The sequence below is a fragment of the Coregonus clupeaformis genome, chromosome 7 (assembly GCF_020615455.1).
Source record: "Coregonus clupeaformis isolate EN_2021a chromosome 7, ASM2061545v1, whole genome shotgun sequence".
Lineage (NCBI taxonomy): Eukaryota > Metazoa > Chordata > Actinopteri > Salmoniformes > Salmonidae > Coregonus > Coregonus clupeaformis.
In genome coordinates, this window is record NC_059198.1 from 12,256,620 (window position 1) to 12,328,708 (window position 72,089).

The window sequence follows — 72,089 nt, forward strand, 5'->3', positions numbered from 1 at the left end:
GTCTCCCGGTCGCGGCCGGCTACGACAGAGCCTGGATTCGAACCAGGATCTCTAGTGGCACAGCTAGCACTGCAATGCAGTGCCTTAGACCACTGCGCGATGTATCCCATTGAGAACTTGTGGTCAATCCTCAAGAGGCGGGTGGACAAACAAAAACCCACAAATTCTGACAAACTCCAAGCATTGATTATGCAAGAATGGGCTGCCATCAGTCAGGATGTGGCCCAGAAGTTAATTGAAAACATGCCAGGGCGGATTGCAGAGGTCTTGAAAAAGAAGGGTCAACACTGCAAATATTGACTCTTTGCATAAACGTAATGTAATTGTAAATAAAAGCCTTTGACACTTATGGAATGCTTGTAATTATACTTCAGTATACCATAGTAACATCTGACAAACATATCTAAAAACACTGAAGAGCAAACATTGTGAAGACCAATACTTGTGTCATTCTCAAAACTTTTGACCACGACTGTACAAATGAATTGGTTATAAGTAAACAACAAAATTCTCACAACATAGGTTGTAATATGACTTCTTACTCGCTTGATTGTACCTATGCACCGCTACTGGTTACAAATGTACTGATATAAGGGGACGCACGTAGCATTCTGGCGACTTTGACAAACTTTTTCATATCGGAGTTGTGCCTGTTGTTCACGCGCAAATCTACCCACTCATTTGCTAGAATGTTCCCACCTGATCTCGCCTCCTCCCGCCTGCCTTTTGCGGACATGTATTTCTATTGTTAGAGCGGTCTGTCGACTATCTTGTCAATATAATAGATAATCTTTGGTATAGCCTCTCCATTTCGGTCGTCACTAGTTAACACAGCCACAAAGTAATAAACCCCGCCCATTTCTACATTTTATCTTCTTAAAATCAGATTTGAAACCTAACCCTATCTTTAACCACACTACTAACCTTATAACAAACATTAAATTAAGACCAAAAAGCTCCTGTTTGTTTTCAGAAATGTTTATGATATAGTCAGACTTTGTGGCTGTGTTATCCAGTGGGAACCCCTCACTTTCACGTCAACGTTAGTCAGTCGCATTTTAATGACGTATGAAGAACTTCCGAAGCTAGATCTGCTGCGTGCATTTCCTACACACGTGTGGCATTTCACAAGTTGTTGGAACACTGAAAAGGTATTTATTTATCAGTATTTAACGTTACGAGTTGATGTTGTAACATGGTTTGGTTTCAAGGTTGAGGTGTCGGCTGCTGTTAGGAGGATGTGATTGTTGAAGGAACCGAAACAAATGATCAGAACCGGCATAGTTAGCCACAATAGCATGTCTGGGAAACAAGCTAGCCAGGTATCTAGCGAGCCTGTTAGCCCGGCTACAGTTTGAACCAAATATATAAGCTATAATTTGTTGACCAAGCCTATTATTATTATTGACTTAGTTTGTTGGCATAACGTTAGATGGGAAGCCATCTCTCCCTGTTGCCTCACATACTTTAGTGAGTTACTAGCATCTAGTCTAATTAATCAGGCTCTTAACACACAATTAATTGGTATAACTACACAGCCTGAAACGAATGACTGCAAAATCGTGTAAATGTACCTTACAAGCCAGAATGTTGAATACGTTTACGTTTGAACTTACTCTACCGGTTGTCCGTGGTGTAGGTCCTTAACGTGTTTGGAATTTGAGACAAAATATCCACAGGAAAGTATTGTTTAACCCACTTTTTAGAGCGCGGTACTTAAGTAGAAATATCTTACCTGGTGCATGCGCAAAACCATGTAGACGCCTGCTGACCATGTACTTCGGTCTTGTGCATGTGCCTTCGGTCATGAGCAAATGTGTTCACATGTTGCATGCATACTAAATGAAGTCAGCAGTTATTTTAAATGGTTTTGCAGGTGCCATGTAAGACATTTGTACTTCAGTACCGCGCTCTAAAAAGTTGGTTAAACAATACTTTCCTGTGGCTATTTTGTCTCAAATTTCAAGCTGCTGAAGGACAACCCGCACAGACAACCGTTAGAGTAAGTTCAAATGTCATTTTATTCAACATTCTGGCCTGTAAGGAACATTTACGAGTTTGCAGTAATTCGTTTCAGGCTGTATGTACCAATTACATGTGTATTACAGCTTGACTGTGAGCTAGCTAGCTGAGGAACGCTCCAATCTGTTATTTTATATCGAGGCAGAGTTGAGTTTTGATAACTGGTAATGCGATTTGCTAGCAACAACATTGATTCACCATCAGTCAATACTTTCTGAAAACACTTACCTGTACCTACAGTACCAGTCAAAAGATTCGACACACCTACTCATTCCAGGGTTTTTCTTTATTTTTACTATTTTCTACATGGTAGAATAATAATATAATAATAATAGTGAAGACATCAAAACTATGAAATAACACATGGAATCATGTAACCAAAAAAGTGTTAAACAAATCAAAATATATTTTATATTTGAGATTCTTCAATGTAGCCACCCTTTGCCTTGACAGCTTTGCACACTCTTGGCATTCTCTCAATCAGCTTCATCCGGAATGCTTTTCCAACAGTCTTGAAGGAGTTCCCACATATGCTGAGCACTTGTTGGCTGCTTTTCCTTCACTCTGCCATCTGACTCATCCCAAACCATCTCAATTGGGTTGAGGTCAGGGGATTGTGGAGGCCAGGTCATCTGATGCAGCACTCCATCACTCTCCTTCTTGGTCAAATAGCCCTTACGAGGCCTGGAGGTGTGTTGGGTCATTGTCCTGTTGAAAAACATGATAGTCCCACTAAGCCCAAACCAGATGGGATGGCGTATCGCTGCAGAATGCTGTGGTAGCCATGCTGGTTAAGTGTGCCTTGAATTCTAAATAAATCACTGACAGTGTCACCAGCAAAGCACCCCCACACCATAACACCACCTCCTCCATGCTTTAAGGACACATTTCCACCGTTCTAATGTCCATTGTTTGTGTTTCTTGGCCAAAGCAGGTCTCTTCTTATTGGTGTGCTTTAGTAGTGGTTTCTTTGCAGCAATTTGACCATGAAGGCCTGATTAACACAGTCCCCTCTGAACAGTTGATGTTGAGATGTGTCTGTGACTTGAACTCTGAAGCATTTATTTGGGCTGCAATTTCTGAGGCTGGTAACTCTAATGAACGTATCCTCTGCAGCAGAGGTAACTCTGGGTCTTCCTTTCCTGTGGCTGTCCTTATGAGAGCCAGTTTCATCATAGCGCTTGATGGTTTTTGCGACAGCACTTGAAGAAACTTTCAATGTCTTAAAGTAATGATGGACTGTCGTTACTCTTTGCTTATTTGAGCTGTTCTTGCCATAAATAGCCCTATTTGGTAAAATACAGAGTCCGTCTTCTGTATACCACCCCTACCTTGTCACACCACAACTGATTGGCTCAAACGCATTAAGAAGGAAAGAAATTCCACAAATTAACTTTTAACAAGGCACACCTGTTAATTGAAATGCATTCCAGGTGACTACCTCATGAAGCTGGTTGAGAGAATGCTAAGAGTGTGCAAAGCTGTCATCAAGGCAAAGGGTGACTATTTGAAAAATATAAAATATATTTTGATTCGTTTAACACTTTTTTTGGTTACTACATGATTCCATATGTGTTATTTCATAGTTTTGATGTCTTCACTATTATTCTACAATAATAAAAAATTAAACTTGAATGAGTAGGTGTGTCCAAACTTTTGACGGGTAGTGTATGTTTGTCCTGTACAATCGTGGTCCTTGGAAACAAACATGTCATCCAGAGTCACATTTGATTTAATTTCCAAGCTATTCGTGTTTTCACGATACCAGAATTTTCACTTCGATACAAGGTTTAGTATCACAATACTTGATACCATCACGATACTCAATACCAAAATGATACCACAGCAAAACAAAGAAGGTAGCCTATATTAGCCAAAGTTACAGAATGGCACTTGGACCAGACAAACTCATTCACTTCTCTTTTCAATCGTTGGGCTTATTTTGAGTTCAATATCATTACATATGCCTTTTTTTACATCAACATTTTTTCAGAGACAACCATGTATGCATTTAATTAATCAATTATGCAATCATACAATCAATTTGGCTTTGTTTTTACCACTCTAACAACATAATGATAATCATTTATTTCAATGTTAAATCTCAGTTGATAAACTGGGTAGATGAAGATGTAGCCTAGGCCTATTCACAATACAGGTGAACGCATATTCAATTGGAGTTTGCATGCATTGAGTTATTGAGCTTGTTTTGGCTAATTTCATGGGGCTACAGATAACAATCTGTTTCCCTTCCATTCGGGACTTGTTTTATTGTACTGATCAAAAACATTTGCATAGAAGTAGCTTATTTTATAAAAGTCAGCACTGTCTCTTTAACCAGTAATGACATCATTCACGGTGCTGTTGGAACCTAGGTGGAAAAAATACAGGTTAAGACAGCGTAAGGATCCCATGTTGGAAAATAAACATTTGTGAGACCAGCGCCGTTGCTATCTACTAGCGCTGTTGCTAACTAGCAACGCTTGTCCCATGTTTGCAAAGAGTTATGGGATATTAGTATCCCGTTGTCTTAACCTTTGTGATCTTCAACCTAGGTTGGAGCCCTAAGCACAGTCAGTTCGCTGAGGCAATCGATCATCTTTGGCTGATGGAGAGATGTGACGGAAAGATCGATTTAAGTGACTGAATTAAGTTTTGGGGTGGTAATCGGCATTGAAATCAGCATATTTTGCCTATCACAAAGTACTAGGATAGGGTTGTGAGTTCATGTTAGCTTGCCTTCAGCTGTAAGCTAGCAAGGGTAGTTAGCCTACAAAGCTGTAAGCTACCGGTATCTTCTTGCATTGTAAGGTGTTCTAGCCTGTATGGACATTGTTTTGCGAACAGTAATTAATAGGGGTGTGAACGTTTAAACTAAGTTGGGATCCTTAACGCTAAGAAAAATCCCTAACCACATAATTAAAATCACAGTGCAGTTATCACAAAACATAATTTTCTGTTTTATAGCCTAACTAGGCTATATGGCTCACAGGAGGTTGGTGGCACCTTAATTGGGGAGGACTGGCTCATGGTAATGGCTGGAGCGGAATAGGTGGAATGGTATCAAACGCATGGTTTCCATGTGTTTGATGCCATTCCATTTGCTCCGTTCTAGACATTATTATGAGCTGTCCTCCCCTCAGCAGCCTCCACTGATATGGCTATAAAGGCCTGGGGAAAGTTGTCATTTAAATAAAACCATAGAGGTAGAGGCAAACTTTAGGCTACTTTGGTGAATTTGTTAGGCATGCAAGACAATTAAGGCATTGCAAGAAGCAGATTACCAAGACATATGCGCACGGTTCTGCCTGCCCCTCCTCTCTCCCTCGCACTGGCTCTTTCTCTTCTAATGACTGGATGTGTTCAGTCTTCGGTCTGTTGTGTGAAGAATATCTTAGTTTAGGCCGTTCATGGGACCGATGTCGCCGGAATACAGTATCTTCGGGCAAGTCTTGTGAGTACGGGGTTGGCTATTCTTTGTTGCTGAGTGGGTGGGGGTGTTTTTGTCTCATAATATGAAATTACAGTAGTCTACCGGTATAGCCTGTATCGATTACCCGTTTCAGATATAATGTTATGTTGCCCCATAAAAGCGCCTCGGTTATGGCCTGTTTGTTTGTCTGTTATGGTAGGCTACACTAAACGCCGACATGAACCTGAATGGCATTTTACTTGTCTGTAAATTAATGCCACTTCTGAAGCGGGACAAACTTCCATCACGCAGACCACTCTTTCCTAAAAAAGCACTTTAAAGTTTGTTAAATATCGTGACTTGACAAGACATTTAGTAGAAAGAAAGCACATCTAGCTACCTTACCATACACAACACAGCAGCACATCAATCAGCAACGTTTATTGTTGTCAGGGAAACAATAGAACATTAAATGCCAGAGCAGAATTCTACTGTCTGAAAGGGTACAGACGCTTCTGATGGGGCACTTTTTTTTTATGTCTGAAAAGTTATAAATTATTGACATGTTACTGTACTGCGTTCTATGGCAATAAAGGGTTTGTGGTAGATATAACTTAATTGCCCGGGACTAGCGGTCATGCATACGTAATAGGACCATTATTCTGCATTGTAAATTGATGTGGAATTGTATGATTTTTTGTTATTGGGGTTTAACAAAAACAAAAGGCAGTTTAAACATTAAGAAAAAAATTAAATTTGTCACATCCCTAGTAATTAAGTTTTCAACATTTCTACATGCAGTGTATAAATTATTCACGTGTTAGCTCCCCACTCATGCTGCACAGAAGTTATGATGCAGCCCAGACTCCCAGTGCAGGGCAGGCTAGCAATGAGTAAGGGGAGCAGGGCATGGTGCGCGTCTCACGCTAAAAGGGGGACGGACATCGGCTGCGCTGATAGACATGATTGTGCGAGTTGATCCGTGAGACACATTTGACAGAAGTACTGAAAGTAACATTTTAGTACCGGACTGTTTTTCATGTTTATGGGGAAAAGTACAGAAGTTTTGCTATACCGTGCAACACTACAAGCTATAGCACACTATTTGACATACAGCGTTTTTTTTAAAGACCAAAGTTTGATCTGCTTCATTTGTTCATTTTTGCCATCGAAAAAATGGTGATACTTGTATCGTCACAGCCCTAGCTCCAACCCCTCATCCATCCCTGAGCAGAAAGGATGTCCAGTGATGTGGAACGGCTGTTGATCCAGTTTCAGGATGAAGCGGGGGAGCCGCTGGGTTCTCCCTTTGATGTCCCGCTGGACATCACACCTGACAAACTACAGCTGGTCTGCAATGTACTGCTACAGAAGGTACACACACACACCACCCTACAACACTCACACACTGCAGTGTACTGCCGTAAATCCCCACGTACAGCCCCATGATTCACACTTAACTTCCATCTCTCTAACCCTCCCTCTTACTCTCTTTCCCTCTATCTTGTCCTGTTGACCCCAGGAAGAGTAGCTGTTGTGATAGTAACATCTAATGGGGATCCAAATAAACGAATGCCTCTTCTCCTCCCCCTCCCTATCGCTCCAGGAGGAGCCGGTGCCGTTGGCGTTCTTTGTGCGTGGCGAGGCGGAGGTGGTAGAGAGTCTGAGGGTGTGTGTGAAGGCCCTGGGGGCAGAGACTGAGACAGTTCTGCCCGTAGTGTACCAACCCCAGGCAGTGTTCAGGGTCAGGGCTGTGGCTCGCTGTACCTCCTCACTACAAGGACACACAGAGGCTGTCATCTCTGCCGCATTCAGCCCTACTGGGAAGTAAGTATACACACACAGACAGAGATACAGTGAGGGGGGAAAAGTATTTGATCCCCTGCTGATTTTGTACGTTTGCCCACTGACAAAGACATGATCAGTCTATAATTTTAATGGTAGGTTTATTTGAACAGTGAGAGACAGAATAACAAAACAAAAATCCAGAAAAACACATATAAAAATTGTTATAAATTGATTTGCATTTTAATGAGGGAAATAAGTATTTGACCCCCTCTCAATCAGAAAGATTTCTGGCTCCAAGGTGTCTTTTTATACAGGTAACGAGCTGAGATTAGGAGCACACTCTTAAAGGGAGTGCTCCTAATCTCAGTTTGTTACCTGTATGAAAGACACCTGTCCACAGAAGCAATCAATCAGATTCCAAACTCTCCACCATGGCCAAGACCAAAGAGCTCTCCAAGGATGTCAGGGACAAGATTGTAGACCTACACAAGGCTGGAATGGGCTACAAGACCATCGCCAAGCAGCTTGGTGAGAAGGTGACAACAGTTGGTACGATTATTTGCAAATGGAAGAAACAAAAGAACTGTCAATCTCCCTCGGCCTGGGGCTCCATGCAAGATCTCACCTCGTGGAGTTACAATGATCATGAGAACGGTGAGGAATCAGCCCAGAACTACACGGGAGGATCTTGTCAATGATCTCAAGGCAGCTGGGACCATAGTCACCAAGAAAACAATTGGTAACACACTATGCCGTGAAGGACTAAAATCCTGCAGCGCCCGCAAGGTCCCCCTGCTCAAGAAAGCACATATACAGGGCCGTCTGAAGTTTGCCAATGAACATCTGAATGATTCAGAGGAGAACTGGGTGAAAGTGTTGTGGTCAGATGAGACAAAAATCGAGCTCTTTGGCATCAACTCAACTCACCGTGTTTGGAGGAGGAGGAGGAATGCTGCCTATGACCCCAAGAACACCATCCCCACCGTCAAACATGGAGGTGGAAACATTATGCTTTGGGGGTGTTTTTCTGCTAAGGGGACAGGACAACTTCACCGCATCAAAGGGACGATGAACGGGGCCATGTACCGTCAAATCTTGGGTGAGAACCTCCTTCCCTCAGCCAGGGCATTGAAAATGGGTCGTGGATGGGTATTCCAGAATGACAATTACCCAAAACACACGGCCAAGGCAACAAAGGAGTGGCTCAAGAAGAAGCACATTAAGGTCCTGGAGTGGCCTAGCCAGTCTCCAGACCTTAATCCCATAGAAAATCTGTGGAGGGAGCTGAAGGTTCGAGTTGCCAAACGTCAGCCTCGAAACCTTAATGACTTGGAGAAGATCTGCAAAGAGGAGTGGGACAAAATCCCTCCTGAGATGTGCAAACCTGGTGGCCAACTACAAGAAACGTCTGACCTCTGTGATTGCCAACAGGTTTTGCCACCAAGTACTAAGTCATGTTTTGCAGAGGGGTCAAATACTTATTTCCCTCATTAAAATGCAAATCCATTTATAATATTTTTGACATGCGTTTTTCTTGATTTTTTTGTTGCTATTCTGTCTCTCACTTCAAATAAACCTACCATTAAAATTATAGACTGATCTTTTCTTTGTCAGTGGGCAAACGTACAAAATCAGCAGGGGATCAAATACTTTTTTCCCTCACTGTATACACACACAGACAGAGATATACACACACAGACAGAGATATACACACACGCTGGGCTAGCTGTAATGTGTGTTTTCCTCAGGTACCTGGCCAGTGGTTCTGGAGACACTACAGTGAGGTTCTGGGACTTGACCACCGAGACACCACAACATACCTCCAGAGGTACACTCACTAGTGTTGTCACGATACCAGAATTTTGACTTCGATACCAGGTTTAGTATCACGATACCAAAATGATACCACAGCAAAAAAAAATATATTAGCCAAAGTCACAGAATGGCACTTAATCCAGACAGATAAACACAGCTACTGCTCTGTTCAATTGTTGGGCATCTTTTGAATTAAATTATTGCATGTGTAATTGTTATAAATTAATTATGCAATCATACAATCAATTTGTTTTTAACAATCTAACTTCATAACAACATAATGGTAATAATGTATTTGAAGGGTACATTTCTATTGATAAACTGGGTAAATCAAGATGTAGATCGAAATTGGGGTGTACGAACAGTAGACGGGGGTCCGGGGTAAAAAATGTGACTTATGTTTTTGAATAATAAAGATGTTCTTTATGAGTTGTGCAGGACCCCAGGACAACACACATTATAATTGATTTCAATTATTGTTTTATACTGTTCAATCGAACTTCAACCTAAAGTTTGAGGTCATTTCCACACTGCCACGTAGGACTGCACGATATTGGCAAAAAAGCTAGGCCTTATTTTTAAAGTCTAGGTAGCAAATAAAGGACCTTATCTGATATGTATGTGGTTGGTGCTGTATATTTAAACAATAAGGCCCGAGGGGGTGTGGTATATGGCTAATATACCACGGCTAAGGGCTGTTCTTTCAATGCAACGCAGAGTGCCTGGATACAGCCCTTAGCCATGGTATATTGGCCATATATCACACACCCCGAGTTGCCTTATTGCTATTATTAACTGGTTAACAACGTAATTAGAGCAGTAAAAATAAATGTTTTGTCATACCTTTGGTATATGGTCTGATATACCACGACTGTCGGCCAATCAGCATTCAGGGATCAAACCACCCAGTTTATAATAACTAATGTACATGGGTTCTAACTTGAACAATTCTTTGTTAGTTTACAATTTATGCTCCCTTCATATAAAAACCATGAAGACTGCCGGAAAGCCCCGAACACAAGATCATAATTTCTATGACTCACACGGTGGAGGAACATATTGCCTATAGCTTACTGTACAGTCGTGGTCAAAAGTTTTGAGAATGACACTAGTATTGGTCTTCACAAAGTTTGCTGCTTCAGTGTTTTTAGATATTTTTGTCAGATGTTACTATGGTATTCTGAAGTATAATTACAAGCATTCCATAAGTGTCAAAGGCTTTTATTGACAATTACATTACGTTTATGCAAAGAGTCAATATTTGCAGTGTTGACCCTTCTTTTTCAAGACCTCTGCCATCCGCCCTGGCATGCTGTCAATTAACTTCTGGGCCACATCCTGACTGATGGCAGCCCATTCTTGCATAATCAATTTGTCAGAATTTGTGGGTTTTTGTTTGTCCACCCGCCTCTTGAGGATTGACCACAAGTTTTCAATGGGATTAATGTCTGGGGAGTTTCCTGGCCATGGACCCAACATTCCGATGTTTTGTTCCCCGAGCCACTTAGTTATCACTTTTGCCTTATGGCAAGGTGCTCCATCATACTAGAAAAGGCATTGTTGGTCACCAAACTGTTCTTGGATGGTTGGGAGAAGTTGCTCTTTGAGGATGTGTTGGTACCATTCTTTATTCATGGCTGTGTTCTTAGGCAAAATTGTGAGTGAGCCCACTCCCTTGGCTGAGAAGCAACCCCCCACATGAATGGTCTCAGGATGCTTTACTGTTGGCATGACACAGGACTGATGGTAGCTCTCACCTTGTCTTCTCCGGACAAGCTTTTACCCCAGTCCAATCCCTGTACCTTTAGCAGAATATCAGTCTGTCACTGATGTTTTTCCTGGAGAGAAGTGGCTTCCTCGCTGCCCTTCTTGACACCAGGCCATCCTCCAAAAGTCTTCGCCTCACTGTGCGTGCAGATGCACTCACACCTGCCTGCTGCCATTCAGGAGCAAGCTCTGCACTGGTGGTGCCCCGATCCCGCAGCTGAATCAACTTTAGGAGACGGTCCTGGTGCTTGCTGGACTTTCTTGGGCGCCCTGACGCCGCCTTCACAACAATTGAACCTCTCTCCTTGAAGTTCTTGATGATCCGATAAATGGTTGATTTAGGTGCAATCTTACTAGCAGCAATGTCCTTGCCTGTGAAGCCCTTTTTGTGCAAAGCAATGATGACGGCACGTGTTTCCTTGCAGGTAACCATGGTTAACAGAGGAAGAAGAATGTTTTCAAGCACCACCCTCCTTTTAAAGCTTCCAGTCTGTTATTCTAACTCAATCAGCATGACCGAGTGATCTCCAGCCTTGTCCTCGTCAACACTCTCAGCTGTGTTAACGAGAGAATCACTGACATGATGTCAGCTGGTCCTTTTGTGGCAGGGCTGAAATGTTTTTTGGGGATTAAGTTCATTTTCATGGCAAAGAGGGACTTTGCAATTAATTGCAAATCATCTGATCACTCTTCATAACATTCTGGAGTATATGCAAATCATAACTGAGGCAGCAGACTTTGTGAGAATTAATATTTGTGTAATTCTCAACTTTTGACCACGACTGTACATGGTAAACTGGTGCTCACCAAGTGACACTTCACTTTTTATTAAAGATAAAGGCTGTGAAGGGTTTTCTATAATATTCACAACATATTGACACAATTAGTCTAAATAGAATAAAAATCTAATTTAATCAATTACAGTACATTCAGAAAGTATTCAGACCCCTTGACTTTTTCCACATTTTGTTACGTTACAGCCTTATTCTAAAATGGATTAAATAGTTTTTTCCCCTCATCAATCTACACACAATACCCCATAATGACAAAGCAAAAACAGGTTTTTAGACATTTTTGCAGATGTAAATAAACAATAATCTGAAATTACATTTACGCAAGTATTCAGACCCTTTACACAGTACTTTGTTGAAGCACCTTTGGCAGCGATTTACAACCTTGATTCTTCTTAGGTATGATGTTACAGGTTTGGCACACCTGTATTTGGGGAGTTTCTCCCATTCTTCTCTGCAGATCCTCTCAAGCTCTGTCAGGTTGGATGGGGAGCGTCGCTGCACAGCTACAGTGAGGGGAAAAAAGTATTTGATCCCCTGCTGATTTTGTACGTTTGCCCACTGACAAAGACATGATCAGTCTATCATTTTAATGGTAGGTTTATTTGAACAGTGAGAGACAGAATAACAACAAAAAAATCCAGAAAATGCATGTCAAAAATGTTATGAATTGATTTGCATTTTAATGAGGGAAATAAGTATTTGACCCCTCTGCAAAACATGACTTAGTATTTGGTGGAAAAACCCTTGTTGGCAATCACAGAGGTCAGACGTTTCTTGTAGTTGGCCACCAGGTTTGCACACATCTCAGGAGGGATTTTATTCCACTCCGCTTTGCAGATCTTCTCCAAGTCATTACGGTTTCGAGGCTGACGTTTGGCAACTCAAACCTTCAGCTCCCTCCACAGATGTTCTATGGGATTAAGGTCTGGAGACTGGCTATGCCACTCCAGGACCTTAATGTGCTTCTTCTTGAGCCACTCCTTTGTTGCCTTGGCCGTGTGTTTTGGGTCATTGTCATGCTGGAATACCCATCCACGACCCATTTTCAATGACCTGGCTGAGGGAGGGAGATTCTCACCCAAGATTTGACGGAACATGGCCCCGTCCATCATCCCTTTGATGTGGTGAAGTTGTCCTGTCCCCTTAGCAGAAAAACACCCCCAAAGCAAAATGTTTCCACCTCCATGTTTGACGGTGGGGATGGTGTTCTTGGGGTCATAGGCAGCATTCCTCCTCCTCCAAACACGGCGAGTTGAGTTGATGCCAAAGAGCTCGATTTTGGTCTCATCTGACCACAACACTTTCACCCAGTTCTCCTCTGAATCATTCAGATGTTCATTGGCATTCTTCAGACGGCCCTGTATATGTGCTTTCTTGAGCAGGGGGACCTTGCGGGCGCTGCAGGATTTCAGTCCTTCACAGCGTAGTGTGTTACCAATTGTTTTCTTGGTGACTATGGTCCCAGCTGCCTTGAGATCATTGACAAGATCCTCCCGTGTAGTTCTTGGCTGATTCCTCACCGTTCTCATGATCATTGCAGCTCCACAAGGTGAGATCTTGCATGGAGCCCCATGCCGAGGGAGATTGACAGTTATTTTGTATTACTTCCATTTGCGAATAATCGCACCAACTGTTGTCACCTTCTCACCAAGCTGCTTGGCGATGGTCTTGTAGCCCATTCCAGCCTTGTGTAGGTCTACAATCTTGTCCCTGACATCCTTGGAGAGCTCTTTGGTCTTGGCCATGGTGGAGAGTTTGGAATCTGATTGATTCTGTGGACAGATATCTTTTATACAGGTAACAATCTGAGATTAGGAGCACTCCCTTTAAGAGTGTGCTCCTAATCTCAGCTCGTTACCTGTATAAAAGACACCTGGGAGCCAGACATCTTTCTGATTGAGAGGGGGTCAAATACTTATTTCCCTCATTAAAATGCAAATCAATTTATAACATTTTTGACATGCATTTTTCTGGATGTTTTTGTTATTCTGTCTCTCACTGTTCAAATAAACCTACCATTAAAATTATAGACTGATCATTTCTTTGTCAGTGGGCAAACGTACAAAATCAGCAGGGGATCAAATACTTTTTTCCCTCACTGTATTTTCAGGTCTCTCCAGAGCTGTTAGATCGGGTTCAAGGCCGGGCTGTGGCTGGGCCACTCAAGGACATTCAGAGACTTGTCCCGAAGCCACTCCTGCATTGTCTTGGCTTTGTGCTTAGGGTCGTTGTCCTGTTGGAAGGTGAACCTTCGCCCCAGTCTGAGGTCCTGAGCGCACTGGAGCAGGTTTTTGTCAAGGATCTCTATACTTTACTCAGTTCATCTTGCCCTCAATCCTGACTAGTCTCCCAGTCCCTGCCGCTGAAAAACATCCCCACAGCATGATGCTGCCACCCCCAGGCTTCACCGTAGGGATGGTGCCAGGTTTCCTCCAGACGTGACGCGTGGCATTCAGGCCGAAGAGTTCAATCTTGGTTTCATCAGACCAGAGAATCTTGTTTCTCATGGTCTGAGAGTCTTTAGGTGCCTTTTGGCAAACTCCAAGCGGGCTGTCATGTGCCTTTTACTGAGGAGTGGCTTCCGTCTGGCCACTTTACCATAAAGGCCTGATTGGTGGAGTGCTGCAGAGATGGTTGTCCTTCTGGAAGGTTCTCCCATCTCGACAGAGGAACTCTGGAGCTCTGTCAGAGTGACCATAGGGTTCTTGGTCACCTCCCTGACCAAGGCCCTTCACCCCTGATTGCTCAGTTTGGCCGGGCGGCCAGCTCTAGGAAGAGTCTTGGTGGTTCCAAACTTCTTACATTTAAGAATGATGGAGGCCACTGTGTTCATGGGGACCTTCAATGATGCAGACATTTTTTGGTACACTTCCCCAGATTTGTGCCTCGACACAATCCTGTCTTGGAGCTCTACGGACAATTCCTTCGACCTCATGGCTTGGTTTTTGCTCTGACATGCACTGTTAACTGTGGGACCTTGTTATATAGACAGGTGTGTGTGCCTTTCCAAATCATTTTCAATCAATTGAATTTACCACAGGTGGACTCCAATAAAGTTGTAGAAACATCTCAAGGATGATCAATGGAAACAGGATGCACATGAGCTAAACATTTTTAGTATCATAGCAAAGGGTCTGAATACTTATGTAAATTATTTCTGTTTTGTATACATTTGCAAAGATTTCTAAAAACCTGTTTTCGCTTTATCATGATGGGGTATTGTGTGTGTAGATTGAGGAATTGTTTTTATTTAATCAATTTTAGAATAAGGCTGTAACGTAACAAAATGTGGAAAAAGTAAAGGGGTCTGAATAATTTCCGAATGTGCTGTACTTGTGGAAAACGTTTGAGTGAACATTAGCAAGCCAGAAGCTGATGAAACAAAGTGAATTCTCTCTCCCCTCGGTTTTAGCTTGTGGCTATCACTGTCTAACTGGCTAGGTTTAGGATATTTACTAGCCCATACCAGTGAAAACATCTATGTTATCGACATATGGCAGTACACAAACAAGATCTAGCTCACTTCTTTTGCCAGCTAGAAAGAAATACCCACATTCATTTAGAAATGGAGGAAGAGAAGGCTTGTATTATCTATGACAGCATCAGCAGTTGGCTACCAACAGCTAGCAGACATGTTTACATTTGGTTAACTTTATTAGTGTTATTTAGATGGAAGACGTGAGCTGAATGTGGTAGCTCTATAGCTAGCTAACATTAGCATAGAGGTAGGAAGCTAGCTAGCTCTTTCACTTACCCAGTTCACTTCCATGCCAGTGATTATGCTCGCGGTCTCTGCTGGTGCTGCTGGCATCCACTTTGTGAAGCGAAATTATTGCAGAAGCCCTCGTTCCATTGTTGATAGCTGTGGAAATTCCCAGGGATGAAATGTGCCCGCAGATTGACGAGTAGATGCCCAACTTCACCCGCCTCATTTACAAAAATGTATCCCACCTTTTTTAGACGTTTTTCATTAATTGTGATGCTGACCGCAGGGTGTTGTGGGATTGTTTCCGAAGTAAAGCTGATTTGGAGAACACCTCAAAAAAAAAAAAACATATATATATATATATATATACATACACATACAGTGGGGAATTTTTTTATTTAGTCAGCCACCAATTGTGCATGTTCTCCCACTTAAAAAGATGAGAGAGGCCTGTAATTTTCATCATAGGTACACGTCAACTATGACAGACAAATTGAGAGAAAAAAATCCAGAATATCACATTGTAGGATTTTTTAATGAATTTATTTGCAAATTATGGTGGAAAATGAGTATTTGGTCACCTACAAACAAGCAAGATTTCTGGCTCTCACAGACCTGTAACTTCTTCTTTAAGAGGCTCCTCTGTCCTCCACTCGTTACCTGTATTAATGGCACCTGTTTGAACTTGTTATCAGTATAAAAAGACACCTGTCCACAACCTCAGTCACACTCCAAACTCCACTATGGCCAAGACCAAAGAGCTGTCAAAGGACACCAGAAACAAAATTGTAGACCTGCACCAGGCTGGGAAGACTGAATCTGCAATAGGTAAGCAGCTTGGTTTAAAGAAATCAACTGTGGGAGCAATTATTAGGAAATGGAAGACATACAAGACCACTGATAATCTCCCTCGATCTGGGGCTCCACGCAAGATCTCACCCCGTGGGTCAAAATGATCACAAGAACGGTGAGCAAAAATCCCAGAACCACACGGGGGACCTAGTGAATGACCTGCAGAGAGCTGGGACCAAAGTAACAAAGCCTACCATCAGTAACACACTACGCCGCCAGGGACTCAAATCCTGCAGTGCCAGACGTGTCCCCCTGCTTAAGCCAGTACATGTCCAGGCCCGTCTGAAGTTTGCTAGAGTGCATTTGGATGATCCAGAAGAGGATTGGGAGAATGTCATATGGTCAGATGAAACCAAAATATAACTTTTTGGTAAAAACTCAACTCGTCGTGTTTGGAGGACAAAGAATGCTGAGTTGCATCCAAAGAACACCATACCTACTGTGAAGCATGGGGGTGGAAACATCATGCTTTGGGGCTGTTTTTCTGCAAAGGGACCAGGACGACTGATCCGTGTAAAGGAAATAATGAATGGGGCCATGTATCGTGAGATTTTGAGTGAAAACCTCCTTCCATCAGCAAGGGCATTGAAGATGAAACGTGGCTGGGTCTTTCAGCATGACAATGATCCCAAACACACCGCCCGGGCAACGAAGGAGTGGCTTCGTAAGAAGCATTTCAAGGTCCTGGAGTGGCCTAGCCAGTCTCCAGATCTCAACCCCATAGAAAATCTTTGGAGGGAGTTGAAAGTCTGTGTTGCCCAGCGACAGCCCCAAAACATCACTGCTCTAGAGGAGATCTGCATGGAGGAATGGGCCAAAATACCAGCAACAGTGTGTGAACCTTGTGAAGACTTACAGAAAACATTTGACCTGTGTCATTGCCAACAAAGGGTATATAACAAAGTATTGAGAAACTTTTGTTATTGACCAAATACTTATTTTCCACCATAATTTGCAAATAAATTCATTTAAAATCCTACAATGTGATTTTCTGATTATTTTTTTCCTCATTTTGTCTGTCATAGTTGACGTGTACCTATGATGAAAATTACAGGCCTCTCTCAGCTTTTTAAGTGGCAGAACTTGCACAATTGGTGGCTGACTAAATACTTTTTTCCCCACTGTATACCTACAGTCAATGTGAAGATTTCATTTAGGATACTATTCCATTCAACCCATCTGAACAGTACAGTTCCCTTGAAGTCTCCGTCTTGTGACTGTCGAATTTGTATACCGCCTCACAATCATCACACATAACATAGCCGCATAGCTGGCACTGCTATCATCCTCTTTTACCACTTCACCAAATCTTTCCCAAACATTAGACTACTGTTCTGGCCCTCCCTTCTATTTATTTTCAACTCTCCATTTCGCATTTTCTGTTATGGAGTTATACTGCGACACTGTCCTTTTTGCCTCAGTGGATTGACATAAACCTTTTCTGGCCAAAGTTCCCAAAACCATTTGGCGTGTATTTGGCACACTACAGTTAGGCCCTAAAGATTAGGCTTAGGCTACGCACTAACGCCAGATACAAATAATGAAAGGAAAACCTCAATGTAGCCTATAGATATGAATTGCACAAAAATTATACATTTATGGACTTTTAATGGATAGTTTTCAATTTTTTCTAAACGCCCGCCACCCACCCACCCACCCACCCTTCATCCACACAATATTTCATGACCCTAAACCTGCCAGCCCCGCGGATATAACCGCAGGGACTGTGGGTTATGAGTCAACCCATGCATCACTAGTGAATATGTATTGGTCTAAAGGTCTTTCAATTACTGTTTCTGTTATGGACCACATGGGCATATGTTGCACAATCCAAGTGTGGAAAGCTCTTAGACTTACCCAGAAAGATCACATATGTAATCGCTTCCAAAGCTGCTTCTACAAAGTACTGACTCAGGGTTGTGAATACTTATGTAAATGAGATGCATTATATAATTTCTATGTTTTATTTTTAAATGAATACTCTCGCAGGTAATCGAATGCTAACGTCCGTTCTGATATTTCAGTATTCGAATAACCATGCCCATCACACACACAGCAATGTGTAGAATTGATCGACCTGACCCTTGTGAACACTCACTGTCTCCTCCCCTCTCTAGGCCACTCCCACTGGGTGCTGACTATTTCTTGGTCACCTGACGGCAGGAAGCTGGCCTCTGGCTGCAAGAACAGCCAGGTGAGAGAGAGACACACACACACACACACACACACACACACACACACACTTAAACTAGGGTTGGGGTCAATTCCACAAATTCAATTCCAATTAAATTCCCTATCCCTAGAAAATCCATCCATTCAAAATTCCATAGCATTTCTTTAAATTGATTCAATTCAACTCATCTCGAATGCCAATAATAAGTCTTTTCAAAAATACAATTCCTAATTCATTAATTCTAGATAAATTAAAGCTGTTTAATAGCATGAAATAATGCCCAAAATACTCTATTCCACTCGGTAGTGGCTACTGTATTATTCATTATTGCATTATAGTCCCCCCCCCAATTGGTTTGGCACAGTTTGGGGAACAAACCTCCGTGGTCCTCTGTAGCTCAGCTGGTAGAGCACGGCGCTTGTAACGCCAAGGTAGTGGGTTCGATCCCCGGGACCACCCATACACAAAAAAAATGTATGAACGCATGACTGTAAGTCGCTTTGGATAAAAGCGTCTGCTAAATGGCATATTATTATTATTATTATTATTATTATGCTATAAAAATGATTACAATCACAACTTTTTTAGCGATTGGAAAATGCCTAAAACACATTTGCTACACTTTAAAAAAATATTCAAACAAACCCTTTATGTAACATTTAAACATGTAAATTGCTTAAATCATAGTTCAAAACCAGATTCGTGATAGAAATACAGTGGGGGAAAAAAGTATTTAGTCAGCCACCAATTGTGCAAGTTCTCCCACTTAAAAAGATGAGAGGCCTGTAATTTTCATCATAGGTACACGTCAACTATGACAGACAAATTGAGAGAAAAAAATCCAGAAAATCACATTATAGGATTTTTAATGAATTTATTTGCAAATTATGGTGGTAAATAAGTATTTGGTCACCTACAAACAAGCAAGATTTCTGGCTCTCACAGACCTGTAACGTCTTCTTTAAGAGGCTCCTCTGTCCTCCACTCGTTACCTGTATTAATGGCACCTGTTTGAACTTGTTATCAGTATAAAAAGACACCTGTCCACAACCTCAGTCACACTCCAAACTCCACTATGGCCAAGACCAAAGAGCTGTCAAAGGACACCAGAAACAAAATTGTAGACCTGCACCAGGCTGGGAAGACTGAATCTGCAATAGGTAAGCAGCTTGGTTTGAAAAAATCAACTGTGGGAGCAATTATTAGGAAATGGAAGACATACAAGACCACTGATAATCTCCCTCGATCTGGGGCTCCACGCAAGATCTCACCCCGTGGGGTCGAAATGATCACAAGAACGGTGAGCAAAAATCCCAGAACCACACGGGGGACCTAGTGAATGACCTGCAGAGAGCTGGGACCAAAGTAACAAAGCCTACCATCAGTAACACACTACGCCGCCAGGGACTCAAATCCTGCAGTGCCAGACGTGCCCCCCTGCTTAAGCCAGTACATGTCCAGGCCCGTCTGAAGTTTGCTAGAGTGCATTTGGATGATCCAGAAGAGGATTGGGAGAATGTCATATGGTCAGATGAAACCAAAATATTACTTTTTTGGTAAAAACTCAACTCGTCGTGTTTGGAGGACAAAGAATGCTGAGTTGCATCCAAAGAACACCATACCTACTGTGAAGCATGGGGGTGGAAACATCATGCTTTGGGGCTGTTTTTCTGCAAAGGGACCAGGACAACTGATCCGTGTAAAGGAAAGAATGAATGGGGCCATGTATCGTGAGATTTTGAGTGAAAACCTCCTTCCATCAGCAAGGGCATTGAAGATGAAACGTGGCTGGGTCTTTCAGCATGACAATGATCCCAAACACACCGCCCGGGCAACGAAGGAGTGGCTTCGTAAGAAGCATTTCAAGGTCCTGGAGTGGCCTAGCCAGTCTCCAGATCTCAACTCCATAGAAAATCTTTGGAGGGAGTTGAAAGTCCGTGTTGCCCAGCGACAGCCCCAAAACATCACTGCTCTAGAGGAGATCTGCATGGAGGAATGGGCCTAAATACCAGCAACAGTGTGTGAAAACCTTGTGAAGACTTACAGAAAACGTTTGACCTGTGTCATTGCCAACAAAGGGTATATAACAAAGTATTGAGACACTTTTGTTATTGACCAAATACTTATTTTCCACCATAATTTGCAAATAAATTCATTTAAAATCCTACAATGTGATTTTCTGGATTTTTTTTCCTCAATTTGTCTGTCATAGTTGACGTGTACCTATGATGAAAATTACAGGCCTCTCATCTTTTTAAGTGGGAGATCTTGCACAATTGGTGGCTGACTAAATACTTTTTTCCCCCACTGTATATCCATACATTTGCATATATCCCAGTGTGCCTTTAGAGTGAACACTGGAATTACCACTCATGATGGCGTGTGTTAGTGAAAGAGACTGTCATTGCATTCACTTGCATGTCCAGCCTCTTATCAAAGGCTACATAAAATATGTAATTATAAGTGTACTCAAATACCAGAAGGTACATCTTTGATTGCCTGTTTACTTCCTAGCACAGCGAAATTATATAATTGACTTGCACACCACTTTAGGCCAATTTATCAAATTGTGAGAACCTTCAGGGTGGTGTTTATGTCCCATTGAAATCCAACCAATCGGTGGATTTGCAATATTTAGGGTAGTTCATCACCCACCTTTTACATTCCGACTGATTGCAAGTTGACCTCTACGGGATTGGTGTCCCGTATACGGGACGGTTGAGCTAATGTGCGCTAAAGTTTCCACAAACTTGAAAGTGTTTCCTTTCATATGGTATCAAGAATATGCATATCCTTGCTTCATTCAGGTCCTGAGGTACAGGCAGTTAGATTTGGGTATGTCATTTTAGATGAAAATTGAAAAAAAGGGTCCAATCCTTATGAGGTTGGTGCATACAGTTGACAAGACAACCTAAACCATATGAACTGGCTCCATCATTCTCAATAACGGGTACAATAAATCCAACCACTGACAGATTAGAGTAGATTAAAAAAAGATGTATATATTTATCTTTGTGCTGCATAATATAAAGAGCAATCAATGTACACACATGGAAACAAAGAATTTTGGGGAAAATGGACCAGTAAAACGGTATGCTGGGAAATATGTTAATCAGCCCCCTGACACCAGAATTTATCCAAGGTTAAAAGTAAGCAATGCAACATGTTGTAGACCTCTGTAGCTCAGTTAGTAGAGCGTGGCTCTTGCAACGGCAGTATGTTGGGTTCGATATGATGTTGAAGAATAGTGCGTTGTGGGTAGTTTAGAAGATATCCGCAAATAAGTTAATAAATATAAAAAATAAAACATTTAACTGTTTGTAGTTATAGGTAACCAGGTTGTGACTGCAACTATGTCTTTGACCACACAGTGTTACTTTGTTGAGTAAAAAAGTCATGCTCCTATCCTTTTAAGGGACCCAAATTACAAAATGACAAGGCCATGGTTCATAGACTGCTTAAGAATAAGGAAGCCAATATGTAATTTGGTTGACCTATCACTTTAGTTGGACCAAAAAAACAAGTTTGCATTCAATTTCAATGCTAAATGCATTAACTCCAGTAACTGGAATTTGCACAATTGTAATACAATTTAAGTTTTTTTTTAAATCTAATTCCATTCCAAGGATGCTTTTATTTTCCAAATGAATTGCATTCCAATGATGGTTTTCTTTTTCAATTCCAATTCAGTCTAAATTCCAATAGAAAATTGTTTGAAGATTGCTGCAATTCCAATTCAATTCTAAGTGAATTCTCCACTTCCTGCTTCAATTCCAGAATTTAATTTGAAATTACGTTGGAATTGACCCCAACCCTGACTCACACTGTCACTCACTCATGCACATGTGCTCACACACCCACCCAGGTAAAAAAATAAAAAATAAATAAAAACTACTTTTGTTGAACAAAACAAGTCTGTTAACATATGACCCAATAGGAAAATAACAGTATCTGTTTCTAAAGACTACAATGTGTCTGGTTAAACACACACACACACACATTTCCCCTCACACATACACACACACACATACTCACTGTTTCTCCTCAGATCTGTATCTGGGACCCAGTCTCAGGTGTGTGTGTGTGTGTGTGTGTGTGTGTGTTAACCAGTGTGCCTATCTGTATAGATCTGTATATGGGACCCAGTGACAGGACAGCAGATGGGAAAGACCCTGACAGGACACACCAAGTGGATCACATGGATCTGCTGGGAACCTCTACACCTGTAAGATTATACTCCTCTATTTATCCTTTCATCTCTCTCTTTTCACCTCTCTCTCTAATATAACTATATTGCCTTCTCTCTCCTCAGTAACCCAGAGTGCCGTTACCTGGCTAGCAGCAGTAAGGACGGGGCGGTGAGGGTTTGGGACGTTGTGTTGGGCCGCTGTGAGAGGATCCTGACGGGGCACACCCAGTCTGTTACCTGTGTGAAGTGGGGCGGAGACGGACTGCTATACACATCATCACAGGACAGGACCGTTAAAGTCTGGAGGGCTAAAGACGTAAGGGAGTGTGTGCGCGAGACCCTGGTCAAAAGTAGTGCACTATATAGGGAATAAGGGGCCATTTGGGAGGGAGACATTATACTTCATCTGACCCCTGTCCTCCTCCCCTCCTCTCCTCCTCAGGGGGTCCAGTGCAGGACTCTTCAAGGCCATGCTCACTGGGTCAACACCCTGGCTCTCAGTACTGACTACGTGCTACGTACCGGCGCCTTCGATCCCGCCGACGCTACCATCAACCCCCAGGACCAGACTGGAACATGTACGTACATCTGTCCTCTGCCTCTCTCTCTTTCCTTCTTCGATCTTTCTCTGACTCTACATACTTACACCTCTGTCTCTGCCTAACTCTCGGTCTTGGAGTAGTGATATTGAACAACATAGTTTTGACACCTCCGTTCTCTCCACAGTTGAGGAACTCAAAGAGAAAGCCTTGCAGAGATACAACAAAGTCAGGGTAAGTGTCTCTACTGTGTATTTAGTATTTATTAGGATCCCCAATAGCTGCTGCCAAGGGGTTCCTGGGGTCCACTCTGAACCTATGTCCCTCTGTGTAGGGTGCGGCCCCGGAGCGTCTGGTGTCGGGCTCTGATGACTTCACCTTGTTCCTCTGGAACCCAGCAGAGGATAAGAAGCCTCTGGCAAGGCTGACGGGTCACAGCGCTCTGGTCAATGAGGTCCTGTTCTCCCCCGACACACGCCTCCTCGCATCGGCTTCCTTCGACAAGTCCATCAAGATCTGGGACGGACGCACCGGAAAGTATGTATAGTATTGGTGGAACTGCACTAGGAAGTATGTATAGTATTGGTGGAACTGCACTGGGTAGTATGTAATAGTAGTGGGGGAATTCTAATCCATAATACATGCCATTTAGCAGGTGCTTTTATCCAAAGCGACTTGGACATGTGTGCATAATTTTTTTTTTTACATACGGATGGCCCCAGCGGGAACTGAGCCGACAAGCCTTGGGGTTGCAAGCACCATGTTCTACCGACTGAGCCGCTATGCTTGCATAATGACCGATTCCAGATCTCTGTTCTATTCTGATTCACACTGAGCATTTGATTCACTAAGCACCAGCTCTGTTTTACAGAGAATAAAAACATGATTCAATACCAGATGTATTCTCCGCCGGGTGGGACTCTAACCTTGTGTGTGTGTGTGTGTAGGTACCTACAGTCCCTGCGTGGTCATGTAGCAGCAGTGTACCAGGTGGCGTGGTCAGCAGACAGTAGACTGATGGTCAGTGGGTCCAGTGACTCCACTCTGAAGGTCTGGGACATCAAGACTGGCAAACTACACACTGACCTACCTGGACACGCAGATGAGGTGAGAGGGTGGGAGGGATAGTGTTTTCCACAAGCACATGGAGTAGCCAGCCAAAAAAAAAAAAGAAAAGTAGCCAGCCAGGTGCCCCTCCTGGGCTGTTTTGCCAAACAAGTTCTCTTTTGGTGTCCTCTGGTACATTCTAATGCCTTGATTCCATCCGAAATACACAGCAAAATTATTTAATACTTTAGTTGTTGTGGTATTGTTTATAATTTAAATGACTGAACATTTATTGTATTTCTTTCAGATATCATCTAGGCCTATATGATCATGACTGTTTTCGAAATAAGAGATTATGAAACCTTTTATTTTTTATTTTATTTTACATTTAACCTGTTTTCTCTTGAGATTTAAAGTATTTTACTGCAAGATATGAATTGCAACAATTGTTTGTTAAAATTATGCATTTTATTAGAAGAAAAATTAAGTAAATAGCCTACATTTTATTTATGTATATATATGTATATACAGTGGGGGGAACAAGTATTTGATACACTGCCGATTTTGCAGGTTTTCCTACTTACAAAGCATGTAGAGGTCTGTAAATTTTATCATAGGTACACTTCAACTGTGAGAGACGGAATCTAAAACAAAAATCCAGAAAATCACATTGTATGATGTTTAAGTAATTAATTTGCATTTTATTGCATGACATAAATATTTGATCACCTACCAACCAGTAAGAATTCCGGCTCTCACAGACCTGTTAGTTTTTGTTTAAGAAGCCCTCCTGTTCTCCACTCATTACCTGTATTAACTGCACCTGTTTGAACTCGTTACCTGTATAAAAGACACCTGTCCACACACTCAATCAAACAGATTCCAACCTCTCCACAATGGCCAAGACCAGAGAGCTGTGTAAGGACATCAGGGATAAAATTGTAGACCTGCACAAGGCTGGGATGGGCTACAGGACAATAGGCAAGCAGCTTGGTGAGAAGGCAACAACTGTTGGCGCAATTATTAGAAAATGGAAGAAGTTCAAGATGACGGTCAATCACCCTCGGTCTGGGGCTCCATGCAAGATCTCACCTCGTGGGGCATCAATGATCATGAGGAAGGTGAGGGATCAGCCCACAACTACACGGCAGGACCTGGTCAATGACCTGAAGAGAGCTGGGACCACAGTCTCAAAGAAAACCATTAGTAACACACTACGCTGTCATGGATTAAAATCCTGCAGTGCACGCAAGGTCCCCCTGCTCAAGCCAGCGCATGTCCAGGCCCGTCTGAAGTTTGCCAATGACCATCTGGATGATCCAGAGGAGGAATGGGAGAAGGTCATGTGGTCTGATGAGACAAAAATAGAGCTTTTTGGTCTAAACTCCACTCGCCGTGTTTGGAGGAAGAAGAAGGATGAGTACAACCCCAAGAACACCATCCCGACCGTGAAGCGTGGAGGTGGAAACATCATTCTTTGGGGATGCTTTTCTGCAAAGGGGACAGGACGGCTGCACCGTATTGAGGGGAGGATGGATGGGGCCATGTATCGCGAGATCTTGGCCAACAACCTCCTTCCCTCAGTAAGAGCACTGAAGATGGGTCGTGGCTGGGTCCTCCAGCATGACAACGACCCGAAACACACAGACAGGGCAACTAAGGAGTGGCTCTGTAAGAAGCATCTCAAGGTCCTGGAGTGGCCTAGCCAGTCTCCAGACCTGAACCCAATAGAAAATCTTTGGAGGGAGCTGAAAGTACGTATTGCCCAGCGACAGCCCCGAAACCTGAAGGATCTGGAGAAGGTCTGTATGGAGGAGTGGGCCAAAATCCCTGCTGCAGTGTGTGCAAACCTGGTCAAGACCTACAGGAAACGTATGATCTCTGTAATTGCAAACAGGTTTCTGTACCAAATATTAAGTTCTGCTTTTCTGATGTATCAAATACTTATGTCATGCAATAAAATGCAAATTAATTACTTAAGAATCATACAATGTGATTTTCTGGATTTTAGATTCCGTCTCTCACAGTTGAAGTGTACCTATGATACAAATTACAGACCTCTACATGCTTTGTAAGTGGGAAAACCTGCAAAATCGGCAGTGTTTCCAATACTTGTTCTCCCCACTGTATGTACACCGAAACACATTAAGACATTATTTTACTGTAATAGAAGAGACCTTTCTACCAATACCCTTTTTTATGTCTCAACTCCTCAAATTGTGCACAGAGCAGACACTACTAAAATGGGAGTACAATGATGGAAAAAAGTATTTGATCCCCTGCTGATTTTGTACGTTTGCCCACTGGCAAAGAAATGATCAGTCTATAATTTTAATGGTACGTTTATTTGAACAGTGAGAGACAGAATAACATCAAAAAAATCCAGAAAAACGCATGTCAAAAATGTTATAAATTGATTTGCATTTTAATGAGGGAAATAAGTATATGATCCCCTCTCAATCAGAAAGATTTCTGGCTCCAAGGTGTCTTTTATACAAGTAATGAGCTGAGATTAGGAGCACACTCTTAAAGGGAGTGCTCCTAATCTCAGCTTGTTACCTGTATAGAAGACACCTGTCCACAGAAGCAATCAATCAATCAGATTCCAAACTCTCCACCATGGCCAAGACCAAAGAGCTCTCCAAGGATGTCAGGGACAAGATTGTAGACCTACACAAGGCTGGAATGGGCACAAGACCATCGCCAAGCAGCTTGGTGAGAAGGTGACAACAGTTGGTGCGATTATTCACAAATGGAAGAAACACAAAAGAACTGTCAATCTCCCTCGGCCTGGGGCTCCATGCAAGATCTCACCTCGTGGAGTTGCAATGATCATGAGAACGGTGAGGAATCAGCCCAGAACTACACGGGAGGATCTTGTCAATGATCTCAAGGCAGCTGGGACCATAGTCACCAAGAAAACAATTGGTAACACACTACGCCGTGAAGGACTGAAATCCTGCAGCGCCCGCAAGGTCCCCCTGCTCAAGAAAGCACATATACATGCCCGTCTGAAGTTTGCCAATGAACATCTGAATGATTCAGAGGGTGAAAGTGTTGTGGTCAGATGAGACCGAAATGGAGCTCTTTGGCATCAACTCAACTCGCCGTGTTTGGAGGAGGAGGAATGCTGCCTATGACCCCAAGAACACCATCCCCACCGTCAAACATGGAGGTAGAAACATTATGCTTTGGGGGTGCTTTTCTGCTAAGGGGACAGGACAACTTCACCGCATCAAAGGGACGATGGACGGGGCCATGTACCATCAAATCTTGGGCTCCCTTAGCCAGGGCATTGAAAATGGGTCGTGGATGGGTATTCCAGCATGACAATGACCCAAAACACATGGCCAAGGCAACAAAGGAGTGGCTCAAGAAGAAGCACATTAAGGTCCTGTAGTGGCCTAGCCAGTCTCCAGACCTTAATCCCATAGAAAATCTGTGGAGGGAGCTGAAGGTTCGAGTTGCCAAACGTCAGCCTCAAAACCTTAATGACTTGGTGAAGATCTGCATAGAGGAGTGGGACAAAATCCCTCCTAAGATGTGTGCAAACCTGGTGGCCAACTACAAAAAACATCTGACCTCTGTGATTGCCAACAAGGGTTTTGCCACCAAGTTCTAAGTCATGTTTTGCAGAGGGGTCAAATACTTATTTCCCTCATTTAAAATGCAAATTAATTTATAACATTTTTGACATGCGTTTTTCTGGATTTTGTTGTTGTTATTCTGTCTCTCACTGTTCAAATAAACCTACCATTAAAGTTATAGACTGATCATTTCTTTGTCAGTGGGCAAACGTACAAAATCAGCAGGGGATCAAATACTTTTTTCCCTCACTGTATCAATGAACATTGATTCTGGAAAATGTATGCTCAGCTTATACTAGCTGTCTAGGTTCTGTTTTATAAATGTGCAATAAGCCTAAAACACAATTTATATATGGAATTGGCAGCTCGTCCTCATTCTGAGAAATAAAGTAGATAACTGCATTTCAACATCTGAGCAAGGCAACTGTGAGGCGTCTTTTTGTCAAACTAGACACTCTAATGTATTTGTCCTCTTGCTCAGTTGTGTACCGGGGCCTCCCACTCCTCTTTCTAGTCTGGTTAGAGCCAGTTTGCGCTGTTCTGTGAAGGGAGTAGTACACAGCGTTGTACGAGATCTTCAGTTTCTTGGCAATTTTTCACATGGAATAGCCTTCATTTCCCAGAGCAAGAATAGACTGACGAGATTCAGAAGAAAGTTATTTGTTTCTGGGAATTTTTATCCTGTAATTTAACCCACAATTGCTGATGCTCCAGATACTCAACTAGTCTCAAGAAGGCCCGTTTTATTGCTTCTTTAATCAGCAGAACAGTTTTCAGCTGTGCTAACATAATTGCATAAGGGTTTTCTAATGCTCAATTAGCCTTTTTAAAATGATAAACTTGGATTAGCAATCACAACGTGCCATTGGAACACAGGACTGATGGTTGCTGATAATGGTCCTCTGTACGCCTATGTAGATATTCTATTAAAAATCAGCCGTTTCCAGCTACAATAGCCAATTACAACATTAACAATGTCTACACTGTATTTCTGATCAATTTGTTGTTATTTTAATGGACAAAAAAAATGCTTTTCTTTCGAAAACAAGGACATTTCTAAGTGACCCCAAACTTTTGAACGGTAGTGTATATCTGACCAAATTATGAAAGAGAAGCATTGTATTTCTGAATTCCATAAAGTGAGTGTGGAAGAGGTGAAAAAATGATTGTCTATCAACAATGACAAGCCACCGGGGTCTGACGACTTGGATGGAAAATTACTGAGGATAATAGTGGACGATATTGCCACTTCTATTTGCCATATTTTCAATTTAAGCCTACTAGAAAGTGTGTGCCCCAGACCTGGAGGGAAGCAAAAGTCATTCCGCTACCTAAGAATAGTAAAGCCCCCTTTACTGGCTCAAATAGCAGCCCAATCAGCCTGTTACCAACCCTTAGTAAACTTTTGGAAAAAATTGTTTTTGTCCAGATACAATGCTATTTTACAGTAAACAAACTGACAACAGACTTTCAGCACGCTTATAGGGAAGGACATTCAACAAGCACAGCTCTTAGACAAATGACTGATTGGCTGAGAGAAATTGATGATAAAAAGATAGTGGGTGCTGTTAGACTTCAGTGTGGCTTTTGGCATTATCAATCATAGTCTGCTGCTGGAAAAATGTATGTGTTATGGCTTTACACCCCCTGCTATATTGTGGATAAAGAGTTTACCTGTCTAACAAAACACAAGGGTGTTCTTTAATGGAAGCCTCTCCAACATAATCCAGGTAGAATCAGGAATTCCCCAGGGCAACTGTCTAGGCCCCTTACTTTTTTCAATCTTTACTAACGACATGCCACTGGCTTTGAGTAAATCCAGTGTGTCTATGTATGCGGATGACTCAACACGTCAGCCACTACAGCGACTGAAATGACTGCAACACTTAACAAAGAGCTGCAGTTAGTTTCAGAGTGGGTCGCAAGGAATAAGTTGGTCCTAAATATTTCTAAAGCTAAAAGCATTGTATTTGGGACAAATCATTCACTAAATCTTGTAATAAATAATGTGGAAATTGAGCAAGTTGAGGTGACTAAACTGCTTGGAGTAACCCTGGATTGTAAACTGTCATGGTCAAAACATATTGATTCAACAGTAGCTAAGCTGGGGAAAAGTCTGTCCATAATAAAGTGCTACTCTACCTTCTTAACAGCACTATCAACAAGGCAGGTCCTACAGGCCCTAGTTTTGTCGCACATGGACTACTGTTCAGTCGTGTGGTCAGGTGCCACAAAGAGGGACTTAGGAAAATTGCAATTGGCTCAGAACATGGCAGCACGGCTGACCCTTGGATGTACACAGAGAGCTAACATTAATATGCATGTCAATCTCTCCTGGCTCAAAGTGGAGGAGAGATTGACTTCATCACTACTTGTATTTATGAGAGGTATTGACATAATAGCTCTCATAAATGTTGAGTGCACCGAGCTATCTGTTTGGGCTACTGGCGCACAGCTCGGACACCCATGCATACCCCACAAGACATGCCACAGGAGGTCTCTTCACAGTTCCCAACTGATATTGGCACGAGATGGAGGGAATGTTGGAACCTAATTAATGAAATTAGTTATTTTCTCGTCAATTATCTTTTAAAAATAAACATTAAAGCAATGGAAAGGTCAAATGCTTTATTATCAAAAAATGTAAAGTGCGTGGGCTACGGAGATAAACAAAATGGTGCTGTTTGAGGCCATGTGGCGGAAAGTGATGCGTGTTCTGGAGATGGGTGTGAGCTTGTGGGTCTGGGCAGGTGTGATGTAGTTGATGTTTGTATGATGTTGTCATTTGTATGTGAATGGATTGTTTATAAAATATAAAATAAAATCGGACTTTTTTTTATATTAATGTTAAGAACAATTGTCCATTTGTAACATCGCTAGTGTAAACCTATGTTCACAGTTATCCATTATGTTAAATGCTAGTTGAAAAGTACCAGTGGCCTGGCCTTGGCCCGAAGTCGCAGCAGGTCCACTGAGGCCATGGCCCAGTGAGTCGCTGGGCCTTGGCAGTGGAAACACAAAAATCTGAGGCTTTTTGGTAAAACACTGGGGTAAATCTTCAGTGGAATTGCACCATTACTGTAACATATATAACTCTGTCCCTCTGTCTCTGTCTGTCACTTTCTCACTCTCGCTCACAGGTGTTTGCTGTGGACTGGAGTCCTGATGGTCAGAGAGTAGTCAGCGGAGGAAAAGACAAGTGTCTCAGAATGTAAGTCCCTCTCACACACACTAACTTCCTCACACGCTCTCTCTCTCGTGGTCAGTAGAGTAACAGCTCTATTTCCTGTATCTTAACAGATGGAGGAGGTAGCCACACCAATCACGTGCCTTACTAGCCCCTGTCTCCACCAATCAGGAGGCCAGGATGACTGACAGGATGCGGGGCCAGCGGTCTGAGACGTCCTGGTCCTACATTGGACCATAATGCCCTGCTTTTAACTGTCAACAACAGCCACACTTACTGAGGACTGCTGATCAATGTGATGTAGGAGGAAGAAAGGAAAGGGAGAGAGTGATGAGAAATGGAGAGGAGGATATAACTAGAGGTATGGAAGTAGGGGTGGCATTAGTGGAGGGAGCCTGGGGCTAGTAAGGTACGATATCTAATATATGTGTGTGTTGACGTCTATACCTGAGCCTTAGCTGGCAGGTACACAGCAGGGGGACTGTAGGAGTAAAGGAGTCTTAATACAGCTCGTTGGAACACCTGGTGTCTTCTACTAATGCATTCTCTCAAGGTTGTTATAGGAAAGTAAAACTAATCAGGAAAAACCATTTAGTAAACTGAAATAAATATAATTAACAAACCCTTTTGAAAAATGAAAACTATACTGAAACTAACTACAATAAAAATAAAAACCATAATGAATTATGTTCAGTTTTACTTCATTTTAAAAAAAGTTCTGCCAAAATCTAATGGGGGGGGTTCAAGCTACTGAATCTGGAGGGTAAATGCTGCCAGGAGATGGCGATATTTCAAATGGGCCTAGCTTGTGCATTTTTATCACTAGGTTAGGTTTAAACTATAATTGTGACTTGGATATAAAAGGGACTGGTGCCAAAAATATGGTGGAAGGAAACCCTCTCTCGCACATCCAGTACTTTTCAACTTTAGTAGTATATTTTGTACTACTACCTAGCAATTTTTTCCCCCTGTTAGCTAGTGATAACTATGACCTGACCCATCACCTTTTGTATTTCTGCCCTCCAGTGGCAAGAAGTTACATCCACCCCCCTAGCCTCCCACGCATGCTTTCTGTCCATGAAACTATATACAAACGAAATAGCAATATTTAAGTGATAATGCCCTCGAAGCTGGTATTTGGAAGATATATTGGCACGGGTGCCAATATATCCTCCAAACACCGGCTTTGAGGGCATTATCATTTTATGCAACAGGTTACCAACATATTCAAATAATGATTGACATATTTTCATTAAATGTTATTTTGATTAATTAATTTATACTATTTCATCCTTCCACAATATATAGTCCCGACGCAATTCTAGGATTGCTACCCAAGCCGGCTGGTCATTCGTTCCATCGGATCGGTTGCTAGAGACCAGTCGTTCAGTCGTTCGTTCTACATGTTCCATTCCTTGTGGAAGAGACGTGCTGGAATGTGGTTTTAACCAATAAGCATTCAGGATTAGACCCACCCGTTGTGTAATTCTATACTATAATAACATTTCTCTTACTGGCTGCTTCTGACCTGCTGGTTCTCTCTTGACTAATACATCCTTCCTTCCTGACACTGCTGTGTCTCTGCTCTAATCCTCTCTGTGGGCAGTCAGCTGCTAGGCTAAAGGGCTAAGTCCTGCTCTGCTGCTTCCCTCTACTTAAGTGACAGGACAGTTAGTGACAGGATTGTTAGCTGCTCTGCTCTATGACTGACTGGTCCTCTATACCTAGCCTGATGGCTCTACTGTTTTAACAGTTATTTGCTGTGTCTGATAGTCTGATCTAGTCCCTGTCTGAAGGACCACTTCCTCCCTCTCCCTCTGTATTCTATTATGTAAACCGAGATTATAGTGTTTCATTATTAAACACAGTAGATATAAAAAGTTCTGAGTACTGTCATTTTGTGGAAGTCTGTCTGTGTGTGTTTGTGCCGTAGTTTATAGAACCAGAGAGGAATATAAAGTACTCTTTCACAGAACTGTCTGTTAGGAGATGGAACAGACTCTGTGATTGGTTGATCAAACTTCAAGAACAGACACTGATTGGGTGACCGCATGCTTATTTTGACGCAGAATTAAATCTACCAGTTTTGGACTAAAGCAGGGATTAATTGCAAGGCACCTTGTAGAGAAGCACATGGCTCTTGGCTTTCAAAGTTAATTTACCCTTGAGACGACATCTGCAGCATGCTCCTTTTAAAAGGAGCATTGTCCACATAGTCATAGGTGCCTGAGCAAACGGAGCAGCTGCACCCCTACTTTCAAAATAGGGGTCCAAATGCATGTTTTTGCACCCCCACTTTTTTACCAGAAAATTATCATGATCCCTTGGGGAATTTGTAATTTTCAATTATTGTTTTGAGCTAGTCTGTATTAAAATACACTGAACAAAAATATAAACATGCAACAATTTAAAAGATTTTACTAAGTTACAGTTCATATAAGGAAATCAGTCAATTTAAATAAATTCATTAGGTCCTAGTATATGGATTTCACATGACTGGGAATACAGATATGCATCTGTTGGTTATAGACACCTTAAAAATAAAAAGTAGGGGCATGGATCAGAAAAGCAGTCTGTATCTGGTGTGACCACTATTTACCTCATGCAGCGCGACACACCGAGTTGATCAGGCTGTTGATTTGTGGCCTGTGGAATGTTGTTCCACTGCTGTTCAATGGCTGTGCGAGTTTGCTGGATATTGGCCGGGAACTGGAACACGCTGTTGTACATGTCGTTCCAGAGTATCCCAAACATGCTCAATGGGTGACATATCTGGTGAGTATGCAGGCCATGGAAGAACTGGGACATTTTCCAGGAATTGTGTACATATCCGTGCGACATGGGGCTGTGCATTATCATGCTGAAACATGAGGTGATGGCGGTGGATGAATGGCACGTCAATGGGCCTCAGGAACTCGTCACAGTATCTCAAATTGCCGTTGATAAAATGCAGTTGTGTTCGTTGACCACAACCCCACCCCCACCATGGGGCACTCTGTTCACAACGTTGACATCAGCAAACCGCTCGCCCACACAACGCCATCTGCCCGGTACAGATGAAACCGGGATTCATCAGTGAGGAGCACACTTCTCCAGCGTGCCAGTGGCCATCGAAGGTGAGCATTTTCCCACTGAAGTCGATAACGACACCGAACTGCAGTCAGGTCAAGACCCTGGTGAGGACAACTGGCATGCAGATGAGCTTCCCTGAGACGGTTTCTGACAGTTTTTGCAGAAATTCTTTGTTTGTGCAAACCCACAGTTTCATCAGCTGTCCGGGTGGCTGGTCTCAGACAATCCCGCAGGTGAAGAAGCCAGATATGGAGGTCCTGGGCTGGCGTGGTTAAATGTGGTATATAGATGGATGGATGGATAGATAGATCTATATACAGTATATCTATATATATATATATATATATATATATATCTCCCACCAAATTAGTGCACAAGGCCTTTATTACCAGTATGAGCAGAGAAAAATGCTCCTCAGCACCCCCTTTTAGTTTCTCATCTTAAAAAGGCAAGATTCTCAAGGTAGGCTACACTAATGTGTGATTTTAAGAACCAAAACGCAATTACATTATGTATGTAGACAGTGCTGTTCTTTGTTTCTATTCATCAAACTAGGCCTACACAATAACAGAATATGCAGGCAGTAGCCTAAATGAGTAGCTCGCAAAACAATGTTTCGTATGAAGTAGCTCTTATGAAAAAGGTTGGAGACCCCTGCTCTAGCCCAAACTGTTCAAATATGACCCATATTACCTGAACTATATTTAATTATTTTTATTGAAGATTCGGTCTGCAATTTTTATATATATATATATTAGTGCTATGAAAAAGTATTTGTCCCCTTTCTAATTTTCTCTACTTTTGCATATTTGTGATACTGAATGTTATCAGATCTTCAACCAAAACCTAATATTAGATAAAGGGAACATAAGTGAACAAATAACACAACAATTACATATTTATTTCATTTATTTCATAAACAAAGTTATGCAACACCCAATTCCCCTGTGTGAAAAAGTAATTGCCCCCTTACACTCAATAACTGGTTGTGCCACCTTTAGCTGCAATGACTCCAACCAAATGCTTCCTGTAGTTGTTGATCAGCCTCTCACATCGCTGTGGAGGAATTTTGGCCCACTCTTCCATGCAGAACTGCTTTAACTCAGTGACGTGTGGGTTTTCAAGCATGAACTGCTAGTTTCAAGTCCTGCCACAACATCTCAATTGGGATTAGGTCTGGACTTTGACTAGGCCATTCCAAAACATCCAATTTGTTGCTTTTTAGCAACTTTCATGTTCTATTAAGGCAAGTCGTCCAGGTCCTGAGGCAGCAAAGCATCCCCAAACCATCACACCACCATGCTTGACCTTTGGTATGATGTTCTTACTGTGGAATGCAGAGTTTGGTTTGTATGACATGGTTCCAGTAATGCCTGGCAAAAACCAAACTCTGCATTCCACAGTAAGAACATCATACCAGAGTTTGGTTTTTGCCAGGCATTACTGGAACTATGTCGTACAAACCAAACTGCCATGGCAGGTACTGTTGTCCTGAGTCACCGTAGCCACTTCCTCAAAATAGTCAGAATTAATCTAAGATAAATCAAGAAATATGTAATGAATTTAGATGTTTTTGCAGAGGAGATCTTAGTCGCGCAATTTTACATCTAGCTAAGGTGTTTGGTGCTGTTTTTATTTATTAAAAAAAATATGCAGGGAAAAACTAGTCAGTGCACTGCATACAGTCTCGAGTCAGGTCTGGCTGCGCCCTCAGGACTGATTTCTGAAAACAATAACATGTCTAACTTCATCTGCAAGCTGTCAAACTATCATAAATAAAGCACAAGCGACACTGTCTGGCAGTGTTTCATAGCGAATCATGTTACAAAACAGTTCTCGGGATACACAAGATGCTCACAAATTGGTTTTGTAATATTTACAAGCTGTAGTTACAAGTGCATTCTGATCGTCTCAATTCTCATTTTGCCCCCAAAAAGTGGCACGTCAGCAATCTAGTCATTCCCTCTGCTCCAATCCCTCTCTTCTGTCCTCCTCCTGCCCCCGATCAGACTTTGAGTAGTTTGACCACCTCTTCATAGATGACAAACACGATAACCACATCTAGACACACCCTGCCTAGCCTCAGCACCGTACCCTTATAGAACCTAGCCCCACACACGCACACACACAGAGAGGGTGAGAGGGTTAGACGATGACCATATCTAAGCGACAAAGAGAGTGGAGGAAGAGCAATGGAGAGAGGGAGTGTAGCATAGAGTTACTCACAGCTGTGGTCCTTCGTTCTTGAGGATCTGGAAGGCACAGTCCATCGTGCTGCTGTACCAGTGGACCTCCAACCACTACATTAGGTTTGGGTGGTAAACTGGGGCATTTTGAAGTACCGAAGGTGTTCTTTTTTTAAAATTCACAAAAATTCAATTGAGCCAGTCACATGGTTTGATTGTTTTACAAAAAGCACATGGAACAAACGTGACGCGAAGATACACTGTTGAGCAGCACTAGAGGTGATCAAGTTACACTTGAAATTCACTACTACTGTTTGCCTGCTAAATATCGTGTAACTATTAGTTGACTATCTAAGATGTGCCAAATACATTTTCTCCAACTCAGGGCTCCAGCTATGCATTTGGTTTGCTAACGTTAGGTGGCTAGCTTGCATTATCAAGCTTCTTCTGTATCTCACACACCTGTAAATCCTACAAATTCCTAAACACACACACAGTGCTTCGATGTGTACCTGCATCCTGGTCTTGACCACGTCCAGAAGAGTGTTTCCAAACACCCTAGCAGCTCTGCACGTCGTCCTGAGCATCACCGTGACAATAGGGTGCATCTCCCGCCGGAGGTCGTCTCCTAGGAAATGCACGCCCTGGGGTCAGACTGGAGTCAAACTGACCTCCACCCTCCGTCAGGTTCTGAGCTATGACTGGTGTCGTACCAGAGATGGTGATTGGTCCAGAGACAGGAAGTGACTAAGACTTATTAAGTGCAAATTAGTTTGGGCCAGTTCAGTTTTTCTTATCTTATTTGTTACAAAAAAACGGTTTAGTCAAACACCGGACACGACACTGGGCTATTATGACGTGGAACCAACTTTTTGTGAAGTTAACATGACCTCTAACACATGTCTGTCTCACCTGAACCTTTGACCTCTAACCCGTCTCACCTTTGTACCAGTTCCGTAGAGAGTTCATCACGTAGAAGCGTATCGCCTGATTGGATCCCTGTTTTAGCACTGTCACAGTTAAAGCCTGGTACGTCCCTCGCGCGCACACACACCACAGGAAGACAACCACTTTGCAATATACAGAGAGCACACATATTGGCAACTTTCTATCCTAAAATAATGTTCAAAATGTTGGATGTCCATCCTGAACTACTACAGTTTGCTTCCCTTTGGTTCTTAGTGAATACATCCCTGGAACAAATGGGAGTGTCTGCTAAATGACTAGATGTACTGTACATGAGAGTGATGTTCACAGGTCTGTCCCTCTCTTGGCCAGTTGTGACAATGTGTCATGTTTTTTGTCTCCCTTTGAGCTCCGCCCACCTTAAGCGTTTCTATTGGACAGACGACGATGATGGCCTCCGCTTTTCCTGCCACCAGGCCACACCATAGGCTGCGTGTGTTATCTAGGCGACCGGTCACATCACGCACCTAGAGCATCCCAAACCTGAGGAGAGATGGAGTGATAGAGAAGAGGGCGAGAGAAAGAGACAGGCTATAGCTACTCATATCCTATGTTGTAGGTAGCTAGGATAACATTGTAGAACAATGATCATGTCTATCTAGCTAGGCATTAGCCATAGCAACGCCAGCTCGTCTTGTCAAAGAATGAATGACTGGGTGAGGTCGTTAAACCTAGTTCCACACTAGCTAGTGTCGTAGTAAATATATTATGTTATAGCTTGGTCTGACTAAAATATTGTGCATGACCCATCTTGTGTTGGGCCTTTGGATTTAATACAATGCACAAAGACTTCTATCTTGTCGGCCTTATCAGCAGGTGGCTATGGACAACACCCACGCCATAGGTCTCTCAGTTCTCCCAACTCACGAAGTTATTGCTCTGAGGACATACACACACACACCCCCACACACACACACACATACACACACACACACACACACACATCATCATTGTTAAACATACACACATACACACACACACACATACACACACATACACACACACACACATACACACACACACACACATACACACACGCACACACACACACACACACATCATCATTGTTAAGCACACACACACAAAAACCCCCTTCTCTTAGGCTGAACATCTGAAGACAGAGAACCCGACTCAGAGCCAATGCAATGGAAGTGACCTCGACCAACTCATCAGGACCAATCAGAAGATCAGAACTACTAGAATCAACCTACTTTATTTTATTGTATAAAATGTCAGCACACAATGTTTAGGGGCTCGCTCTCTCAGATATCTCCCTACGAGGTTGACGAACGGGTCCGTGCACGCTATTTACAGATATCTTTACCTCTGAATAAACTGCCTCATATTATACAATTATCCACCTTGTCCGAAAGTCTCTACTTGGTCTCCGTTCTCCAGTAAACTTGTGATCATCAACAAACTTGGTAGCAGAGGATGGTTTTCTAACTCTGAATTCGGTCCATAAAAGTTGATAGAGACAGGAGACAAGTAAGAGACGGATCTGAAAGGACGGGTGACCTGTCCGCAGGAGCAGCCGGGAATCCAGCTCGCCTCAGGAAACTGATCTAGACGGCCGTCAATACAAAGGTAAGCAGAACCTGTTAAAACAAAATCTGCATATTGTATTATAGGATAAACCAAAATTAAGATCAGTAGTACTGGGCGTGAGTATGGATTACTGATAAATTTATAACATATCTATTATGACTCAAAAGGCACATATGTAAAGATATCTGAATTCTTTAGGTTATTACTGTTGAAATGTGACTCTCTAGGGGAGGAGTCTAGTTACAGAGGTTGTGGTTCACGAGAGACGGACCCTTTTATTTTTTGCTGTTGATATCTGAAATCTTAGGTTTTACTGTTGAAATGTGACTCTAAGAGAAGAAGTCTAGTTACAGTGGTTTTATTTCCTGTTGAATTGCGGCTTTCTAGTGAGAAGCCTATTACAGTTTTTGGTTCCAAGCGATGGACCCTTTTATTTGATCCACAAGAGAAGGATCTGGTGACTTGATAAAAAGATTCAGATAGTCGGGTTGAGTTAATTCCGTGAGAATCCAAGTCCAGAAAAGGTTCTCCCGACTAGACGCCAGTTGAATGGTTTAAACGACTGGGAGTCTCCTTGAGGAGAATCAAAAAAAATAAATAAAAAAAATACGAGTTCAGATAGTCGGGCAATTGGTTGACGTGGCACTCAACTATATGTACTGTGAGGAACTTAAACTGAATTTGTGTGTTGATGCTGATATGTAATGAAAATGTAATTGTTGAAATTATAACCTGAATGTTGTGTAAGATTGGCCGTTTCATGAGACTAACTAGTGGATAACTTTTAAGAGGACCACTGAGTCCTATTTTGCCTGTTATGTAGCCGCTGCGCTAAAAGCTGACTTGAACTTTTTCCCTCTTGTGGTGTTGGTATTTTCATAATTCCTAAAATTAGATTGATAATTATTTTGGGAGCGCTCGAGTTTGCTAATATATTGTTCCAAAAGGGCGATTCTGATACCTTTTGGGAAAATATATAATAACTCGAATACCTGAAAAACAATAATAACTTTTGCAAAATAATTCTCAAAATTAAATTGATAATTATTTTAGGAGCGCTCGAGTTTGCTAATATATTCTTCCAAAAGGGCGATTCTGATACCTTTTGGGAAAATATATAATAACTCGAATACCTGAAAAACAATAATAACTTTTGCAAAATAATTCCCAAAATTAAATTGGTAATTATTTTAGGAGCGCTTGGGGTTTGTTAATGTATTCTTCCAAAAAGGGCGATTCTGATACCTTTTGGGAAAGTATATAATAGCTCGAGTGCCTGAAAGACAATAATAACTTTTGCAAAATAATTCCTGGGATTAAATTGATGATTGTTTTGGGAGCGCTCGGGTTTGTTAATGTATTGTTCCAAAAGGGCGGTTCTGATACCTTTTGGGAAAATATATAATAATTCGAATAATTGAAAAACAATAATACCTTTTGCAAAATAATTCCTAATAATAAAGTATTGAACATTTTTGTGTACGAGGGTGGGACATCAGAGATAAATCTCAGTCAGCGCCAAGAATACATTGCTGGATTCGGCCAGTGACGGGCTAAGAGCACCAAGATAGTCTAATAAACTGTATAACCATGGCAACCACTACCGTCCCAAAACTCAAATTTAATGAATATCTAGATCAAAAAATACAGGATAGAGCGGGAGGGAAAGAACAGTATAAGACAGTGAAGAAAGTGTGGGAGGGAGTGAAACTCAAATGGACACAGGCAGGTTACTTTAGCGGGGGTGCCCCGTCTAAAGGGCAACTCACCTCTATGGAGAAAGAGCTAGGGGAGGCAGTGAGGGAAGGAACAGAAAGTGAAGTGGAAAGGAATAAGTCTCACTTATTCAAGAAGGAAGGGACTAAACACAGAGAGAGAGCAGAGGCTGAGCTAAGGATAGGTACGTGGGCAATTGAGGAAACACGGCGAGCACACCCATACAAGAAACCAGACATGATGGGTGTGGTGATTGAACCCACAACTGAGACAACACCAATAGAGGGGACACAGTCCATGAGTGACATACCAGCGCCCTCAGCACCACTGTATCCGACCCTGCCACAGGAAGCGAAGAGCACACCACCCGCATACACACCCACTCCTCCAACTAACCCTTATAACCCATTCCTAAGTCCTGCAGTGGTACAAGCGCCTGTGTTCGTGGTGCAAGGAGGACACCTAGAGGGGAACATGGCACTAAGACCATACCATTGCTCTTCCAATGGGGCCCTTCCAATTTGAAGCATCAATTCCTATATTGTCCCAACTGTCCAATCAACCTATTAGGAAGGGACCTATTGTGCAAACTGAAATGTTCAATCTACCTTACCGAAAAGGGTGTGGAGGTTTCCATTGATCCCATTACCTCCACACCAGTTCATCCAGTTAGGGTGCTGATGCTACCCATCATCCCAACCCCAGTGCTCTCCCTGACCCAAGAAATATACTGGTTGAAGTGCATCGAATCCGGCCAAGGAACCCCTGAGGTTCAATTCAAGTTCAACCAGCTGAGACAACTCATTTACACATTTCACCCATACAAGACTCCTCAAGCTGAAATCCACTGTACACTTAATGTGACTGATAATGATGTCAACCCATATACCGATGACTGGGATGAAAACATGATGCACCTGACACCAACAATCAGATGTTGTACCATAGTGTGTGGACAGGAAGGAGTGGCTGCTCCGGTTATCCTACCTTCCCATTTGAAATCCTGGTACCTACTGGGCGAAGAATCTGCTCCCCATGTTACACTGGCAGTTGGAAACGGTTTTGAAGCAAGGAGCCTTGGGCCTATGATCAGAAGAGCATCCAAACTCCAGTGGGAACCCACCCAAACTCCAGGAATAACCAAAGCCACCACTGAGAACATGTGGAGGTTTATGACAGTTGACACAGAGGAACATTGCCTTCCTGAACGTTTGACTCTCCCAAGACACCATGGTAAACCTTACACAGACCACCCCTCATCACAAGCACTGCTTTCCACCATTGATGAAGGCATATGGACACACACCCCATTTGATGTTGGACAACTACAGGTGGCACCAGTCACCATCACCTTACTCAACCCTGATCAAATTCCTATCTACCGAACACAGTACCGTCTGAAACCTGAACAGACCATGGGGATCAAACCAACCATAGATGGGTTGTTGGGAGCTCGTGTCATATATCGCACTGTGTCTCCATGGAACACACCAATCTTACCAGTCTTGAAAACAGGAGGTGAAACATACCGGATGGTACAAGACTTCCGAGCAGTGAACGACGTCACTGCACCCATTGACCTACCTGTCCCTGACCCTCACATTACACTGAGTAATCTCTCACCAAAACACCAATACTTCACCGTTGTGGATCTGGCTAATGCCTTCTTCAGCATTCCACTGGATGAGGCTTCACAGCCTCTCTTTGCCTTCACATATGAACATCAACAGTATACGTATTCGGTTCTTCCACAGGGTTACAGGTGTTCTCCCGGAATCTTCAATCATATCCTAAAGACACACCTGGCTGAATTGAAAATCCCTGAAGGAGTGATACTCATCCAATATGTAGATGACCTTTTGCTGGGGGCTCCCACATCTGATCTCTGTCTACAAATGACAAAAACCCTACTTGACTTCTTGGCTGTCAAAGGCTACAAGGTCAAAATGAGCAAAGTCCAGTCCTGTCGCAGAACTGTCCTTTTCCTTGGCAGAGAAATCTCAGGAGAAGGTGCTGGTCTCTCGAAATCCCACCGAGATTCCATACTCCATCATCCACGTCCCATCACAGTGTCAGGCATGTTGTCCTTCCTGGGGTTGACAGGGTACAGCCGTACCCACATCCCTGACTACACATCCAGGACTGAACCACTGAGAGAAATAGTGAGAGAAGCAGGACCAAGAAACTTACACTCCTCACTTACCTGGACACCTGAAGCATCAACAGCATTTGCTCTCCTAAAAACCGATCTCTCGGTGGCAGCAGCTCTGACAGTACCCGACTACAAAAACAAATTTCATCTTGATGTTTCTGAAAAGGAGGGTTCACTTCTTCCATCCTTTTTCAGAAACAAGAGGGGGAGAGAAGAGTACTGATGTATCATTCCTCTAAGTTGGACCATATTGAAGCAGGTCAGACAACATGTTCCAGGTACGTGGCTGCAGTGGCAAAAGCTATTGAAAAAACCGCCCACCTGGTAATGTGCCACAAATTGGAAATCCATACGCACCATGGGGTTGCAGCATATCTGATGAGCAAGGAATTCACGTTCAGCGCTGAAAGAAAGAACAAAATCCAGAATAAATGCACCCAATCACACATTACTTTTGTCAACACCCGACAAAAAACATGGCAGACGCACTCAATGCAGAAGAAGGGTTGGCACACTCCTGCGAAGAGAGGGCGGCACAGGAACTGAAACTGCGACCAGACTTGGGAAACGAACCCCTTACCAATCCTGATCTATGGTTGTACACCGATGGATGCTGCTATAGAGGAGAAGAAGGGAACATAGCAGCATATGCAGTGGTACAGCAGCTTCCAGACGGGTCACACGTGACCCTGGAATCAGACATCATCCCACAACCTGCCTCAGCCCAACTAGCCGAGATCATTGGTTTGACTCAAGCCCTGGAAAAGGCTGAAGGAAAGACTGTGAACATCTACACTGACTCAGCATATGCTCATGGAGCAGTCCATACAGATGGACCACAATGGGTCAGACGTAACTTCACCACAACAGGAAACCTTCCGATCAAACACAAGGCACAAATGGAGAGACTGATAAAAGCAGTCTCACTACCTGAGCAGGTGGCCATCATGAAGTGCAAAGGACATCAGCAACTCAAGAACAAAGTCAGCGAGGAAATGACGCAGCTGACAAAGCAGCCAAGAAAGCTGGGGGCTACACTCCAAGACAGATGGTGCTGCAGACTCAACCAGCTAGAACAGAACTCACAGACCAACACATAAAGGAACTACAATTCACAGCGGGCCCGTATGAGCACTCGGTATGGGGACAGATGGGAGCCACCAAAGGACCTGATGAACTTTGGAGATGCCATGACGGCAGGTTGGTGGCCCCAGCTAATCTCTGCCCCGAGCTGATACGTGAGGCTCATGGGCCCACCCATGAAGGGAAACTCAAAACTTTACAGAAGGTTTCCCATATTTGGTGGCACCCACACATTAAGGACATGACAGACTTGTTTTGTGATGAGTGCAGCATTTGTGGCAGCCACAACCCAAAGAAACCTTTCCAAACACCCATGGGTTCATACCCAGTACCTAATGCATGTTTTCAGGACATTAGCATAGATTACACTGACATGGGGGCTGATAATGTAACTAATGGGAAAAGGTACTTATTGGTAATGGTAGATCGATTCTCCAAATGGGTTGAGGCAATACCAACAGCACGTGAGGATGCTAGGTCAGTTATTAAGTGGCTGCAGACTGAACTCATACCAAGGTATGGGGTTCCAAGACAAATTCGATCCGACAACGGGTCCCATTTCAGTAACCAACACCTGAGACAGGTGGAGGAGAGGTTCGGCATTGTGCACAAGTTTGGGTCTGTGTACCGGCCGCAATCTCAGGGGCCTCGTGGAACGCGCCAATCAAACTTTGAAGGCTAAGATAGCCAAGGTATGTGCAGGTTCAAAGTTGACGTGGGTTGAAGCTCTGCCCCTGGCGTTGATGGCCATGAGAGCCTCTCCAGGAGCAGGCACCCATCTCTCTCCACATGAGATTATGACTGGTAGAGTCATGCCTGGTCCACCAAGGGAGGGAGGTCATATGCCCGCCCTTGATGTACAACAAATTGTAATGTCTGAATATGTGAGAAAACTAACGGAACTCTCTGCAGCTCTCTCCAAACAGATTCACAAGGTCCAAGAGGGGGAGCTGACGGGAGATCCGGCGCTGCTGAAGGTAAAAGTTGGTGACTGGGTAAGGATCAAGGTTCACAAGAGAAAGTGGCAAGATCCCAGGTGGACTGGACCGTACGAAGTGAAGGAGGTTACTTCACACTCAGTCCAGGTCAAAGGTAAATCAGGCGCACCTTGGCACCACTTGACACATTGTACACCAGCACCAACTCCTTCCAGAACCCTGACTGAAGTCAGAAGTGATTTAATCACATTAAATTCGGATCAAATTCTTGACACCAACACTATCTGAATATGTGGAGGAGACTCCCATCTTCAGATACTGGAGGGGAAAAACAGAGGAGGGACAGACCACCATGGGAGAGACTGGGGTGCTCTGCTCCACTCCTTGTTTTGCTGATTGTAACTATTGGGGTTACTCTAGGAATCATACTCTGGTCAGTACAGCACATGACACAGACACCCATTACACCCACTAGTAAACCTAACGACACATTCAATGCCACAACCATACGTCCGACCAACCTGCACTCCGACACATTGAGCCCAGATCAGAATGTAAGCCACAGCCACCACGTAAATAAACGACAAGTTGTCTCTAACACCCTTTCCTGTGGGCCCAGACAATTGTATAGAAGCACCACATTATGTATACCCTTTAATGTTACCACTACTGCGACAGTGCCGTGGGTAGACTTCAGAGAACTTACCTACTACCGTGACTGGGACTGGTATATGACAGTGGGGGTCACCCATAGCGATTGGACTTGGACAAACTTGGTATGTGAGACTAATTATGACTGGTCCAGTTGCACCTCTACTACATTAGGAAAACAATGGAGGAAACTCTTGACTTTGACAAAAAACTCTAAAGGACTCAAATTTACTATCTATCCTGGTATTGCATTAGGCTGCCAGGACTTTAGACTTGCTCCTTATGTAAGCTGTACCACTGCACCAGTCCATTGGAATGTTCGAATTTGTCATATTAATAACACAAAAGCACAGGCTATTAATGAAAATGGTAATAAGAATAATTCTATTATTTTACTTACCACTCCACCTACTTTGGATGATGCAATCCTGACCGCTACAGGTGTCTCCGGCCTTTCTAACAACTGGCTCTTGTTGACTGAGGAAGCGGCAAAGGTGACTCATCAGAGTTGTGTGGTTTGTATGGGGGCACGGCCATTGCTTCGCATTATCCCTGCCGCCATTACGCCAGAATGCTTCCTGTCTGTCATGAAACATGACAACCCTTCCGCCAATTGTACACTATGGGACGTAGTTCATCCCTTGGTTACTAAAGCAACTAAGAAACCAATTTTTTCCTATCAGGTGGCTAGAGCTAACTTTACCTGTGTTAATCTCACGAAAGGTCTACCATTGTTGGGTATGGTACCTGTTGGATGGTGTCGGTTTATCTATACGCCTAATGCTGAGTTTAAACCTGTTTCCAGGGCTGATGTCTGGTGGTGGTGTGGAGGCGTTCATCTGTTTGATGGACTGCCTGGAAATGCCACAGGCACCTGTGCACTAGTCTCTCTTTTGCTACCAATTTCTGTGTATCCAACAGGTGTTCAGGAGCTGGTGACCCATGTGTCTGACTTAATTCCTACCAGGACCAGGCGCTGTGGGCCCCTACTCATGGGGACCCAACCTACATTGATGCAATTGGGGTCCCTAGGGGGTACCAGATGAGTATAAATTGATTGACCAAGTAGCCGCAGGTTTTGAATCTTCATTTTGCTGGTGGTGCACAATTAATAAAAATGTTGACAGAATCAATTATGTCCATTTTAATGTTCAAAAATTAGGCAATTGGACACAACAAGGTTTTGAGGCGGTGCATGGCCAGTTGGCTGCGACCTCTCTCATGGCTTTCCAAAATCGTATTGCTGTCGACATGCTCCTGGCTGAAAAAGGAGGAGTATGTGCTATGTTTGGTGAACAATGTTGTACCTTTATTCCCAACAATACAGCCACAGATGGCAGCTTGACTGTCGCCCTGGAAGGGTTATGAACTCTTAATGGCAAAATGAAGAGCCACTCAGGGGTGGATACTTCAATGTGGGACTCTTGGATGGATGCGTTTGGTAAATATAAAACGCTTGTTTCTTCTATACTTGTATCCATCTCTGTTTTTGCTGCAATTCTAGTGCTTTGTGGATGCTGTTGCATTCCATGCATACGGACGCTGACAACCAGGATTATAACCACCGCTATTGATCCACATCCTGCAGATAACGGTCAGATGTTTCCTTTGCTTGCTATTGACGATGCTGACCAAGGATATCTGGATGATGAATAGCATTTAAGCTTTTTGTCACGTCTCTTGTGAGACGTGAAGAGGGGGAATGTAAAACTTTATCTTCTGATAAAGTTTTCCCTATTTTGCCAAATTGCATTATTAAGCTTGTGTCACGTCTCTTGTGAGACGTGAAGAGGGGGAATGTAAAACTTTATCCTCTGATAAAGTTTTCCCTATTTTGCCAATTGCAGCATTTAAGCTTTTTGTCACATCTCTTGTGAGACGTGAAGAGGGGGAATGTAAAACTTTATCTTCTGATAAAGTTTTCCCTATTTTGCCAAATTGCAGCATTTAAGCTTTATGTCACGTCTCTTGTGAGACGTGAAGAGGGGGAATGTAAAACTTTATCTTCTGATAAAGTTTTCCCTATTTTGCCAATTACACTGTTAGCTTGTGTCACGTCTTAAGTTTTCCTTCTTTACTGTTACTTGGTCACGTCTCTGGGGAGACGTGAAGAGAGGGATTTGTCGTAGTAAATATATTATGTTATAGCTTGGTCTGACTAAAATATTGTGCATGACCCATCTTGTGTTGGGCCTTTGGATTTAATACAATGCACAAAGACTTCTATCTTGTCGGCCTTATCAGCAGGTGGCTATGGACAACACCCACGCCATAGGTCTCTCAGTTCTCCCAACTCACGAAGTTATTGCTCTGAGGACATACACACACACACCCCCACACACACACACACATACACACACACACACACACACACTCATCATTGTTAAACATACACACATACACACACACACACATACACACACATACACACACACACACATACACACACACACACACACACACACACACACATACACACACGCACACACACACACACACACACATCATCATTGTTAAGCACACACACACAAAAACCCCCCTTCTCTTAGGCTGAACATCTGAAGACAGAGAACCCGACTCAGAGCCAATGCAATGGAAGTGACCTCGACCAACTCATCAGGACCAATCAGAAGATCAGAACTACTAGAATCAACCTACTTTATTTTATTGTATAAAATGTCAGCACACAATGTTTAGGGGCTCGCTCTCTCAGATATCTCCCTACGAGGTTGACGAACGGGTCCGTGCACGCTATTTACAGATATCTTTACCTCTGAATAAACTGCCTCATATTATACAATTATCCACCTTGTCCGAAAGTCTCTACTTGGTCTCCGTTCTCCAGTAAACTTGTGATCATCAACACTAGCTCACTGTGAGATGAGATTGCGATAATGCGGTTCGATGGGGTGAGCTGTCTGTCTAGCATTACAGCTTTCCGTTAATGTTAGCTACAGTAAATGCTGTGCAATGAATTTGTCTCTGCTATAGCTACAGTGTTACAGCATATTTCTATAACAGTAGCTAGCTGCTGCATTCACCTGCTAGAATGGCCTTCCCCGGGTGGGTGACTTTCCTTCCTCTGACCGCCGCGGCCGGCAGCATCCTTCTAGCCGAGTAGGTGTGGTAAATCTCCGGGGAGCAGCCCGGCTTGGTTGCGGTGGTCCCGGTGTTCCCAGCCCCCTTACCATGAGATTTGGCAGGTCTGGGAAGAGCATCCTCCTCGCCTGAAACCTCTACTCTCACACAGCCCATCAGACACAGCAAATGGCTATCATTAACTCCACAGCTCTCTAAAGTAGGTGAGCATTTTGGCGCAGCCTGGATTAAAGAGGACATGTCACCAAACGTAGACCCTAGGCAATTTGGGAGCAGGCCGAACAGATCAGCCACCCATGCCCTGGTCAGTATGCTTGATTTGCCTATACAAAGAGTCTGACACTCCATCCACAATACCCGCTTAATCACTAGACTTTTCCAAAGCCTTTGATAAGATTGACCACACCACAGCAATAGAGTGTCTGATCCAACTGGGCATGAGACCAGCACTGCTACCATGGGTCTGTAGTTTTCTGGCTGGCCGAAAGCAAAGTGTGCACGACTAGGACTGCCTCTCTGACTGGCAAGAACTCACGGGGGGGTGGCCCAGGGAACACTGTTTGGTCCACTGATATTCCTTGCTGTTATTGATAGTGCTGCCAGAAATGATGACAATCGCTGGAAATATGTTGATTTAAATCTGATCCATACCTGCCCGGGTAAATAATATCTCCACCCCACAATCTGTGTGTATGTGTTTAGTTAGATGATGGGGAACATAAAAGCAGAGATGCATGTCCCCTGGTCCTCAGTCTGTTGTGCGTAGTGTGAAGTCTCCTCATATTCCTCCTCAGTCTCCTCCACAGAGTACAGCCTCCTCTAGACATCATCATATAATAAATGGGTGTGTGTGAATGTGTGCTGTATAATATAATATAATTACAATACATGTGGAAGGTGTATTCCATCCCCATCAGCGTGCCCCCCTCCAGGCCATGGATGAGGCATGCAATGACATCAATCCAGACCTATGTCAGGCTTGGATTCGCCATGCCAAAAGGTTTTTCCCCAGGTGCATGAACAATGAGGACATTTACTGCGATGTCGATAAGAACCTATGGCCAAATGTTCAAGACAGGTTTGATGCAAACTAGTGCCTGCTAAACGTTGTTTCCTTCATCCATTTAATTTGTTTCATTTTATTACAGTACACCTATGTTGTAATTACAGTGGCAGTCAAAAGTTTGGACACACCTACTCATTCAAGGGTTTTTCTTTATTTTTACTATTTTCTACATTGTAGAATAATAGTGAAGACATCATAACAATGAAATAACACATATGGAATCATGTGGTAACCAAAAAAGTGTTAAACAAATCAAAATGTATTTTATATTTGAGATTCTTCAAAGTAGCCACCCTTTGCCTTGATGACAGCTTTGCATACTCTTGGCATTCTCTCAACCAGCTTCATGAGGTAGTCAACTGGAATGCATTTCAATTAACAGGTGTGCCTTCTGGAATTTCTTTCCTTCTTAATCCGTTTGAGCCAATCAGTTGTGTTGTGACAAGGTAGGGGTGGTATACAGAAGATAACCCTATTTGGTAAAAGACCAAGTCCATATTATGTCAAGAACAGCTCAAATAAGTAAAGAGAAACGACAGTCCATCATTACTTTAAGACATGAAGGTCGGTCAGTCCAGAAAATGTCAAGAACTTTGAAAGTTTGTTCAAGTGCAGTCACAAAAACCAGCAAGCGCTATGATGAAACTGGCTCTCATGAGGACCGCCACAGGAAAGGAAGACCCAGTTACCTCTGCTGCAGAGGTTAAGTTCATTGGAGTTAACTGCACCTCAAATTGCAGCCCAAATAAATGCTTCACAGAGTTCAAGTAACAGAACAGTATCTCAACATCAACTGTTCAGAGGAGACTGCGTCAATCAGGCCTTCATGGTTCAATTGCTGCAAAGAAACCACTACTAAAGGACACCAATAAAAAGAGGAGACTTGCTTTGGCCAAGAAACACGAGCAATGGACATTAGACCGGTGGAAATCTGTCCTTTGGTCTGGAGTCCAAATTGGCGATTTTTGGTTCCAACCGCCGTGTCTTTGTGAGTAGGTGAACGGATGATCTCCGCATGTGTGGTTCGCACCTTGAAGCATGGAGGAGGAGGTGTGATGGTGTGGGGGTGCTTTGCTGGTGACACTGTCTGTGATTTATTTACAATTCAAGGCACACTTAACCAGCATGGCTACCACAGCATTCTGCAGCGATACGCCATCCCATCTGGTTTGGGCTTAGTGGGACTATCATTTGTTTTTCAACAGGACAATGACCCAACACACCTCCAGGCTGTGTAAGGGCTATTTGACCAAGAAGGAGAGTGATGGAGTGCTGCATCAGATGACCTGGCCTCCACAATCACCCGACATCAACCCAATTGAGATGGTTTGGGATGAGTTGGACCGCAGAGTGAAGGAAAACAGGTTGACACAAAGGTTGATTACGAGATTTGACGAGATTTGACGTGACTTCCGTCTCGCTTCCGCATTGTCTCCGTACTGCTGTGCTGTTTGTTGCTACTTGGCTACCTGCCAAACTATTCACGTTTTACTTTTAATAAACGTTTAATCAATCTTTGTGTTCAACAAATTTACCAACTTTTTAGTTTTGTCCTCACTCATCTTTTTTCGTTAAACTTTTTCACCCGGACGTTTATCCCGAGACAGAAGAGTCATTTTCCTGTGCGTTTTAGCTGCCAACTTTACGTTATTTTCCTTTTTTCCATCGCAACTTTTTTCCCTTATTCAACTTTTTCACTCCGGACGCTTTATCTGGACATGGTTCATCAACATCTTCAACAGCCGAAGCTAAGTAGTAACATTAACATGATGTCTTCTAATTGCAGTCGCTGTACTCATAATATACAGGAGAACGATCGCCTTACGGCGAAAATAGCTGTGCTACAAGCCCAGCTTCAGACGCAATCGTTAGGCAAGGGTAATCTCAGTGTAGGAAAGGAAGAAACAGCGTCTGTGCCACCAGTAAGTACAGACAGTAACGTTAGTATAAATCCCCCCGCACAGTCCCCGCAGCCGGACAACTTTCTCATGGCTTCTGGAGGGAAATACTGTTGGAATGCTCAACCGGTGTCGCTCATTCAGCCGACAGAAACCTTCAACCGGTTTTCCCCATTATGTAGCGAGTCGGAGTCTGAGTCTGAGTCTTCTCTAGTCTCTACTCCTCCCGTTACGGGGTCTGAGACGCCGAAGGCTCCCACCATTAGCTCTGACAAATTGAAAACCCTAGTCATTGGCGACTCCATTACCCGCAGTATTAGACTTAAAACGAATCACCCAGCGATCATACACTGTTTACCAGGGGGCAGGGCTACCGACGTTAAGGCTAATCTAAAGATGGTGCTGGCTAAAGCTAAAACTGGCGAGTGTAGAGAGTATAGAGATATTGTTATCCACGTCGGCACCAACGATGTTAGGATGAAACAGTCAGAGGTCACCAAGTGCAACATAGCTTCAGCTTGTAAATCAGCTAGAAAGATGTGTCGGCATCGAGTAATTGTCTCTGGCCCCCTCCCAGTTAGGGGAAGTGACGAGCTCTACAGCAGAGTCTCAGCACTTAATCGCTGGTTGAAAACTGTTTTCTGCCCCTCCCAAAAGATAACATTTGTGGATAATTGGCCCTCTTTCTGGGACTCACCCACAAACAGGACCAAGCCTGACCTGCTGAGGAGTGACGGACTCCATCCTAGCTGGAGGGGTGCTCTCCTCTTATCTACCAACATAGATAGGGCTCTAACTCCTCTAGCCCCACAGTGAAATAGGGTGCAGGCCAGGCAGCAGGCTGTTAGCCAACCTGCCAGCTTAGTGGAGTCTGCCAATAGCACAGTCAGTGTAGTCAGCTCAGCCATACCCATTGAGACTGTGTCTGTGCCTCGACCTAGGTTGGGCAAAACTAAACATGGCGGTGTTCACCCTAGCAATCTTATTAGGATAAAGACCTCCTCCATTCCTGCCATTATTGAAAGAGATCGTGATACCTCACATCTCAAAATAGGGTTACTTAATGTTAGATCCCTCACTTCAAAGGCAGTCATAGTCAATGAACTAATCACTGATCATAATCTCGATGTGATTGGCCTGACTGAAACATGGCTTAAGCCTGATGAATTTGCTGTGTTAAATGAGGCCTCACCTCCTGGTTACACTAGTGACCATATTCCCGTGCATCCCGCAAAGGCGGAGGTGTTGCTAACATTTACGATAGCAAATTTCAATTTACAAAAAAAAATGGCGTTTTCATCTTTTGAGCTTCTAGTCATGAAATCTATGCAGCCTACTCAATCACTTTTATAGCTACTGTTTACAGGCCTCCTGGGCCATATACAGCGTTCCTCTCTGAGTTTCCTGAATTCCTATCAGACCTTGTAGTCATAGCAGATCATATTCTAATTTTTGGTGATTTTAATATTCACATGGAGAAGTCCACAGACCCACTCCAAAAGTCTTTCGGAGCCATTATCGACTCAGTGGGTTTTGTCCAACATGTCTCTGGACCTACTCACTGCCACAGTCATACTCTGGACCTAGTTTTGTCCCATGGAATAAATGTTGTAGATCTTAATGTTTTTCCACAAAATCCTGGACTATCGGACCACCATTTTATTACATTTGCAATCGCAACAAATAATCTGCTCAGACCCCAACCAAGGAGCATCAAAAGTCGTGCTATAAATTCTCAAACAACACAAAAATTCATTGATGCCCTTCCAGACTCCTTCTGCCTACCCAAGGACGTCAGAGGACAAAAATCAGTTAACCACTTAACTGAGGAACTCAATTTAACCTTGCGCAATACCCTAGATGCAGTTGCACCCCTAAAAACGAAAAACATTTGTCATAAGAAACTAGCTCCCTGGTATACAGAAAATACCCGAGCTTTGAAGCAAGCTTCCAGGAAATTGGAACGGAAATGGCGCCACACCAAACTGGAAGTCTTCCGACTAGCTTGGAAAGACAGTACCGTGCAGTACCGAAGAGCCCTCACTGCTGCTCGATCATCCTACTTTTCCAACTTAATTGAGGAAAATAAGAACAATCCAAAATTTCTTTTTGATACTGTTGCAAAGCTAACTAAAAAGCAGCATTCCCCAAGAGAGGATGGCTTTCACTTCAGCAGTGATAAATTCATGAACTTCTTTGAGGAAAAGATCATGACCATTAGAAAGCAAATTACGGACTCCTCTTTGAATCTGCGTATTCCTCCAGGGCTTAGCTGTCCTGGATCTGCACAGCTCTGCGAGGGCCTGGGATCGGGAGAGACACTTAAGTGTTTTAGTACTATATCTCTTGACACAATGATGAAAATAATCATGGCCTCTAAACCTTCAAGCTGCATACTGGATCCTATTCCTACTAAACTGCTGAAGGAGCTGCTTCCTGTGCTTGGCCCTCCTATGTTGAACATAATAAACAGCTCTCTATCCACCGGATGTGTACCAAACTCACTAAAAGTGGCAGTGATAAAGCCTCTCTTGAAAAAGCCAAACCTTGACCCGGAAAATATAAAAAACTATCGGCCTATATCGAATCTTCCATTCCTCTCAAAAATTTTAGAAAAAGCTGTTGCGCAGCAACTCACTGCCTTTCTGAAGACAAACAATGTATACGAAATGCTTCAGTCTGGTTTTAGACCCCATCATAGCACTGAGACTGCACTTGTGAAGGTGGTAAATGACCTTTTAATGGCGTCAGACCGAGGCTCTGCATCTGTCCTCGTGCTACTAGACCTTAGTGCTGCCTTTGACACCATCGATCACCACATTCTTTTGGAGAGACTGGAAACCCAAATTGGTCTACACGGACAAGTTCTGGCCTGGTTTAGATCCTACCTGTCGGAAAGATATCAGTTTGTCTCTGTGAATGGTCTGTCCTCCGACAAATCAACTGTACATTTCGGTGTTCCTCAAGGTTCCGTTTAGGACCACTATTGTTTTCACTATATATTTTACCTCTTGGGGATGTTATTCGAAAACATAATGTTAACTTTCACTGCTATGCGGATGACACACAGCTGTACATTTCAATGAAACATGGTGAAGCCCCAAAATTGCCCTCGCTAGAAGCCTGTGTTTCAGACATAAGGAAGTGGATGGCTGAAAACGTTTTACTTTTAAACTCGGACAAAACAGAGATGCTTGTTCTAGGTCCCAAGAAACAAAGAGATCTTCTGTTAAATCTGACAATTCATCTAGATGGTTGTAAAGTCGTCTCAAATAAAACTGTGAAGGACCTCGGTGTTACTCTTGACCCTGATCTCTCTTTTGACAAACATATCAAGACTGTTTCAAGGACAGCTTTTTTCCATCTACGTAACATTGCAAAAATCAGAAATTTTCTGTCCAAAAATGATGCAGAAAAATTAATCCATGCATTTGTTACTTCTAGGTTAGACTACTGCAATGCTCTATTTTCCGGCTACCCGGATAAAGCACTAAATAAACTTCAGTTAGTGCTAAATACGGCTGCTAGAATCCTGACTAGAACCAAGAAATTTGATCATATTACTCCAGTGCTAGCTTCCCTACACTGGCTTCCTGTTAAGGCAAGGGCTGATTTCAAGGTTTTACTGTTAACCTATAAAGCGTTACATGGGCTTGCTCCTACCTATCTTTCCGAGTTGGTCCTGCCGTACATACCAATACGTACGCTACGGTCACAAGACGCAGGCCTCCTAATTGTCCCTAGAATTTCTAAGCAAACAGCGGGAGGCAGGGCTTTCTCCTATAGATCTCCATTTTTATGGAACAGTCTGCCTACCCATGTGAGAGACGCAGACTCGGTCTCAACCTTTAAGTCTTTACTGAAGACTTATCTCTTCAGTAGGTCATATGATTGAGTGTAGTCTGGCCCAGGAGTGTGAAGGTGAACGGAAAGGCTGGAGCAACGAACAGCCCTTGCTGTCTCTGCCGGGCCGGTTCCCCTCTCCACTGGGGTTCTCTGCCTCTAACCCTGTTGCAGGGGCTGAGTCACTGGCTTGCTGGTGCTCTTTCATGCCGTCCCTGGGAGGGGTGCGTCACTTGAGTGGGTTGAGTTACTGACGTGATCTTCCTGTCTGGGTTGGCGCCCCCCTTGGTTTGTGCTGTGGTGGAGACCTCTGTGGGCTATACTCGGCCTTGTCTCAGGATTGTAAGTTGGTGGTTGGGGATATCCCTCTAGTGGTGCGGGGGCTGTGCTTTGGCGGAGTGGGTGGGGTTATATCCTTCCTGTTTGGCCCTGTCCGGGGTTTCTTCGGATGGGGCCACAGTGTCTCCGGACCGCTCCTGTCTCAGCCTCCAGTATTTATGCTGCAGTAGTTTATGTGTCGGGGGCTGGGGTTAGTTGGTTATACCTGGAGTACTTCTCCTGTCTTATCCAGTGTCCTGTGTGAATTTAAGTATGCTCTCTCTAATTCTCTCGTTCTCTCTTTCTCTCTGAGAACCTGAGCCCTAGGACCATACGTCAGGACTACCGGGCATGATGACACCTTGCTGTCCCCAGTCCGCCTGGCCTTGCTGCTATTCCAGTTTCAACTGTTCTGCCTGCGGCTACGAAACCCCCTACCTGTCCCAGACCTGCTGTTTTCAACTCTTTAATGATCGGCTATGAAAAGCCAACTGAGAGACCTGAGCCCTAGGACCATACGTCGGGACTACCGGCCGTGGTGACTCCTTGCTGTCCCCAGTCCGCCTGGCCTTGCTGCTATTCCAGTTTCAACTGTTCTGCCTGCGGTTATGGAACCCCTACCTGTCCCAGACCTGCTGTTTTCAACTCTTAATGATCGGCTATGAAAAGCCAACTGAGATTTATTCCTGATTATTATTTGACCATGCTTGTCACTTATGAACATTTTTGAACATCTTGGCATGGTTCTGTTATAATCTCCACCCGGCACAGCCAGAAGAGGACTGGCCACCCCTCATAGCCTGGTTCCTCTCTAGGTTTCTTCCTAGGCTTTCGCCTTTCTAGGGAGTTTTTCCTAGCCACCGTGCTTCTACACCTGCATTACTAGCTGTTTGGGGTTTTAGGCTGGGTTTCTGTACAGCACTTCGAGATATTAGCTGATGTAAGAAGGGCTATATAAAATAAAATTGATTGATTGATTGAAAAGCAGCCAACAAGTGCTCAGCCTATGTGGGAACTCCTTCAAGACTGTTGGAAAAGCATTCCTCATGAAGCTGGTTGAGAGAATGCCAAGAGTGTGCAAAGCTGTCATCAAGGCAAAGGGTGGCTACTTAGAAGAATCTCAAATATAAAATATATTTAGATTTGTTTAACACTTTTTTTGTTTACTACATGATTCCATATGTGTTATTTCATAGTTTTGATGTCTTCACTATCATTCTACAATGTAGAAAATAGTTAAAAATAAAGAAAAACCCTTGAATGAGTAGGTGTGTCCAAACTTTTCCTGGTGCTGTATATCTGAACAATACAAAAATGTTTTGCATCATTGATTGTGAAAGATGTCTTCACTGAGCACACCTTTGATCACACATGGGATAGAAATGATGGGTCCATTTTTGATGGGTCAATTTTGATGGGTAGTGCAAGTGTATTGCCTAATGTGAAAACAGTGTAATGTACTGTAATTTACAGGGATGTAGCATATTACATTCAAATGGCAATTTTTACAAATGTATCTTGCATTTTTTGCTATTGGATTTACTTGTCGTTAAAACAGCTAAATTAAGAATATGTGTTTTGGTGATTTAAATCAATGTTTTCATGGTATTTCACAGTAAACTTATATTTAGGATCAATGGTTGTCTGGTGAAAGATGTCTCCAAACAAAATTAATGCACAATAAAAGGTTTTGAATATAAGACTTGCTGTGTTACACGTGGTACCAGTTTGCAGTTTTGTACAAAGAGTTTTGAAAATTCACCACATACTTTTATCGCTTTGGTGAAAATGGCGCCAAAGTGATAAACTGTAACCCACCATATCCGCTACATATTTGGTTTATGCAGAACCTGTGTTTGGACTGGAGTGCTTTCCTCTTCTTTGTATAATCTCATTGAGGATTACAGTGTTAGTGCTTTATAGGCCCAGTGATGTGTGCCATATGTGGCGGGACATGGTTGACACTAAACAGATACACTGATAAACGGCCCAGCCAAGGGGATCTACAACATGAGAGGACGGGTGCTTTGGAGAGAGGAATCTTTATGTGGAGGAGGAGGATGTTTAATGTGACTTACTGTATTGTATTGGGACAGGGCAACCATGTCATAACTGTCAGACCAGGCTTAGAGATGTTACTGTAAATGTAGAGCAGGAAACTGTCTTTGAAGCTCTAGAATGGGATTCAACCAACTCCTAATGACCTAATTTCTGCTCTCAAGGCCACTGGAAAACAATGCCCTGGTCTGTGTGGAAACTGTAAGGGTAGCCAAACATCACTCAAACTTACTTAGGCAACTGGTAGGACTTGCTACTACCACCATGTCACGTTCAAGACGTCATCCATCTCATTCGAGAGAACCCCAGGCCAGAGCCAGCTGATAATGTGGTCTCCAAGTGTTTAGCATACATTATAAACAACCCTTAGAGAACAGATATCAGGACTTTTGTCATTAAGTAAACAAATACGGTAAGACCCTATCTTAATGTGGGCCAGAAGTCTGTCAGAGACAGGCCGCACCAATTCCCTTGCGTCAGTTTTCCGTGAGCAACTCTTCCTCAAAAGGAGAAAGAGGGGGAGAGGAGGTAAAATTTCTGGAAACCTTTTACAGAGTTTGGGAAGTAAGGATCTGCTTACAGTCAATTTCACTTTCATCTGATGTGCAACCAACTTTAAAGGAGGTTTTCATAAAAAATGCTCAGCTAAATAACAGTAAGCATACAACACACCAAAATGACTGAAAGATTAAAAGAGTGCATGGTACCAAACTTCAGATAGTATTTTTCATGTTAGAGTGGAAATGGAATTGACATAACGCTCCCTCCAGGTTTGTGAAACTTTTGAGGAACAGTGCCACCTAGAGATTAGATGGAACAACTGATGTTGTTGTGCTTCTGAGGACAACGTCTCAAATTCCTCCCTGATACGCTAGTGATGTTGTTCGCACCCTAGGGAATGTAGCTTTAGGGCTTGATTCAATCCGTATTGTGGAAGTCCCGCTTAATAGCGCGATTGAAATGTAAAGGTAATGTTCCTGCGTTGGCATTCACAGTACCCACTGCATATGTCAGGCCCTCAGAGTACAAGACATTGGGTTACAGCAGGATTCAGTCACTGTTTTATTTTTACTCTGTAGAACCCCATACACTAACATCTAATTCGACAATAATGCATATTTACAGCAAATTCAGAATAAACTGAATATTACACAACTTCCAATTCAGACACTAATGGGGGGGGGGGGGGTCCGGGTCAATGGGTTCCACGGTCAACACCATTCTAGGGGTCCAGGGGCCCCTAGATTACTTTAAACAGTTGGTCTAACTCTATCAGTTCAGAAAGTAACCACGCTTAGCAAATGTTTTTGTAGAACGACTATGAGAAAGTCAGTTCTTGGGTGTGTGGGGTGTGTTCAGTTCGATTGAATGTTTGCTACGTTCCATAGCGGGTTGTAATGAACGACACGTTTCCCCAAAATGTTATTCAACATTCTTGAACAAACTTTGAGGTAGCCTACGTTTGCTCCATTTGGTGATGGGGGGTTTGGCTTGAAGCAAAGAGTGACGTATTTGAAGGGCATCGATGCATTTTGAGCCCACAACCCAACACCTCCCCGTTATTCAACTGGTCGTTCAGAACGGCACTGTTTCTGTTTAATTGAACGTTGCATTAGGTTTTTTTTGTACTTTACGCATCCCTGGTGACTTTTCTACTCTAAAATGAATTAAAATAAAATGATGGTGACACCATTCAAATATAATTTTCCCCTCCAAAAATTAGCCTAACAACATATTGGTCCATATTATCAGGCGGGTGTGTTATTTGGCAATAAGCATTATCACCTGTAGCCTAATTGATGCAGCATAGTGGCTATAAATAAATAGGTTGAAGCATGGGGTTACCCATCTGTATTTTAGCTAATCCTTAGCTAGATATGTGCTTCCCAAACCTTTTCTGTTATGGCCCCCTTTCATGACCCCCTTACGTCATATGGTTTCCCAAGTCATAGTCTAGTCGTAGTAGGTGGACCACACACCATATCACCGCGTGACTCCCCAAGTTTACTTCGATATGATGGTTATTATAACAATATTTGTCCATAAAGGCGTTTCGACCACCATTTCTCAGCAATTCATTTTACTGACACAAAAGTATCCCACCCTGTCCAGCAAACAAATTATCTGTTGGCATTCATAAAATTGTACAGAAGCTTCCTGTTTCCATCATTTTATATTTTATGACTTTACTCACATAACTGTGGATGGAAACGTGGTTACTGAAGACTAGGTTGGGCCAATTTATTTTCTAGATTTTCTCAATTGAAATAAAATATAAAGGTGGTTTTGGAAGTATTCTTAGGGTGATTATTAGGTTGCATAAACATGAGTGCTTTCCCCCCACAATATTGGCCTTCAAATTTGCCCTCTAAACATAAGGCGGTAGGTTGCTGCTGCTGGTCAGAGTCTGAGAGACAGGCTTTCTTGAGCCTACTGCCTGAGGTTCAGAGAAACAGCGCTTCTCTAATTCTGTAGCCTACTAGAAACCAGTTGTTTCAAAGTTTATATTACTACCAAAGTTGTCTTTGAACTCACAAAATTGAGTCCAATATAACCGTTACAAATTATCACTGGGTTTTGAGAAATACTGCTCACACGCTAGATGTTCTCATCACTTCCATTTGAAAAATATAATTTTCTATATAATTCTTATTATATTAATTTTGTTATGAATTTTAATTTAATAATTTAGTTAAATGCGACTGTACTTCTTCATTTGTCTCAAGTTAGCTCACAGAATTAAGGGTTTGTCAAGAAAAGAGAGGAGCTATTGCTCCATTCTCCTTACAAGCCTTGCACAACTTTTTTCCCTTCACAAACCGACCAGGCCAAACCAAAAGCATACTTTGTTGCGGGGGAATGCAATCATAAAATGAGGAATTGAGTAGTACTGTGTAGTGGAAAGCCACAGAAAGCCAGTAGCTACAGTGGGAAAATAATTTCCAATCCATCAAATTCATCATGATAGGCTATATTATTGAGGGGGTCAAATTGGCCTGTCTCTAATATTGGGGTGAGGGTCATGACCCCCCTGTCCCCTGCAGGTTATGCGCCTGGTTTATCCCTTAAACCAGGGGTGTCAAACTCATTCCATGGAGGGCCTAGTGTCTGTGGGCTTTTGTTTTTTCCTTTCAATTAACACCTAGGACAACCAGGTGAGGCGAGTTCTTTACTAATTAGTGACCTAAATTCATCAATCAAGTACCAGGAAAGAATGAAAACCCACACTCGGCCCTCCATGGAATGAGTTTGAAACGTGCCTTAAACCATATTTCAGTATGATAGAGAAGCAGTAGTCATATCCCATTACTGCTGTGAGTGGAAGCGCTGTGTCAGGAAGCCTTGTGAGTGCCGATTTATACCAATGCTAAAGACTTCTGGAATAGTGCTCTGTTTGACCCACCCCATGGCTCAAATGTAACTCTGCAATATTGCTCTTTCATGTTTGGACGTTTTCTACCATTTCCAGAGGTCTGGAAATTGTGTTGAGGCAGGATAAGAGACAAAACTGAGGATGTCTGTACATTTTGGCAAGAATAATATTTATTTGTATTTCCCCAAGAGAGTGACACACATTTCAAGACAACTGGATGTTTGAGAGAGGCTTGTATACATGTTACTGTACATAATGGTTCCTATCCATTCAAAACCAGGAACCAAGTTTACAGGATAAGTTTATATAATACATTCTTCTTGTATCACATGAATGCATGTTTGGATTCATTTTCTCAAACGTGTGTGTTTATTGCTGTAAACACAGTCAATTCTCAGATTAATTCTCAGTTACAGGGCAAAAATAATATATTTTAGACTCATCCTAGAAACCAGGTTGGGAATCTTGACTGTACAGGATCTATTGTTTCCGAACACCAGTTCAGGCAATTAGGGACCTCAAAAAAGGGACCGCTTTTATTCAGATTCCACTGACACGGTTAAATTAAACTACTTATGTAATGTTGTTTATCAAGTCCATCACCATGACACAAGCCAACATAAACCAAAAACCTTCTCAAACAGACTGCGAATATGGTGGGTAGCCAAGAAACTTCAGAGGAAAGCAATACATTATTTGTAGAGAGATTTGATTGCTACTAGGGCAAAGCTAGAGAGCGATAGAGAGGTTATATATATATATATATAGAAGAGCTTTCAGAAAGACATGCTTGGGATCTACACATAAAGGTATAGTATTCTACGTTCATAGCGACAGACTTAAAGCGAAAGAGATACAGTATAGAGAAAGTTAGATTAGCACAGAGAGGACAGTTGCAAGGCAAGATTAGCATGCTTGCTGAGCGAGAAGCTAACTTTTTACAGGACGTCAACGATACACAAAACAGCTGTTAAAGGCTAGCGACAGTACACACTATAGTATAAGCTAAGCTATTCATTTGACGCTAAAGCTAGTAAGAGGGACTACGTGGTTGTCACTAGTTACCACAGCCACAAAGTCATAAACCCTAAATGTATCTTCATAAAATGTGATTTTAAACCTTAACCACACTGCTAAACGTATGCCTAACCCTAACATTAAATTAAGACCAAAAAGCAAATTTTTGTTTTCATACGGTTTTACGATATGGCTGTGGTAACTAGTAGAAACCGGATTACATATACCGGAGATTGTATTTCACAAGCTGGAAAGGCAAGGCGTTTCATGCACATGCAAAGGAAGCAAATCTAGTAGCAGCAGCAAGAGAAAGAAAATGGCTGACTTTCCGACTACCACAGTGAGATTCTTGTTTTTGTTGCTGTGATACAATAGCCAATGTTGTTTGTGTCACAGTGTGCTTGACAATTTAGATAGGGGATAGAAAGATAGAATCACTTCAGAAAATAGATTTAAGGATGCAGCATTTTTTTGTATTCTTTTTAAACGTTTAAACTTCCATTGTTGAGGACAGGTGATAGAGACTTCATCATATCTAAAGATCACTCCAACTACAAAACAACGGAACAACAAAAGCAAGCATTTTCCAAACCCGGTACTTCCAACAGACCCTTATGTCGCCACACATTCAGACTAATGACAGTTTCCATTTTTTTTGTTTTTTTTTAAACATCGAACTATGAACAACCATTGGACATTGCACATTATTAGGTCATCTTATGAGTTTAGTCTAAAGTGCACAATCCTCCCTTTGAGGAGAACTAGACAATACTGGCAATTGATATTAAAGCAACACAGTTACAAACACACAAAAGTACACATTGGCACATACTGTCAGGTATCACTTGTACACAAAAACCACAGGGCTTGAGTTTAGAAATGGCTTTACATATTCATTTGAAATCCATACTGTACCACAGTTGTAATCTGAAATGTTTTCCAAGATGAATTCGGTAAATTTCTTTTAGCATAAGTTGAAAGACAGTCCCTGAACGCATTTATCTTTGAAGTAGCTATCATATACACTAATCAAGTCAAGTATTTGACATAAAAACACAGGAAGAAGCAATATCGACTAACAGGGATGAAAATACTGTTATTTCAATAGAGAAAATATATGAATAATTTTACCTCATAAATAGTCTCTGAATATATGCCTTTTGTATACACAAATGCTTACACATAGATATATACAGTGCCTTGCAAAAGTATTCATCCCCCTTGGAGTTTTTCCTATTTTGTTTCATTACAGCCTGTAATTTAAATTGATTTTTATTTGGATTTCATGTAATGGACATACACAAAATAGTCGAAATTGGTGAAGTAAAATGAAAAAAATTACTTAAAAAAATTCTAACAAATAAATAAATAATGGAAAAGTGGTGCGTGCATATGTATTCACCCCCTTTGCTATGAAGCTCCTAAATAAGATCTGGTACAACCAATTACCTTCAGAAGTCACATAATTAGTTGAATAAAGTCAACCTGTGTGCAATCTAAGTGTCACATGATCTGTCACATGATCTCAGTATATATACACCTGTTCTGAAAGGCCCCAGAGTCTGCAACACCACTAAGCAAGGGGCACCACCAAGCAAGCGGCACAATGAAAACCAAGGAGCTCTCCAAACAGGTCAGGGACAAAGTTGTGGAGAAGTACAGATCAGGGTTGGGTTATGAAAAAATATCAGAAACTTTGAACATCCCATGGAGCACCATTAAATCCATTATTAAAAAATTGAAAGAATATGGCACCACAACAAACCTGCCAAGAGAGGGCCGCCCACCAAAATCCATGGACCAGGCAAAGAGGGCATTAATCAGAGAGGCAACAAAGAGACCAAAGATAACCCTGAAGGAGCTGCAAAGCTCCACAGCGAAGATTGGAGTATCTGTCCATAGGACCACTTTAAACCGTATACTTCACAGAGCTGGGCTTTTCAGAAGAGTGGCCAGAAAACAGCCATTGCTTAAAGGGCATGTGGGAGACTCCCCAAACATATGGAAGAAGGTACTCTGGTCAGATGAGACTAAAATTGAGCTTTCTGGCCATCAAGGAAAACGCTATATCTGGCACAAACCCAACACCTCTCATCACCCCGACAACACCATCCCCACAGTGAAGCATGGTGGTGGCAGCATCATGCTGTGGGGATGTTTTTCATTGGCAGGGACTGGGAAACTGGTCAGAATTGAAGGAATGATGGATGGCGCTAAATACAGGGAAATTCTTGAGGGAAACCTGTTTCAGTCTTCCAGAGATTTGAGACTGGGACGGAGGTTCACCTTCCAGCAAGACAATGACCCTAAGCATACTGCTAAACAACACTTGAGTGGTTTAAGGTGAAACATTCTTGGAACGGCCTAGTCAAAGCCCAGACCTCAATCCAATTGAGAATCTGTGGTATGACTTAAAGATTGCTGTACACCAGCGGAACCCATCCAACTTGAAGGAGCTGGAGCAGTTTTGCCTTGAAACATGGGCAAAAAACCCAGTGGCTAGATGTGCCAAGCTTATAGACATACCCCAAGATACTTGCAGCTGTAATTGCTGCAAAAGGTGTCTCTACAAATTATTGACTTTCGGGGGGTGAATAGTTATTTTTTCTTGTTTCTTGTTTGTTTCACAAAAAAAAATATTTAGCATCTTCAAAGTGGTAGGCATGTTGTGTAAATCAAATGATACAAACCCCCCCAAAATCCATTTTAATTCCAGGTTGTAAGGCAACAAAATAGGAAGAATGCCAAGGGGGGTGAATACTTTCGGAAGCCACTGTACTACAGTTATGGTATCTAAAAATTATATTTACAACCTATTATTAAAAGTGATTGTACACTGACAAAATATGTTGAGCAAATTGTGTTTTTCTAACTTGTGTTCTAATGACAATGCCACAAAACCCCTGCTTATAGTGAAGCAGTGCTTGCTCTCTACTGACCTATGCAATTGTCCATAACTTTTAACATTGTTTTACAAGTTAGACACTTGCATATGATCATCCTATTTTGTAGACTATTGAGTTGACCAAAAAGATGCTTGTTAACTTAGTTTATTGGCCAGATAGATACCTAATTGCTCGAGAATGAATACACATTAGATTCCTCAACCACAATGATAAGGGATGCACCTCTCTTTCCGATGATTTAGTGCAAGTGATGTTAAGTATAGCTGCAAGCCTGGCGAAGTGTCTATACTCAAAACAAAATTATATCCGTTTCTAAGACCTCTCTCTACATGTAAGCGCTGATTGGACCCATGAATAAGCAGTATATTGACCAAATCTCTTCACTCCACTTTAAATACAGGTTCTCTCCAATGCACACTCTGCTCTAAGAGGTCTGCTGTCTATCCCAAGAAGGTGACAATGCCACAGAATTACACTGAGTGTACAAAACATTACAAACACCTGCTCTTTCCATGACATAGACTGACCAGGTGAATCCAGGTGAAAGCTATGATCCCTTGATAAATCCACTTCAATCCATGTAGATTAAGGGGAGGAGACAGGTTAAAGAAGGATTATTTAGCCTTGAGACAACTGAGACATGGATTGTGTATGTGTGCCATTCAGAGGGTAAATGGGCAAGAAAAAACATTTAAGTGCCTTTGAACAGGGTATGGTAGTAGGTGCCAGGCACACCGGTTTGTGTCAAGAACTGCAACGCTGCTGGGGTTTTCATGCTCAACAGTTTCCTGTGTATATCAAGAATGGTCCACCAAGGACATCCAGCCAACTTGACACAACCGTGGGAAGCATTGGAGTCAACATGAGCCAGAATCCCTATGGAACGCTTTCGACACCTTGTAGAGTCCATGCCCCGACAAATTGAGGCTGTTCTGAGGGCAACTCCATATTAAGAAGGTGTTCCTAATGGTTGGTATACTCAGTGTATATCAATGTACTGAGAGGTACAAACAACATGGCTGACTATACAACTAGCCTGGAATTACTCCCCGTCATGATATGTTTTGGCTTTCAAAAGAATTGGTCACACACACCTATGTCATCTTGCACCCACTACACACAGGGGAGAGAATTAAAAGTGACATTAAATAAATGAGGTCATCAAATGAAAAGTGCTTTTGCTTTTGCTGATGTACATGAACATGGCTGCTTTGACGAGTATTACTGTGGCACTACTCTTAGAGCTGCTTGGAGTACTCAATTGACATTGGTTTTGAGTAATCAAGTGACATTGCCTTTGTGTTGTGAAGGACAAAGTTAATCTATTTCTCCTTCACTGCTGTGAGGCACTACTCTTTTCATCCTTCACATTTTTGGAAATGTGTTTAAATTCAGATACTACAGTTAGGGGATGTGTTGGATTTGGATACTTTGTCATTGTTTCCTAATACAAGTAGAAGTGAGTCAACCATCATTTTACCAAAACCACTGCTTGAAGTATGCGAATGTAAAGGCAGTTGACTGAGTTGAGGTAAGTGGAAGTACTCTTTTAAACATGAGTGAGGCTAGAATGTAGCTTACAATGGAATTTAACCATGTCTGGCACTTCCAATATACCTGGCAAATGAGAAAACAATTAGAAAATAAACTCTTCCTCATCAACCTATTGCACTAGCATTTCATATCACAAAAATACATATAAAGTTACATCTATTACATTACTCTACACTAGGAAAAACTTTTACAGAGCTCCAGACCAAGGAGTTCCACGACAAAACTACGATACATAAATATGGATATATCTATAGATAATTTTTTCTCAAACATACCATTTTATAATATGTGACTTTAGAGGAAAGAAAAATAGATTACCAATACATTCACAACAAACATTTCATCCGTTTAGGGAAAAGGAAAGGGATATTTGGATGACACAAGTCTTATAGATCCTGACCGAGCCGCTCGATTTCCTCGATAAGAAAGTCGATGTCCTCGAAGGTGGCCGCAGGGTTGGAGATGACCATGCGGAAGAAGTTGACCTTGTCCCCCTGTGGTTGGTAGCTGACCATGGTTGTCCCATACTCCATCATCCTGGCCTTGATCACTGGAGCCACCTACACAACAAGACACATACAATTGTTGTGTTACAAAGTAAAAGTGTTAAGTGCTTTTCAACTATTATGAGGAAATACTATTGTAAAACAAAATCTAATTTATTTATTTAAAAATGTCAATTGCCTTTGACAAACAAATGGACATGAATCAACGTTTTATTCCCTTCGAAAGGAAACCTTCAGTTTTCAAAATATCTTAAATAAAATGTGGATAACATCATTTCCATGTCGTTTTTTTTTTTACCACAATCTGATGTCCATTCCACCTGAATGCCGTTCACTTTATCAAACCTCTGTGTTTTCACTGTGCGACACATCCCTGCAGTCAAGCTACAGTATCTACAGATGCACAAATTACATTCACTCGGTGGACAGGCCGAAAAGACAGCTACAGACAGCTGGGGTGACAAGTAAATCTAACACCAAAAAGGTTCACAAGAGTTCAGCAGACACTGTGATGTTGAGAGGCTATCTTGCAATAAAACTTGGTGAAAGTCATTTATTTGTTGTTCAGTCCAGTCTGTCTGGCTTTGTGGATTACTTTCTCTGATGTGCAGAGGCAGATTCAATTACGAGTTCTGGAGGATATAGTGAGAGTGACACAGGCATCGCCATGGGAATTTCGAGTGCTGAGGGTGCTGCAGCACCCCCTAAAAAATAAACAAGTATTATTATTATTTTTGGGGAAAAATATTTCTTACATTTTAGCAGAAGCTCTTATCCAGAGTGACTTACAGTTAGTGAGTGCATACATTTTTCATACTGGCCCCCCGTGGGAAAGGAACCCACAACCCTGGCGTTGCGAGCACCATGCTCTACCAACTGAGCTACAGGGGACCATAACTTCACAAAACTAGTGCAGATATTTTGTCTGCATTAGTTTTTCCTTCATTTATTGATGAGTATTTTGACCGTTTGTTAAAATTCAACTTATTGTGTCTGCCTATTTCCAGTTGTATTAATCATAACACATATAGCCCTTAAATAATCATCAACACCTTTAAAAGGCTTATTTTCCAACTCTAAAATATCAGCTGCATGCACTTATCTTTTTTATCTTCCTGCTTGAATGAAATGTGCCAATTGTTAGCTGTAGCTAAAGCCTATGCCAGAGCTGAATGCCTTGTCAAGTGGAGAGGCAAAGTAATGAGCTGGAAGACATGCAGGATTGTCTATAATGCACAATTACAGATGTAGGATCTTAATTTGACCTGTATTGTCGGAGAAAATATTATCCTGCAGCAACAGCATTTCAATGTTTAGTCCAGGGGTCTCCAACCTTTTCTAGCATGAGAGCTACTATAAAACAAATTCGCGAGCTACTCATTTTATAGCTTTCAAATAGTCACATTCTTCTCTTCTCCTCTCCCCTGCAACTCTTCCTCTTAGTGTACAAGAGAAAATAGTGCACTATGTTTTCTGTCAATATACATGGTAAAATAATGGTTAATAAAAAACATGTAATGTGGGCCCTATAAAATCAGAGATTCATTTCCAAAATTCTGTTTTCCAAAATTCTGTTTTCCAAAATTCTGTTTTTCCCAAATTCTGTTTTCCAAAATTCTGTTTTCTCAGTTTTCTTTTTCCTGGTTCACTCTCAAAATTACAATTGTTCATAGAGAAACAAGGAAATTGGATGTTCTGAGTCTATGTCAATTACTTAAATCACATCAGAATACCTTTTTTGGGGGGGTCTGGAAGAGAACTCACATATTTAGATTTTTGAGTGTAATTCCCCTTTAACTGCGCATCTAGCCCTTTAATTGTGCGTCTAGTGTGCCATCTAATGTGCCGGTCTAGCGATGGTTCTGTACTGCTGCTGCTAATTTCATGGCAAAGTTGGCAAATAACAAATAATCAATACAAATGATATACTTACTCATGATATACTTCTGCCAAGTAAGCATACGTTGCAGTTAACGTTTAATTGAGAAGGTTTTGCAGAAAGTATTTCTGTCAACCCACAAGACGGTTAGCACATCAACTGGCTACTAGTGATAGGCATTCTGAGTCTTTTCTATGAGCTGGATCATTTAGTTCTGTTCACCTAAAATTGTAGATCTTCGATCAGTAATGCTTAGAAATGGACATAAAACCATACTTTAAAGCCTAAAACTTTGCCTACCATTATGTCAGATCATGAAATGTGAGTTGAAATATATTTTTACCTGACCAAATTATTAGATGGCCTGCAATAAAAAAATGAAGACTTACCTGCAGATCATTTATGTCTGGAGCTCAAAAAACAATAGTAAAAGTATGCAAATCAGGGAGCCAAATGAACGGCTCTTTCACATATGTGATTCGGTTCCCGACGTTCACCAAAAGAGCCATTCATTCGCGAAAGACCCGTCACTACTGGCTACACATGGAGTAATAGACAAATGCTCGCACCACACAGACAGAAAGGGGCAATATTGCTGGAATTTAATTGGCAGATATTGTGTTAGGTTTGGCTTGTTAAGCCAATAGTGGCTAACCAGGGGTGGGATAAATGTCAATGTTGCGTTGGTTAGATATTAGCTGGGAGCTTGCGGTGTCTGATACTTGTGAGATTTCTTTATGACAGTTTGCGGTGGAACGTGAAAATTGCATGTACTTTCAGAATTGTTTGGCGAGCTACTCACAGGTGGTCTGCGAGCTACTGTTGGAGACGCCTGGTTTAGTCCATAATGTTGCTTGATCGGTGGTTAGGTTATTAGCTGGTCAAAATGAGGCTACATGAAAAGTGGAATACTGTAAATATAACCATGTGTTAGTGCGGGTTTTCAGTGAATGTATGTAAATCATGAAGCTCCTCTGCGTTTCCTGCGGTGCAGGAAAGATCTCAGCAATAAAAGGGTGATCAAATTAAGATCCTACACCTGTAGGTGTCATATGGAGTAGAGGCATTCTATCCATGCAAAGATTTTCAGCATTAATACAAAGAATTAAGAGTTATACAAAGTATTAAGTATTAATACAAAGTGCTGAAGAGAAATACAAATGACAAAAAAGCTATTTTATTTGGGTGTACAGTATTTTTGTAATTCACATTTGGCTTAAAGGGGCAAGGAGGTACTACTAAGAGGTAATGCTAAGTGACAGTTTCAGAAGCTCAACTTTTCAGTTTAGAGCTTTACAGATAGCAGTGCTTTACAGATTCAAATCACATGCAGGTCGACAGTAATCTTCTCTAGACTTAGAATATATCTAGGGGCATTAAGTTACATAAGGCAAACAGAACTTTGGAAACTTCCGCAAGTTTAGGCTTAATAAAGAAGATGGATATTACCTTAAAAGGGAAAATCCACTCAAAAATATTTTGGTATTTGTTAGTCCACTGTTGATACAGTCCCAAAATGGTTTTGCATGTCAGCAGTCGAGTTTTCACCAGCCACATCATCATGATCATGCAAAATGCTAGTTAGCTTTTAATGTTTGATCGCTTAATTTGCTTCAAGTCTATATTTTGAAACAGTAGGTTATGTTTTGATGTATTGTGGTTATTGTCTCTACTTACTGATGTATTGATGCTGTTTTTTGTTTTTGTTTTTGCTTTCTACCTTATGCGCATTGAGCGTGGAAAAATGCGCTCTACAAATGTAATATTATTATTATTATTACAGTCATTCCGCACAAATCTGTTGCAGGTGTCCTGTTGTAATTGGCAACCCTGCAAATAATAATAAATAATCAACTCTGAATTGTGCCTCACTTGAATCAGTCCTTTGGCAAATTATGTTGTGTCCAAAGCACTGTTGAAAACACTGGTGGTTGAAAAATAGCAAGTTAAAATGGATTCAGAATATCATGTCTTCCAGCACAGTCCCTAATTGTGCTAAATGGTCATCATTATGACAATCACTTCAGTGTCTGCAGAAAACCCAGAATATCACTCCTGCTAAACATCTACACCCATAACAGATGGAGCGTGTCCACACTATTTAATGTTTGGAAAAATAAGAATGGTATCATACATGTGTGTATGAGACAATGGCCTAGATTCAATCAGACCAAGCGTTAACCGGCATTAACAGACACCGCATAGCGCATGTTTTGGCGGTGTCAGAGGTGGAACTGCATTGGCGCCTTCAAACCAATGAGCAGCTGCTCTTGCGATCATTGTCACAAAGCCACACCCGCCCCACTCACTTTAGAAGTTCAGAGCGAGAAAGTGAAGGCTATATAGAAATAATTACGTTACATTGAAAAGTCATTAAATAAATTAATGAGAATTTCTATCATCCTAGTGTTTGAACTTGTAAACAAGGCTGCATGGGATTTCTGTTAATGTGACTCCCTGCAGCCAATGGCAATGTCCGCTTTAGGTATAATGCCGGGAGGCACTTGAGGATTTGACAGCTCTAACTCAGTTCCACCTCTGACACCGCCAAAACAACCATTATGCGGATGTCGGATCTATATCAGATTTAATAGAGCCCTGTGTGTGTGTGTGTGTGTAGAGAGAGAGAGAGAGAGAGAGAGAGAGAGAGAGAGAGAGAGAGAGAGAGAGAGAGAGAGAGAGAGAGAGAGAGAGAGAGAGAGAGAGAGAGAGAGAGAGAGAGAGAGAGAGAGAGAGAGAGAGAGAGAGAGAGAGAGAGAGAGAGAGAGAGAGAGAGAGAGAGAGAGAGAGAGAGAGAGAGTCTCTTTGTATGGCTGGCACATCATCTGTTTTTCCTAATTGCCGATTAGAGGACCTCTGCTGCTGAGTGGCTGCCACAGTATCAACCCACGGCCAATGATTGAACTCATGAACAATAGCCCATCCCCCCATATTCACTCCCTCCCTCCTACTCACACAGTCCATGGAAACATGTCTGTCATTTGAGATTCTCTCATTCAAATTGTGCAATCGAGGTTGAGTAAATGAACTCTATTTGCATGCTTAATGATTTTCCAAACTCCTTCCATTTTTAGGCATAGGGACCTTTCTACAAATTACATCAGAGGACTGCCTTTTTTTTCAGGTGAAGGAGACATGATGTGGACAAACTGAGTGTAGTGAGATGGAGGCGTTTGAGGCTCTGACAATAAGGATCGTACTAGTCCTTTATCTCCTACTGCTCACCTTGTGCAGGCGCTTCTTTTTCTCCTCTTTGTCCTCCAGGTAGCGTACACCAGGAGGGAGGTACCAGAAACACACGTTGGTGTGTTGAGGCTGGGACAGTGCAAAATGGGAAGATGAAATTATTAATCAGTCAATTATTATGCTTTACACATGTAAG

The 72,089-nt window shown here is 42.4% G+C and overlaps 3 protein-coding genes across 3 annotated transcripts in view; 1 reads left to right on the plus strand and 2 right to left on the minus strand.

Moving 5' to 3' along the window:
- The first annotated feature begins 1,058 nt into the window (after nt 1-1,058).
- Nucleotides 1,059-31,562, plus strand: nle1 (notchless homolog 1 (Drosophila)). Its single transcript, XM_041880282.1, has 13 exons — nt 1,059-1,151; nt 6,635-6,808; nt 7,041-7,261; nt 8,971-9,050; nt 18,274-18,350; nt 22,457-22,554; nt 22,642-22,834; nt 22,961-23,096; nt 23,245-23,291; nt 23,392-23,594; nt 24,005-24,164; nt 30,832-30,902; nt 30,992-31,562. The coding sequence occupies exons 2-13, from the start codon at nt 6,674-6,676 to the stop codon at nt 31,002-31,004; spliced, it is 1,434 nt and encodes a 477-aa protein (XP_041736216.1). The 5' UTR covers nt 1,059-1,151; nt 6,635-6,673; the 3' UTR covers nt 31,005-31,562.
- A 4,393-nt stretch (nt 31,563-35,955) lies between these two features.
- On the minus strand, nt 35,956-48,445 carry LOC121570192 (tricarboxylate transport protein A, mitochondrial-like). Its single transcript, XM_045221020.1, has 5 exons — nt 48,232-48,445; nt 37,078-37,206; nt 36,649-36,764; nt 36,177-36,250; nt 35,956-36,055 (listed from the first exon to the last, which is right to left on the minus strand). Exons 1-5 carry the CDS (start codon nt 48,443-48,445, stop codon nt 35,956-35,958), a joined length of 633 nt encoding a protein of 210 aa, XP_045076955.1.
- A 17,241-nt stretch (nt 48,446-65,686) lies between these two features.
- The window catches only part of gad2 (glutamate decarboxylase 2), a 16,485-nt gene continuing 10,082 nt past the window's right edge, over nt 65,687-72,089 (minus strand). Inside the window, exons 15-16 of the mRNA XM_041880279.2 lie at nt 71,933-72,022; nt 65,687-66,882 (exon numbers count right to left, since the gene is read on the minus strand). Coding sequence (XP_041736213.1) covers nt 66,709-66,882; nt 71,933-72,022 — 264 coding nt within the window. The 3' untranslated portion in view covers nt 65,687-66,708. The remainder of the gene's footprint in view (nt 66,883-71,932; nt 72,023-72,089) is intronic.

Bases quoted from the DNA above. Each gene is read 5' to 3' on its own strand.
- nle1 (XM_041880282.1), top strand. From the start codon at position 6,674: ATGTCCAGTGATGTGGAACGGCTGTTGATCCAGTTTCAGGATGAAGCG. The intron at 7,262-8,970 runs GTAAGTATACAC...TGTTTTCCTCAG, and splicing joins GCATTCAGCCCTACTGGGAA to GTACCTGGCCAGTGGTTCTG. The intron at 22,835-22,960 runs GTAAGGGAGTGT...TCTCCTCCTCAG, and splicing joins AAGTCTGGAGGGCTAAAGAC to GGGGTCCAGTGCAGGACTCT.
- LOC121570192 (XM_045221020.1), bottom strand. From the start codon at position 48,445: ATGGGCTGTGTGAGAGTAGAGGTTTCAGGCGAGGAGGATGCTCTTCCC. The intron at 36,251-36,648 runs GTACACATCGAA...AACCTAATGTAG, and splicing joins TGGTCAAGACCAGGATGCAG to TGGTTGGAGGTCCACTGGTA. The intron at 36,056-36,176 runs GTGAGTAACTCT...GTGTGGGGCTAG, and splicing joins AAGAACGAAGGACCACAGCT to GTTCTATAAGGGTACGGTGC.